The 63,925-nt window shown below is 37.8% G+C and overlaps 5 pseudogenes; all 5 read left to right on the forward strand.

Annotated features, from left to right (window-relative positions):
* Positions 1–13,160: 13,160 nt before the first annotated feature.
* LOC143571715 (SKP1-like protein 1B) lies at positions 13,161–32,384 on the forward strand (annotated as a pseudogene).
* Positions 32,385–39,926: 7,542 nt separating this feature from the next.
* Positions 39,927–40,391, forward strand: LOC143571731 (SKP1-like protein 1B pseudogene; annotated as a pseudogene).
* Positions 40,392–44,311: 3,920 nt separating this feature from the next.
* On the forward strand, positions 44,312–44,770 carry LOC143571716 (SKP1-like protein 1B pseudogene; annotated as a pseudogene).
* A 6,643-nt stretch (positions 44,771–51,413) lies between these two features.
* On the forward strand, positions 51,414–52,999 carry LOC143571733 (SKP1-like protein 1B pseudogene; annotated as a pseudogene).
* A 6,312-nt stretch (positions 53,000–59,311) lies between these two features.
* On the forward strand, positions 59,312–59,959 carry LOC143571719 (zinc finger A20 and AN1 domain-containing stress-associated protein 5 pseudogene; annotated as a pseudogene).
* Positions 59,960–63,925: the final 3,966 nt, after the last annotated feature.

The raw sequence follows: 63,925 nt of genomic DNA on the forward strand, positions 1-63,925 counted from the left end.
GTTTTTAGAGGCAATACCCGAACCCGAACCCAAACCGATTTTTACCAATACCCGATTTTCCAATACCCGGTAATACCCGAACCTGGTTCCATTCCCGAACCTGGGTATTTGTAAAACCGGATTTGTGCACCTCTAACTACTAGTACCTAGAGGTACACAAATTGGTTAACCGGCTAATATGCTTACCTTTTTTCGGGAAATAATCGATTAGGCTGGTTTTTCGGGTAGGGTAGTAACCGTTTTTGACCTGTTAGACCGGACCGATTAACCGGTTAATAACAAGAAAAAAACCCGATTTTTAATAAAACAATAATAAAAAATCGGTTAACTGGTTCGGCTAACCGTTTTATAACCGGCTTTGAAATCAATAATATAAACCGGTTACTAACCGACGGTTAGGATCGACTAATAACCCGTTAGAAACCGGTTAACCGGTTTCTGTGTGCACCTCTACTAGTACCTAGAGGTGCACAAATCGGGTTTTTCAAATACCCGGGTTCGGGTATGACCGGGTATTGGAAAATCGGGTTATACCCGGGTCGGGTTCGGTCCGGGTATTGTCTCTAAAAACCATACTTTATGTATCAGGTTCGGGTCGGGTATAGAACAGGGTATTCTAAAACCGGGTACTTGAATACGCTATTTCCGGGTATTGAAAAAAACCTTATTTTCGGGTTTTTTCTGACTTATTTCTGGGTATTTTTTGGATTTTCTAAGGGGTCGCACATTTTAGGATTAGTTTTTCGGGTAATATCGGGTAAAGATCAGGTTTTGAAAAACCCGGTTCTGGGTATTTGTGAAACCCGGTTCGGTGTGGAACGGGTTCGGGTATTACCAGGTACAAATCGGGTCCGGTTACGGGTACGAGTTTTGGTACTGAAATGCATACCCTATCCGTACCCTACGGGTAGGGTCGGGTACGGGTTCGAGTATTAAAAACCCAGGTATAAGAAAAACCTGTTCCGAGCATTTTTATCGGGTCCGGTTCGGATTTTTTTTTTTGCACTTCAATTGGTACCCATCAAATTTTAATTATGGATCAATTAATTTATCCACACCCCTAGCATGGGCCCATGTGATGTTCTTTCAATAATTGTCGTTTAGATTATCTCCAACAAGATATTTTTTTAGTGTGTTTTTGGGTGTATCACTCATTTTTTTTTTATTATGGGTGTAATTTTTAGCAAACATTTATTAGTGGAGTTTTTTTTCACAAAAAGTACCAAAAACAATACATTTTTTTGCATGTGATGGTCCTAGGTGGGGAGGTTGGATCTTGAATTAAAAATGATAATGTAAAAGGGGGCGATGATTTGATAATGTTCTTTTTGTGGTTTTAGGATTCTTTATTGGGTAGGTTTTTGGTATCTTTAAATGATGGTGTTTTTATGATGTGGCGGATGATTATGCATATTTTTTGGTGTTTTTCGAAGTCCTTATTGTGGATGCTCTTAGATAGATTTTTGGGTCCGAGTGTTTCTTTAGAAATAGTGATCGATTTTTGTGTTTTAAGGGCAACATGGAAGCCTGGTTAACTCTTTAGACCTCATAGTTAAGACATCTAGGTCGAATTTGAAGTAGATGAAGAAGAAGTCCATTGGCGAAACTTGAACAAACACATGGAGATCGGACTCAATACGTATAAAAATAATGATATACTAAATATCAGCTATTAAATAATCTATACTATATATAATGTATGAGAGGCGGGTATATTAAGACACTTGGTTTTAAGAGATTGCAGGTTATCATCTTGGATAGTTGAATATAAGCAAGTAGTTGGATACCTTTAAGCTATCAACCAAAAACAAACATTTATGATTTATTTGTATTGAATTTTGGATAATATTTGTTTTGAATTGGTGATGTACATGGATTATTTGTAATTTAAATAATTAGATAATGTGACTTTATCTATACTATATATAAAGCATGAGTGAAGGACCTCTTAAATTTTAAGAGGTACAATCACTCTTGCATAAAATACAATCACTAATGCATAAAATTTTGAAAATTTGAGGGCAATATGGTATTTTTGACATCATGTACGGTTAAGAATATTTACCTTAGAAAATAGTTACAAAAATGATCCTTCAACTTTGATACAACTTTGTTAATTTGTAAAGTAGTTACACATAAACCCTCTATCTTCACCCATTTAATTGACAGATTTATTTAAATTTTTTATTTCTTCAATATCTTTTAATAAATTGTGTTTTAAACAAAAACAAACTTACCATTGCAATATTCTTATTTTTGTTGACGTTTCAATGTAAATTTTGTTTTATTTTGAGGTGTTAACTATAATGTACAAGTCAATTAAGCATAAGAGTACAACTCAAATATGCAATTATGAACCTAAAATATAATTACAAATTTAACCGTTCAACTATAATTAACTTTTGTAAATTTAATTAATAATTACTCTTCCATCCCTTTAAGTTTACCCATATAATCATCTATATTCTTTTTCTTTGTTTTTCATATATATCTTTGAATATAATACATTTTAATAAATTTCAAACATACAATCACGACGTGTTTATTTTCGACGTTCCAATGTAATAATATTGGTGTGCTTGTTATAAACTTATAACCAAAATGATTTAGTGTCATTAAAAAAAATATCAATTTTAGTTCAATTCAAAATGCTATCAAACTGAGTTTTGATCATTTTCTTTAAAATTAGTTTATTGTTTCGGGTCAACGATTGGGGACTTTAATAGGTCAAAAAGCCTTCGAGTTATAATTGGATGTAAGCCAAATGAGTTTTGGTCATTATAAAGAAAATTTTGAAATCTTGTTTAGGCCAAAACATGCAATAAGTACAAATGCGTTTGAGTCATTTAAGAAAAAAAAAGTTGTCAATTTTGGTTCTGGTTAAAACATGTTATAAGCATAATGAGTTCGAGTCCTCTTTAAATAACTGGTTTGTGTTTGCGTCATATGTTTAAAAGGTTGTAACTACTAAAAATCTGTTTAAACATATTGTCGTTACTGCGGCATTGCGCGGGTATACTACTAGTTATTAATAGTGTCTTACGAGCTACTGTGCAATCAATCGTGCCCCGACATTTCCGCCCTAGGTTAGGCGTGATAGAACACATGGTACAATGATGTGTGTATAATGATGCTCTCACAACTAAGCTTTAAATTTATTAAACGAAAATAGTAACATCCTAAAATTTATAATGTTGAATAAAGAAAGTTACGTTTAGTGATTTCCGCGTTATTAATTAATTAATATCGAGTAAAGAACGGATCATGGATTTAGATTAATTGAGATGGGTTAAATGAGAATGGGCTTTAGGTCCATGGGCTTGAAGGGATATAAATATCCCCTAAACCAACCTAAAACCCTAAACCCTCATTTCATTTCCATCATAATCTCTACACACTCCAAAACACACACACACACCACACACCGCCATATACGGCCGGCGGCCGAGGGAGAGAAACGAGCAAGATCCGAGAGAGAGTAAACGATTAGTTGTGATTAAACAAGTTAAACGAGATCCAAACGAGCACAAAAGGTATGTTCTTGACCTTTAAAGTTTATGTTTTATTGAATGTCCTTAAGCCTAAAGATCCAAGCTTTATATTATATACGGGATATATATACGAACGAAATGGTTAGGGAACGTTAGTGGGTGATGTCGAACCATAACAAGGGTATTAAAATCGCCAAAATGCTTGATAAAAACCAAACCCGTAGCTGAACTGGGCAACTTCGCCTGCGAACTGGGCAACTTCGCCTGCAAACTGATAACTTCGCCTGCAAACTGGTAACTTCGCCTTCAAAGCTTAACTTCGCCTACGGCCAAGTTTGCCTAGCTGGTAACTTCGCCTAAAGCTAAGTTCACCTAAGGTTTAACTTCGCCTAAAGCTAAGTTCGCCTAAGGTTTAACTTCGCCTAAAGCTAAGTTCGCCTAAGGTTTAACTTCGCCTAAAGCTAAGTTCGCCTAAGGTTTAACTTTGCCTAAAGCTAAGTTCGCATAAGGTTTAACTTCGCCTAAAGTCAAGTTCGATTAGAAAATAAATTAAAAACCTAATGGAAAATGTGTTAAGACAGTTAATGTAAATGTGTTAAGACAGTTAATGTAAATAAATTAAAAACCTAAAGTCAGCTCGACCCCAGCCAGGGGCTCTGCCCCTTGGACCCTGCTAGGGGCTGCCGCCCCTAGACCCCGCTGCCAGGGGCGCTGCCCCCGGACCCCCGTTCGTTGTGGGTTGTATAAAGATAGAAATACAACATGAGTAGTAGTAGTTAATTGATACATGTAAATATTATACAGTTAGCCGTGCACAGCTTAAGAAGGGAATAACGATTAACGGAGAGCGTAACAGGATTCAGGTGAGTTTCTAGCCCCATTTATGTGTTATGTTTTCGGGGCTGTGTGCATACTCGATGTGTTGTTAATACATTTATCCTAAGTGATAAGTGTATGCCATATGTGATATATGTGATGGATATGAATGATTGCTTGTCGGTACGCGAACGATCTTCGGATATTGCGCGTACTGTCAGGTCAAAAATAAAGGTACGAATATTATATATCGAAGATGTATGAACATTACAAATGAATACTTGTCGGGGCGTGAACGATATTCGGATATTGCACGTATCGACAAGAGGTATGGTTGTTAAATGAATGATGTAAAGAACGCCTAGAGTGTTCTTATGCTATAATGTAATTATTGTATATGTGAAGTATGTGTATACAGGTACACGAATGGTATGTGAGTTCTACGTTCGACATAGTAAGTTAGGATGGCAAATCCCTCTAGCTTTTGTCGGACATAGACTCGGCTGGTGATGGCGTAGTTAAGGACTGCGGGCCTTATACGTAATGTAGATGATAGATGTAAACGTAGATAGGGACGGTGGGCCTTATACGTGTTACAGATAATAGACGACAACGTAGTTAAGGACTGCGGGCCTTATACGTAAAGTAGATGATAGATGTAAACGTAGATAGGGACGGTGGGCCTTATACGTGTTACATATAATAGACGACAACGTAGTTAAGGACTGCGGACCTTATACGTATTATAGATAGGCATCAGCATAGGAAAGGACTGTGGACCTTATACGTGCTGTATTTGTATTGTGGTAGCATAGGGGAGGACTGCGGACCTCGTACGTGCTATGGTTTAGGTTGCAACATAGGGAAGGACTGTGGACCTTGTACGTGTTGTGGATGTAGGATGGTATAGGGAAGGACTGCGGACCTTGCACATACCATAAATGGTGAACATAGGTAAGGACTGCAGACCTTTTACGTGTTCACGACCTTGAGTACAGGTATAGACGGCGGACTATGAACGTACTCTCGGTAGACTGAGGTTAGTGATTGTAGATATGTATGTATGTATGGTAGTAAGTATGTATGTAGAACAGAAGGGTAACTAGTTAGGTATGGATATGTATCTTCGGATATGTATGTATGTGTATGTATTGTATGGCGTCCGATTAACTAGAACTCACTCAGCGTAGCTGACTTTTAGTATGCACGCAGGTGAGTAGAATGAGACAACTAGCTTGAGCGGGCACATGGTGGGCGAATAGGAGACTGGCATTTGAAGACTCAAGATGTTTTAATGTAATTGACGTTTATTTTGAAAGACAAGAATGTTTAATTAAGGCAAGTTTTGGATTGTTGTAACGTTTCATGAAAGTTTTTATATTCCGCGAAAGTTTTAATGAACTCTGATTTGTAAGAACTGTGTTTATGAGTAAATCCGACGCTAAAGTAAGGCTACCGGGTTCGGGGCCTTACAAAAATCCTAAAGAAACCACACAAAACCGGCAAGTGTACCTATCACTAATAGTATAGCACTAAGGAAGTCCGAGTATCGAACACAAGGACACTTGAAAACGTTAATGATACTTAACCCTAACCAAGACTCACCTAAGAATATTTAAATGATTTTTAATATAATTAACTACTTAACCTAACTTACTTTAATTAAATTAATTAACTAGACTTAACTTAACTTAACTAAACTCTTAACAAAACTTGGAAACTTGACTGCAATCGGAGAAAACGTCTACCTAGGTAAGAATCATATTGAAGGTATAATAAGATAATGGATTGAGGATTCTCACGACACCGGTTCCTAAGGATGACACAACTAAGGTTCACTCAAGAAAGCTAGATCACCTCTCAGTCTCACTAACAAACTCTAACTTACACTTAGTTGATTTTAAGAACAAACCGGGAAACGAATTGTTAAAGTGTTCTAATGTCGACTCTCCTCTCGGTCTCACTGACACACTACCCTAATGGAAACGAATACTACGCAACCAAGGATAGAGGAACAATTTAGTTTAACTTAAACTAGATCAACTAATCGCTCAAAACCCAAACCCGACAAGAACCGAACCCACTCTCGCGCGATCCTAATTCTAACAAGTAAAGGCTATGAGACGACATTACTTCCTATCACCTCTCGGTCTCTAAGAAGGTGTTCACCCACTGATTATATTCAATTAATACACTCACTTAAACCCTACGGTTGATCAACCCGCAAACAAACCCTAAACACCAAGTAAAGAGTTCTAACAAGCAACAATCAATCAAAACTTATTCAATTAATCAAAGCAAGAGGTATATGAGTATAATTAATAAATTCACAGCCACTAAACACAACCTAATTCAATGTTAAACCAAACTTTTCATTAACAATTCAAGTCGTGATAATCAACAATCCATATTACTCATTAAAACCTAACAATAATCATCTAACCTGGGTAGAACTAAGAAGATTAGCTACTCATAACTTTTGGACAACAACAAACACTCAATGTAAACACCATATTAATCATCACAAACATCATTAAAATCATTCAACAATCTATGATAATCAATAACAACTCAAACCCTAACTCAATTGCAAAATAAATCAACTTTAAAGTTCAAAATCAAAGAGTTATGAATACTAACAAGAACACAAGGTTTATGAATGTTATACTCAAAATTAGGGCTAAGTTTTGTGTTGAGAATTAATCCCTAGCTGCTGTCCAAAGTCTCCTTTAGTCTCCTTTTTCTTCACTTGGCCACCCAAGATGCAAAAACGACTTTCTTATGCAAAAACGACTTTCTTTTAACCCTAGAAGCTGTCGAACGGAAGTTTTATGGCTGGTTGCTGCTGATTTCGGGATTTAGGGCTGATTAGGGTTCTTATTTTCTTTAATAAACTTAATATATTATGCATAAAAGGCTTGAATCTTGTGGGCTTGGGTCGGGCCTTGAGTTGTAGTCTTTAAAATTGATCAAAAAGTCCCCTAGAGTCTTCAAACTTGACACTTTTCTTCCTTAAAACTCATAACCTACAATTAATCATCAATCTTTGTAAGATCATGTAATAACAAGCCTTATTATTTATTATACAATTAAGCACGTAAAACATGATAAAAAGATACGGAAAGTAAGTGTGTTTTACAACACATCAAACATCCCCAAACTTAAGACTTTTTCGTTCCTGAAAAAGAAATCTACACAGGATCATAACCAAGTGAAAAAAAACAACAAACTCCCAGTTTATTATTCATTATCAAAGCACGAGAAACAGCTCGACATATTGACCGCGATTGCCGATATTGTTGTCCACTTAAACCCAACCATCAGCCAATCAAGCCCCCTTTTGCATTAAACGTTTAAAGTCCAAAAATCAAGGCTACACCTACCCCATCTCAGACAAAGGGAGCTAGAAAAACTAGAGTCGAAGCAAACTGGCTCGACAAATCACCAAAAGCCAAGGACTCGTTGATGGCACTAATTAGATGCACTTGGTGAAATTTGATGGAAGAATGGTCATGTGAAGGTCGTACGAGCTATTCCTAAATATTATTGGACTTTGTCCTATAAATTCCTAATTTCATATTTATTGACTAAGAACCTTCGAGCCCCAATAGTGTACCCTCAGAGTCACAATCTCCAAGGTAACACGTAAACTCTAAGTCCCGTCTAGTATGTGCACTTTGGCCTCTTTTACTAACTTTAAAGAATGCTCATTTGGCATTTTACAATACATAACTTTCTTCACAGGCATTTTATACGAAACGCCTTTGAAAGTTTATGAAAAAAATCAATGATGAAATCAAACCAATGACCGGTTTGAACGTTTTTCGGTTTCAAATCGAACAACGAACGCCCATTAAATTTTTTACATGATTACAAAGGTATGTGTTTCCCAATGCATCTCGCGGGCACCCGCTCAGTAACATAAAAATATAGTAAATAATATACATAATCCTAATAAGAAAATAAGAATAATGGGTTCGGAAAAAAGTGATAATAGTAAGGAAGCTGCACGAGATTTGAACCATTGTGTGGCTAGAAATAGGAATGCTCACCACATCTCAGCTCGAGCTAACGTGACGTCATGTCACACGTAAAACATCGTTACACCTGGGAATGCTCCATGTGAGCAACAATTTAACGCCATGTTACCACGGGGAAAACCAAAATTTTTTTTTTTACTAACCTATATACAAAACTAACCTTTCAATTATTAGAATCTCCTAAATCTCTATTATCTTTAGGCTATGCGTAGTGGAGGGGCTACAATTGTGGGCGAATTGCGCCGTGTGACGCCTAGTCAGCAAGGGGTGGGAATTTGTTTTTGGGGTGTAATGGTGTTGTAGGCTAATATATATATATATATATATATATATATATATATATATATATATATATATACCACACACAAACAAATATAATAATATAAATATATATACATACATACAACACACACACATCACATATACATCGCCCCTTTCTCCAGCCGATAAGAACAATCCGCCCCCGCCCAAATAGCCCACGGGGGCGGTGTTGTAGCCCCTGTCGCCCCTTTCTCGCCCCAATCCGTCGCCCACTACATATGGCCTTACAGCTTCTTCCTAATGAAGAAAAGAAAAAATAATCCAAATAACTGGAACAACTGCAACACGTTTCATGTCACATCTCGTACACCATTTTTGCACTAGCACAATTGTTTGGTATGTGAAACCAACAATGCTACCAAGATAATACCAAATTCAACCCTTGACCCAACCTCATACCATACTCCACACTCGGCTCAACCAGATTTCATACCCAAGACCCAATCTGATACTAACTTTACCGACCTTAATAGCTACAGGATTCAAGAAAGTCAGTCCGTCCAACCACAAAAGTGGTCTAGCATTGTAACACCCTAAATCTTAAGACTCGACATTAACATTTTTGTGCGGAAAATCAGGTTTCTAAATTCTTTTTTTGACATCTACAACATACCTAGTCTAAGTTAACATAGTATCAAATCATTATTATTATTATTATTATTTTGAATTAACTTTTAAGATTACTATTTTTTGTATGACACGAATCCTTTTCACATTTCTTATTTTTGACTCATTTTGCATTTTAACATTTTCCTTGATATCGAGTAAACATTTCAAAATATAATAATAATAATAATAATAATAATAATAATAATAATAATATTCATATTCGTAAGGAGTAATTTCAAGCTAAAATCAAGTTAACTAATGCCACTTTTAGGACGATATAAATTGTAATTTCATTGAGCATAGAATTACTCATATTTTCCTGTAGGATCATTGTATCTTGAGTCCTTTCACTGAGTTCCTCAAGCTTGGTTTATGTTATAACACTTGTTAAAATGTTTAAGTGTGAATTCAGATTAACATTAGGTAAATCTAAGCATAATACATTTGCCACCTCTTCTTATAACCGAAAAGACCCTAACGACAACATATGATGAGTCCAACAGAATGTAAATTGAGCTATATTGGTGTACTAGTCACAAGGCTATTAACCGATTGACCCCCCCTCCCCCCGGTGCGTGCGGCTCTACTAGTTTCAATAGGTATTAGGTTGACTGTTTGAGTTTTCAATGTTTATTTTTAAAGAAATTATGCTCTGACTTCTGAAAGTCAAAAAAATAAATAAAAACAAAGAATTTTAGATTTTTTTTTATTTATAAAGGATATAGTCCATAACTTTGGTAAAGATCCATTTGTCTCCTAAAAAATCTTATGCTAATATTATCTAAGGTATATCATATCGATGACTAACCGGAGGTTTGTAGGGTAATTAAAAGCTAGACCTCGGTATCAGACTTCTTTTACAAGTTTTTCATAGCTTTACAGATACGACACAAGCCAGAGAAGACGAAGTGTGATTTAATCATCTCTATATAGCCATGGCAGCGATCAAGAACTCCACCGGGCAGATTGATGTAGCAACTATCCACAAATCAAATATCCATTTGTTATGTTAGGGACCTATATTTGTGATTTAATATTCAAGAAGCTTTTCAATAGTTTCAAAGAATGTTTTTGTAAATCACGATGGCCAAGATCCTAATATTAATTAGTAGTACTTTTAGTAAAGATACTTTCTAAGAAGTTCTTTGTTTAAATATTCGATTGATTGAATAATATAAATAGAAGTACACCGATGTAATAAACTAAAACAATAAGTGGGTAAAGTGAAACAAAATAAATTTGATTTACATTGAAACAAGGTTACCAAATAGTAAGCCGATATTTCCGGCAAAACACCGCCATCCCATCTATCTATCTACTCTAATAAAAGGATATCATTATCTGCCACTTGTCACTCTCTCGGCTAACCTAACCATTTTAAAACCCGTTTAGTTTTTTATCAGATCCCGCATGGGTAATTACCCGACCCAGATATTACACTTCGGATCTTATGTATACTGCAATAACCCGGTTTTGTTTATTACATTGAATACAATCGTTCAGAACCCCACACCGATTATAAACCCTAGGTGTCGCCATTGCCATTGTTGCATAACCTAATTGTTATTTGCCTTCAAAAGCAGAACATTAGGGTTATATGATGACTGATTTTGGTCAACCTTTTTCTTCCCGGCGAGAATCCAAATCGTCACATTTTGCTTTGCTGCTTATTATCAGGTAAATTCCAATTTCCTCCTTCAGATCTATCAATTTTCATGGTTTATTAATTTGAAATCGTTTTGATGCTTGTGCACCATTGTTGGTATTCTTAATTATTGTTATTATTTTTAATTTATTTACTTAAATAAATTGCTTTATCTGATTTTTTTGTGATGCTCGCTTCTTCAAATCTTATTTCATATGATTATGCAGCTAACTAATGAACCCTATTAAATAGAATTTTATACAACTTCATTTTATTACAAGTTATATTATCAGGCTCAGGTTAATATTTTAACTTTTAAGTGTATATTACACTTAATATACTTTAAAAATGGTATGACTTTGTATAATTGTACATTTTTAATAAGATGAGATGACTGGGCTTTTAGGAATATGAGCATTTGCTTTGTTGCATTCCTAATGAAGTTTATTGTGATAATCTTTGACAAACTACAGGCTACTTGAAAGTTGGGTTGGCTCGGTGGGTTGGATTTACCGATATGACTGTTTAACGGGTTGGTGTTTAGTTTTTACGGGTTGAACCGATTTTCATACTTTTTTTAAGAAATTAGTTTGTACTAAAATTTTTAAAAATGATGGATGGTGGTTCATGATTATAACATAATACATATATATGTTATCATTTAAGCTTCACACTTAAGGTATCCTGATAAAATTAGTCATTCTATTTCCTGCAGATCAGTTGGGTTGTAAACCTTGAGATGGATACTAATTTATATATGTGACATTCGAAAAAGTAAATAATTTACGCGTAGAGTATAATCACATGAATTAGTAAATATGGTATACACATCACATATTATGTTTCTATTTATAATCCTAATTTACAAAAGGTTGCAAATTGATATGTTTTTTCTACAAGTGTGACTGCAAATTAACCAAATCTGTAACTTCAAAAATTAGTAGAAAAATAGAGGTTACTTTCAAAAGACTAATTTGCCTATGTTGATGTTGAATTGATTATGTTATATTTATCACTTTGTTTAAACATGAACTATGTGTTATGCAGGTGACCACTGCTAGCCTCATACGTGGCCCTTTTGGTCCGGGCATCTCGTTTGTGTTGTTCCTGACGAGTGTGACATCAGTTTTGAAATGTAATAAGCTCCAGAAATTATCGAGGCTTCAGTAAGCTTTCTCTCACTTTCGGGTAACCTCTTTTCTAAAATGTTATCGATGGTTGTACAGTTGTACTATCAAAGAGACACGTGTTAACACATTAATTTCTTCTTATTTGTAATGTAAAATTTATAGCTTTAAAAATTATTATAAAGTTATCTACTTTATTATTTTTGTTGATTTCATGGATGTCGTTGTATTTCTAGTTCAATTAATGTTAGTAAGATGTACATCAACGAAGATATTCATGATATCATCGAATTCAAGAAGAGGTTTTGTTTTCATTTATATTGATTTCCAACTGTTTTTTAAATTTATTTCACATCTACATAATATTATCTCGATTCAACGCCTACTGAATCATTGTCAAATAGCCTTCTTTTTGCACCCACTATTTGTGTTTCACTAGGCGAGGAGTTTCTCAAGTCTACTGAGTTCAATCATATCATTGAACTTGAAGAATTTCATAGGGTAACCTAAATTGATTATTACAGAATATTTTTAATACTTCACTAATAAACTTTATTTATGTATATTTATTTGTTTCTACAGCCTACGCAAGTTAATATCTATGGAGAAATTCTTCCTAGGTCCAAATATACGCAATGGTATTATGAGAGTTGCAAGGTTTGCACCAGGCAAGTCAAAGATCGTGTCAACAATGATGGTGAGGTAAATCATTATCTAGGGTTGGTTTGTACTTGAAAGAACCCGTGTTCTCACACGGACAGCTATATGTGGTCTTATCAAGAGTTACAAGCAGACATGAACTAAATATTTTGATTCTTAATAAGCAATGTATATTGACCAAAACAATCACAAATGCAATGTACAAGGAAATTTTAACTTAATAATTTGTAAAATATTTGTTTTGTAATTCCTGTAATTTTAATGTAAAATGTAATTCTATTAACAATATATGATAATACTGTTGTTGATTATAATTTGCTTAATGTTTTAAGTTTAAAATTTTCATCAATTTCCGTGTAATACACGGGATTCAAACTAGTCTTATATAAACCCCTTCATCCTCTCCCAAGTTTCTCATTCACAATTCACACAACCTTAAGTCTTAAGAACAATGCCCGACCAAACAAAAAAAACCATCGTGTTGAAGAGTTCGGACGGCGAAACCTTTGAGGTTGAAGAAGCGGTGGCGTTGGAGTCGTAAACAATCAAACACATGATCGAAGATGACCAGGGTTGGCTCCAGCCCCAACCAAATAAATCATTCGCTTTAGACCTCCAAATTTTTACGGCCACATTTATCGTGTAATTCACTTTAGTTTAGGCCCTGTTTTTTAGTAAATTAGTTTTGTACTTTAAATTAGGTCCACATTTTTAGGGTGATTCATATTCTATATATCATTGTAGATCTGTAGTTCCATAACGGAAAATCCCCACTTCCCAATGTTACAATTTCCCATTCTTTTATTCAATTCAAACCAGATCTCTCTATGCAAAAGTAAAATATCATCCAATTGATGGTGTTTCAGTAATGCTCTTTGATAATCGAGTTAACCATTCAATACTTGTTTGTGTTTTGGAGTTATTCAGATTTTATTTTTGATAACCCAGTGATTCAACGGTTAATCGGTTAATCATGGTATGTTAATTGCTTTTTCCATGTACATGGAGTGCACAAAGTTGCATGCTTTGTTTCCTTTCTTTTTTCTTTTTTCTTTTCTTGTAAATTTTGTATAGATATTCTAGATGATTTTTGTTTGTGGATTTTGGTTTGGTTTGGTTGATTTAAAAAGGCATCTCTCTTACTAATAAATGAGTGGATTTTCCACAAAATTCTCCTCTACTTTTCACCAAAACTCATTTTTTGTCTACGTGTAATTTTCTTCTTTTGTTGTTAATTTTAATTAATTAGTATAATCCCAAATCTGTTAATTCTCTCTCTTTCTTCAATCTCAATTGCTCTGATAAATATCCTCTAACCCTAATGATTTCATAACGAGGCGGCCGCTGATCTTTAATCATGTATTCATCATCAACAAATCAGGTATTAATCATCTACATATTCAGTTGTCTTCAACATTAGAAGAAAGGGGTTATTTTTAAAACCCAAATATTTTGATATATTTCATTTGTTATTGGGTTTTCAGATCTGTCGTTCCTCCTTCAATTCAAATGTTCTAGGAATCTCCTTCATTTCTAACTGTTCTACAATCATCAATCTACCTCATCTGTGTTTCGTCTGGTTAGGGTTTTGTTAGGTTATTTTTTATTTTTGATTGTTTCTTGCTCTATGTGCTGAATTGGGTTGAACTGAACAATTTATGATCGTTCTAAATTCATCTTCTGTAAGGTCCCGTTACCGGTAGCCCTACTTTCGTGTTGGATTTAGTCATAAACGCAGTTCTAAATATCAGAGTTAATTAAAACATTCGCGGAACATTAAAAACATTCAAACCATTACATTCCATAACCATAATTCTTGCCTTATCGAGCATTCATAGTCATTTAAAACAAAACATAGTCTTTTAAAATACAACATCATAGCAAAATCTTCAGATGTCAGCTTCGTCCAACTCTGCCATGTGTCCTCCTCAAGCTACCTGCCTCATTCTACTCACCTGCGTGCATACTAAAAGTCAGCTACGATGAGTGAGTTCTAGTTAATCGCATAATCATACAATACCTTCTTACATTTCATACTTAACCTCTTAGCTTTCTTTCATACACACATAAGTGCATATACTTTCATTCTTACCTTCATACTTTCTTTACATACATAATCATACGTTTTAAAGAGCCTTTCGCCCTATAACCTCACAGATATTATAAGGGTCTGGTCCCTAACATCACAGATATTATAAGGGTCTGCTCCCTAACATCACAGATATTATTAGGGTCTGGTTCCTAACATCATAGATATTATTAGGGTCTGGTCCCTAACATCACAGATATTATTAGGGTCTGGTCCCTCTTCGTTACCATACAACCATGCCTTTCCTTCGTTTATTAACTTTATCGCATTCATACATATAAGCAAATACATTATACTTACCTTATACGTAACACTACAACCTGACAGTATGTGCAATATCCGAAGATCGTTCACGTACTAACAAGCAATCACTCATACATTTCACATCATTCATATAAGGCATACACTTATCACTTAGGATAAGTGTATTAACAAACATATCGAGTATGCACACAGCCCCTAAAACATAACATAGAAGTGGGGCTAGAAACTCACCTCAATGCGGTTGCGTTCACCGTTTACGGTTATTCCATTCTTGAGCTGTGCACGACTAACGGTATAATAATTACAGTATTAAGTACCGCTCTAGTCATCTCATTGCTACTTAATTAGTCTTACACGTCTAAGCTGTTTTACTTCATTAAATCATTACCTGGTTAGTTAATCGTTACTCATTTACCTTTAAAGGTATCTTTCATAAATTGCCAAACTCCAAGGGCTGTTATGTAATTTTATAATTCTTTTCTAAGTCCAGGGACCATTCTGTCTTTATATTAAACTCCTAGTTCGTTACTTTGCCCTTAACGAATTGGGTAAAGAATCACCCTTTGATTCGCTAAGCTCCCATAACGAACTAGCTAACGAATCACCCTCTGATTCGCTAAGCTCTCATAACGAACTAGCTAACGAATCACCCTCTGATTCGCTAAGCTCCCATAACGAACTAGCTAACGAATCACCCTCTGATTCTCTAAGCTCTCATAACGAACTAGCTAACGAATCACCCTCTGATTCGCTAAGCTCCCATAACGAACTAGCTAACGAATCACCCTCTGATTCTCTAAGTTTCCTTAGCGAACTAGCTAAAGAATCACCATCTAGTTCTCTAAGTTTCCTTAGCGAACTAGCTAAAGAATCACCCTCTAGTTCTCTAAGTTTCCTTAGCGAACTAGGGTTAGGTCAGGGAACATTCCTTGACACCTTTATCTTTTCCGGCGCAGCCTTTCTGGGGCCGTCATCGCCGGAAAACCGCGTTTTCGCCGGAAAAACGAGATCTCACTCGTTCTTCCACCGTTTTCATCTTTTTTCATCCCGTTTGATCCAGATTTGAGCTAGGGTGATCCCTAAACTCATCTTAGGTCCGGTTTATACCCGATTCCACCCGGATCTTGTGATTGAAACGGTTTAACGGTGTCGGCTCGTCGTTACACGACTATAACTAACATTTTAGGCTCGTACAATATTAAACTATCATTACCTCGGTTCGGTGCTCGGTTTCCTTCTTGATTTCTGCTAGAGATAAGGAAGAACTAGAGAGAAATCTTAAGTATGTGTTTTGGATGGTGTAAGGGATATGTGTAAATGAACTAAATGGAGGATTAAGGGTATATATATTTTTGATCATGGGCTTAAGCCCATGGTCTTTCCTTCATTCCTCCATAACCCAAGTCCACAACCCATATCCATTTACCCAACACAAGTCCATCTCGTATTCTATTCAACTAAACCGATAACGACCCGCTATAAAATAAACGAACTTTGTTTTTATTATAATAACCGAAAGTAGGATGTTACATCTTCTATGTTTTTGTTGTTTGTTGCACTGTTCGATTGTGGAGCAATATCACTTATCAATACTTTGTGTCTCCGTCAATTTCAGTATTCAAAGGTATGTTATGTTCCAACTCTAAATTAGTTTTCTTGATTGAGTAATTTTATTAGGTTACCTGAAATTTATTGTTTGATGATATTCGATTTGGTAAACTGTTTGTTTGGTAAGGCTCGATTGGGTGTTTGATGAATGAACTATTTGGAGATGAACCATCTAAAAATTATAGTTGAGAATAAAATTTATCTTTCAGAATATGAGATGGACCATTTAAAAATTATCTTTGGAAATGAACCATTAGAAAATTGTTCTTATGATATGAAAGCTAACAAGTTGAGAATTTTGCTCTTTTGTTATCTTCGATTTTTTGCTGGGAAAGATACATATATGCCTCTATTGATATACTAGGGGTGTTCATCAGTTCAGGTTATTCCGTTTGGGTTGGTTTTCGTTGTACTGAGACGATATCGTTGTAGATTTTTTAGTAGAAGTTAGAAATAAAAATGAAGCTGTGATTGCAACATTGGAATGAATTACTCATGTAGTCATGTGTGTTCTTCAGAATGTGAGAATATTGAGGCGGTTTTGATGATTGTTGTGAATTTAATTTCAAAATAAAGGTTGTCCTCAAAAAATTTTAAAGATTAGTAAGCATGTATTCATGATACTTGATTGTCGTCGGTGTATTAACTAAGAAAGTTTCATACTTGACCTTCTGCTAACATTATTAACCACATTTCATGTTGCCAATTTGCAGTTCAAAAACATGTAAATGTTTCATATATGAAATCTTTTATGGCTAGGATTGTAGCATGGTTTACTGGATATTTACTTCTCAGGTTAGTTAGTTTTTTAATTTTATTTTTTTTTCCTTTTGATGATTTTGGCCACTTTTTTTTAAATTGGCCCGTTTTGATCCAAACCTATTTTGATCAAATCAATATTTTTTTTGACACATTTTGGATTTCCAAGGTCCTTTTTGTAGTAAAACTTAAATTGTTATGCCATTGTATTAATGCTATTATAGTGTTGTAGATTTTTTTTATTAAAATGTAGATTTTTGAACAAATTGATTTCATATGCATTATTTACAACGATATACATTGTGGGTTGTGGACGAATAATGATTTGTTTGTCTTCAGGTCAGAATTGAGGTCTTAAGTGGGTGTGGTTTGTATTGAAGAAAAGATCTTGAATCCATAGGTTCTGTTTGCCAAATAATATAACTTCCTTCCACTTATTTTTCGTGGATCTATCAAGTATTACTCAGTTTTCATCTTATTAACTTTAAATTATTATTGTAACACATGAAAGTTAACAGCTTAAATGGAATGCTATTTTTTAACACTTTAGAATATATTTGTTGATTACATAATTCAACCTGTGTGTGATATCGCTTTGCCAGTTTTATTTTATTTTATTTATTTCTTTATTTATTTTGGTTAAAGGAGAGCGCTCCACTTTGTCAGTTATCGAACACAGAAAAGTGTATGATCTTGGTGGGTCAGAAATCTATACAAAGCTTCAAAGGTGTTAATATGGTTATGGAAGCTGTAGAGTGATCATTGTTTATAAATAAGATTTTAGAACAGATTTTTGAAGAAACTGTATGCCGAAGGAGAAACTTATTATGGCTAGCATTCCCCACCAAATGATATGAAAACATAGACTTAAGGGAAGCTTTCAATTTATGAATGTTTCCATTTAAATCATATTTAGAAGATTGAAATCCTAATCATCACCATAAGACAAGGAAATAAAGGTTTCATGAAAACTTAGCCTTACAAAAAAAAAGTAGATATGAAATGATTATATCGATCATTCTTTTATGTCATTATAAAAATCTAACAATTTCAATAACCAAAGACTATCCATTCATGTTTTTATTGGTGGTTCTTTATTTCTTACTCACAATTTATAATTTTTGTTGAAATTTATGTTTTTAACATGTATTACTGAATGCTTTAACAACAAAACCTCTAATTTGTGCCTTTTATGTATTAATATGTATTTGAATTGTCACTTACACTTTCTTATAGATGTTAAACAAGCATGATAATAAGTACATGCATACTCACCAAGAATTTCTTAATTTAAAATGTGCCTAAAAGAAGAGATATCGATGAATTTGGGTATAGATAGAAAAAGAATCACTTATATTTTGACTTAATATAAATTTGGCTTTTCAATATTAATTCAATGAAGATACAAAGTATAACGTATGTGATAATCCCAAATACTTGTAAACTGTTTTCGGATGTTATAGATGACATTAATAGCATGCAGTCAATTTAACGACAACTTTTTTCCTTCACTTTATCAAATGCTTTTTATTCATATATTCTAGCCTTTAATTATGTATTATTCGATCATGTTATTTGATGGTGTTCTTTTGTCAATATACGATAAACATAATTGATGGTGTTAAGTTAAAAGTTTTTGTACCTAGCCCCGTGTAGTACACGGGTTATAACCTAGTTAAGTATTATTTATGTATGCGTCTTTATGATCTTTTGTATGTTCTTTCTTATTTCTTCTATTTTAAAAGTTAAATTGTTTTATTATTGGAGTTTTTATGGGTTTTATATAATTTTGTTTACAGATCTCATAGCAACTAAAGGATACATCTTGACAAATGATTAAAACGGTTGATTACTCCAATGTCTAATTTTCAATGGGTTCTTGTTCGGAAATACTACTTGAAGAAACGTGGATCTACTCACAGGTAGCAGATCTACTTTCCTCGGGTATGATTAAACTGTTTCACCGATGGTTCCTTTGAATCCGTGTTCTTCCACCTACAAAATGAACAGCGCCGTTACTTACCCCTCAGAAAGGGACAGAGGGGTCCTCTTTGGGGTAACCCTCCGGCGTGAGAATCAGTATCTTTGTGGAGAAGATAATAAAGTGAGAGTCAGTGAAATCCCAAGAGTATTGCTGAATCGCTGAATCCTCTTGATTGTGTGACTGTGTGTTTTCTGTAACTGACTGTGAGTGAATATAATTCAATATGATTGAATGTGATATCACTGCTTGTAACTGTCAATGATTGAGTGTGAATGAATGTGTCATCAAAGTGGAGTTGATGCTGTATTTATAGTGCTAGGGTTTCCACTGGCTGGGCTCAGCCTCGTTGGCCTCCTCCAATCGCACTGCGCCACGTGTCCTCTGGGACACCTGGCGCTTTCTCGTTGGTTGTAATCATGTGGTAGCACATGTGTCATGCTGAGTTGTCGACCTTTCATTTGGCAGCTGTCAACATCAGCATATTCTTACTCCTTAAAAAGATGCCTTCTAGAAGAGTGTCTGACGTGCACAATCAAGGTTGCCCTGATCCTGATTTGGATAAGGACGAGGTTGATTATGTGTACGTGTGATATGCGCCCATCCTGAGAATGCGCGAAGTCTTCTTTTTATTCTCACGCGCAGATATTTCATGCGCAGGTGTGATATGCACGAGCGTGTGATATGCGCCGCGCGCTGGTGCGCCACGCGCATATGTGACGCGCGAGCATATGTGATGTGCAAGAGCATGCGATATGCGCCGCGCGCATATGTGATGCGCGAGCATACGATGCCTGAGCATGTTTTGTATGCGCGATGCGCCTGGGTTTTGGCTTTGTGCCTTCATAATGTCTTTATCTTGTGGGTTGACCCGCCTTGCTTGGTGTTGAGGCGGGTACATACCTCTTCAAGCCCCCCCAGTCTAATGTGTGTCTTATCTTGCGCGAGCGTGGTAAGATAGATATTAGACTCACTGAATTATCCTTTTATAGGGGGTTTTGTCGTTTTCTTGGTTGTTTCCATCGTCGCGCGAAGTTCTATCCATTTGGTTGAAAACGAAAGGTCCAAACACGTGGTTGGTTGGTGATGACGTGCGCCGTAAACGTGTCAGACGTTTCGTGTGCTCGAGGTGCTACAGTTGCCTTTCACGTCCCCTCACACAGCTGTCTTGAACACGTGTCGCACTCGCATTGGTTAGTACCTGGGAGTGGGGGCGCGTCTCTGTTCCGTGGCAGGTCGGTTACATCTTTTTGTCCCCTCACACAGCTGTTAGGGACACGTGTCGCGCCTTCGTTGGCTTGCCCCTGCGAGTGGGGGCGCGTGAAATCCGATCAGCTGCCACATTTCTCTCTCCTGGGCCTATAAAAGCAGGCCCTTAGGAAATTTTTATCCTCATCTTCATTGTTGCTAAAATTCAAATTTCTGCTTTCACATTCTGATTTGAGTGTTTACATCGATTCGAATCCTCGATTATCGGCTATTACAGTTGTATGTCTGATAGTTCATACTCGTCTAGCCCTTCAATCACCTCCGTTGCCTCTCGAAGACGCCGTGTGAAATCTGTGGTGATGTCGACATTGAAGCAAAAGGGGAAGGGGAAGAAGGTTGTTGAGACCACATCGGAGGAAGTAGGGAGGACCAAGGCCACCAAAAGGTGGAATGAAATCCCCTGCAAATTGAAGCAGTCAGATCTCGACAACCTGATCACCTCTCAGGGCTTTCCCACCCTGTTTGGCTGCATGTTGCCTAGGTCCGGGCAAACGGCGGCTGACCCGCCTGCCGGCTATATATCCCTATATAGCCACTTTTTCACCCACTGCAACCTTCGTCTCCCGATGACAAGGTTTGTGGGTGCACTGTTGAAGTTCTATGGGATTCACATATCCCAAGTCCATCCGTTTGGACTCGTGCGCGTGACTCACTTTGAGTTCATGTGCAAATCCCAGCGCGAGGAACCCACTCCTCGGCGCTTTCAATATTTTTATAAGGCCAAGATCCAAGACAATTGGATCTCTTTTATTCCTCGCAGTCAGAAGGTGAAGTGTTCCACTGTTTCATTCAAGAGCCTTCATGACTGGTCTGAGAGGTTTTTTTACATTAAGGCCGGTGTGATCCCCATCCGTATGACCATGCGCTCTATCACTTCTGCGCCTGCGGATGAGGATGTCCTCAAGAACCCAACTGGCGCATGGGTTAAGAAACTGACCGCCGAACCATCCCCCGCGAAGAAAATTTGCGAGGAGGCGCTGGTTGGGGTCGGCATGAGCAGGCTCTGGGCCGACAGCGCGCTTGAGCCCGTTATCCAAGTCGACGGGTTGTGTAAGTTTTTTTTTTTTTTTTTTTTTTTTTTTTTTTTTTTTTTTTTTGCGCGAACATCGTTCTTTTGCTGATATCATTTAACTTGTCTTTGCGCAGTCACCAAGGATTACATCCTTGCCGCTTATGATGAACATGTGGAGGGCGGCTCCGTCGAACTTGGCGTTGGGGAGGCTGGTTTCTCGGATCGCTTTGATGACATGTTCATCCCAGTGGATCTGGATTTTGACTTTGACGGTGACGCGCCTGGTAAGCCTTCGCACTCCTGCTCATTCCTTTAGAATACCCAAGTTTATTAACAGTTCTGTCGCTTGTTTTTGTAGATGCGCTTGAAAACTACGAGCTAGAGCTCGCGGAAGAGGAGGAGGAGGAAGAGGAGGCGCCTCTACTAAAGCGCAAAGCTAAGGGGAAATCTGGCGCAGGGGCCAGTAAGAAACAGAAGAAAGAGGACACCCCTGTCGCTCATCCCCATGCTCAAACGAAGGGACCTAAGGAAACCCAGGTGTTTACCACAAAGGTTTCTTTAGCTTCTCTGCCTGTGAGAGTGGGCAGACCTCCTGTCCACTTGAGGTATGGTGGCGTCGCCTCCTCCTTTCGCGCGGCTGAAGAGAGAAGCAGTGCCGCGCCTGCAACAGGTATACTTTATTTATCTTCATCTGGCTGAATTGTTATTAAACCTTTGCTCCTTTAAATGTTTGCAGAGGCAGCGACGGTAACAGATCAGCCGCAGGCGCCACAAGGTGCCACGGCTGCGCCGGGGACTCCATCGAAGTCCCCTGTTCTACCCTCTGAAAAGGGTAGAATGGATTTTATGGCGATGTTCGATGCGCGAACAGAATTGCGCCAAGGTAAGTTTTGCACATATGTCTTCTGAATTTTTCCCTTTGGAGTCAGTCATAAACAATTTTTCCTTGTTTATTTGTTCATAGGAGTTGTAGCTGGCGCAACAGTTGCTGGTGATACTCCTGGCGGCACTTCCGGCGCCGCTGGTTCTGGTCCTGCTCCTGCTAGTGCTGAGTCTCCCCTTATTGGGATTACCAAGGAGCAGGAAACCGTATTGCGCGCCGAACTGGCGGCGTCGAGACCTCCCTCGCCTCCTCCTGCACGCAGCCCTCCCCGCGAGGCTGGTTTGGAGCCTTCCAGGTCGCAGGAGAAGAGGCCTGTTGAAGAAGACGAGGAGGACGAGGGGGTTCAAGTTGAAGACTCCTTGGGAGACCGCGCCAGCCCTGCGATGCCGCAAGTGTTCGCAGCGCAGACCTCTGGTGGGGCTGGCGCTGACTTTCCTGCTTCATCCCCGCAGGTATGTATTGATTTGTTGGTCCGCTGCGCGTATCTCCATATAAGTATGTTTTATGACTTAGAACCTTTCTTGTGTTTTGCAGGAAGGTGTCCACGTTTACCGCCCGAGATGGAAGATTAATGAAGAGAGTTCCTTTCAATCCATGGGCGTATGCGAGGACTTCTGGGCTCATGCCGTGCCTCCTACTGAAAGGAGGTATCAGGAGGAGCGCACCCGCGCGGACTTGCTGAACGACCATGTTTTCGCTGGGTCGGCTTTCTTCGCTGCTTCCCAAGAGCTTCGTCGTGATTATGTTAAAGTACGCGACGCTCTTGTGGAAGCCCAACGAGAGGCTAAGGTGGCCGCCTGGAACCTGTCTGATGCTCGCGCGCGAGCTGAGAAACTCCAGGCGGAGCTCAGTGAAAACAGAGCAAGTGCCAACACCGCATACATCAAGCGCGGGCATGAGCTCCAAGCTGCGCGGGAGAAGCAGCAGTTGGCGGAGGCCGAAGTTGCCAAGTACGCGCGCAGAGTGCGTGTCTTGGAACAGCAGGCCGAGGCGCGTGACCAAGCTATCATCCAGAGTATCACTGAGAAATCATCACTGGAGAGCGAGGTTGCGCGCCTGAAAAGGGATTTGGCGGCCGCGCAGGCCGATAGAGATGAGGCCTTGGCCACGGCGGCGTCTAGCCAGGAAGCACTTGGTGCTGCGCAGGCGGAGAAAGAAAAAATTTTGGCCGCAGCAGCGTCTGATAAGGAGGAACTAAAAAAGGCTAAGGAAACTGTTGAGTTATTAAACTCTCAGGTTCCTGCCCTCGAGACGTCTGTTGCTGGCCTCGCGCAGGATCGCCAATGGCTGGTGTCACAGGGCATGGCTCGCTGCGCTTTGGCGATGAAATATTCCGCCGAGTTTCAAGCCCTTGTGATGGACTGCAATGCCGCCGCGCGTTTGGTGGGCCGAGCTGAAGGGTTTACGGATGGGTATGAGTATGGCATGTTGAGGAAGAACCCATCCGAGTACCCTTACAAGAGCGATGCGGCCTGCGCGGACATGGCCGCGGTGGGGGAAAAGTATATGAATACTCCCATCCCCATCCTTATGCAGGTACCTTGATCTTAATGAGTTTTACTTTACTAACTTTTCTAAGTGTTTTGTACTCATTACTTTTCTAATGATTTACAGATAGCTGCGCTTGCTGACCAGCCCGACCTCGGCGCACTAAAGAAGTTGCTTGATGATTGCGAGAGGGCTGGTGGCGATGATGGTGGCGCGGGGGATGTTGCCCCTGCCAGCGGCTGTGGCGCGGCGAAAGAATCTGCTCGTGACACCGTTGTGATCGAAGACTCCAATGAGGAGGAAGAGCTTGACTATGGTCAGTTCGGGGATGAGGAGCAGACCGCGCCAGATGCTGCGGGAGATGATGAGGGTGATGAAGCGGCTGACGTCGACGTGGAGACTTGAGAAGCCCTTCATCAAATTTTGTATATTTATTTTTTATACTTGTAATTTGTAACTCATCATACTTGTAAATTTCGATCCAATGGAATGAAACTTGTTCTCTCCTTTTCATATCTTGCGCATTTCCATTCATCTCTTCATGTTTGGTTGTATAGATATAAGATATGCTTGCACGTTAAAATAAGAACAAGGTTGTATGGAAATTATTCACTTACCCTCTGTTCTATTTTGTTTGTGGTTCTCGCAGTATCTTGCTCATGTTGACATGCGCGCTAACTTTTCGTTATTTTCTTTTTCGCGCGTCGTTGTCGCGCGGTATGGAAGTATGAGTTTAGCCATTACATGTCAGCTTGTGTTTCTCAGATATCCACTATGATTCCGCGCGCGGCCTCGACCTGAGACCTTAACATGATATGGCATGTACTTTGCCTTAGTTGTGTTTAAGGATTTTTATGATCAGGCTGCGCGGGATGTAAGATGGATGTTTGTGAGTGTTTTGAGCTAAGGCTCTTTGTTTTGGGCTAAGGCCCTGACGTTTTTAGAGTTAAGACTCATTAACGTGTTTGAGCTAAGGCTCGTAAGTTTGGGCTAAGGCCCTGACGTTTTAGAGTTAAGACTCGTTAACGCGTTTGAGCTAAGGCTCGCGCATGTATGTTTTACTTCGCTTTATTTTGTTTTGAAGTCAATATAGTGTTGTCATATTGTTCCAATTTAATAAAGGAAGTGTGAAACATGTATGCAAAGGTAATAGAACAAATATTGAAAGATAGCGCGACAAATATTGAAAGATAGCGCGAATCATCATTCATGATGGCTTAAAAGCCTTGATTACAAATTTGAACTTTTACATGAAGCATTTTCTAAGTTGTGCCGCGTTCCACGAGCGCGGTATCTTTTTTCCATTCAAATCTTTTAAAGCGTACGCGCCTTTCCCCAAATCTTCTGAAATTTGATAAGGTCCCTCCCAATTGGGGGACATTTTTCCTGGGGGTATTGCGCGACTAGCTTCATTGTTTCGAAGGACAAAATCATTTTTCTTGAAGTGGCATTCTTTAACGCGCTGATTATAATATTTTTCCAGCTTTTTCTTGTATCTGGCTTCATTAATGATAGCCGCTTCTCTGCGCCCTTCAAGCAAGTTAAGGTCCAATCTTCTTTCGCGCTCGTTATCAGTTTTGCTCATCATGAGTACCCTATGGGATGGGCATCCAATTTCTGCTGGGATCATAGCCTCTGTCCCATAGGTTAGGCTGAACGGGGATTCGCCATTGCTAGTTTTGCTTAATGTCCTGTGCGCCCACAGGACATTAGGTAACTCTTCGACCCAAGAATGGGATTCTCCCTCCAACCTTTTCTTCAGCCCATTTAGCAAACTTTGATTCGCGCGCTCCACTTGACCATTCCCCTGAGGGTGGTAGACGGATGTGAAGATTTGGTTGATGTGCAATTCTCTGAGCCAGCTTGATATCTTCCTGTCAGTGAATTGTTTGCCATTGTCGCTCACAATTTCCATGGGAAGGCCAAAACGGCAAATGATGTGGCTCCAGATAAATTGCTTCATCGCCTCAGCTGTGATTTTTGCTAGTGGCTTGGCCTCAACCCATTTTGTGAAATAGTCTATCGCCACTACCAAAAATTTCACTCGCCCTTGCGCTTGCGGCAGGGGCCCTACAATATCAATGGCCCATTTGTGGAAAGGCCATGCGGAGGTGACTGGAATCAAGTTGTTCTTTGGACGCATGGTGTTTGGCGCGTAGCTCTGACATGCCTTGCATTTTTGGATTTCTTTTAGCGCATCCAAGTACATGCCTGGCCAATAGTAGCCTGAGCTCATCGCCTTGGCAACCACCATGCGCGGGCCAGCGTGAATTCCACAGATTCCTTCATGAATCTCCCTAATCACATAGGTTGCTTCTTCAGCATCCAGGCACTTCATGAGCGGTCCAAGATAAGAGCGCCGATATAATGTACCATCAAGTAATTCATAGTTCTGTGCCTTGTGTCTTATCTTTCTCGCCTGTGCGCGATCGTCCGGTAACTTCCCCTTCATCAGGAATTCTGTTATTGGAGTTATCCAGGATGAAGGGGTTGTATGAATTACAAGGACCGATTGCGTTTGCACTGACGGGCTGCTCATTACCTCCACCCTGACATCTTTGCCAAAGTGATCAAAATTAGTTGATGCCATTTTACTCAACGCGTCAGCGGACTTGTTTTCGCTGCGCGAGATGTGTATGATTCTGAAGAAGTCAAACTGCTCAACGAGCTTTTTTGCCTGCTCTAGATACAGAGGCATTGTGTTCTCCTTGGCGTCATATAGGCCGTTGACCTGAGCAGCTACCAAGTAAGAATCAACATGCCCCTCTAGTCTTTTAACCCCAAACTTGCGCGCGATGCGCAGACCAGCCAGCAGGGCTTCATACTCAGCCTCATTGTTGGTACTCTTGAAGTCCAACCTGATAGCATAAGTATATTCACGATTATCAGGGTCCATCAGTTTGAGGCCTGCGCCGGACCCTTCGCTGTTGGAGGCTCCATCAGTGAATAGCCTCCAAACATCTTCTTCATCATTTGCTCGCGGAGGATCTACCTCGCGCTGAGCTTCTTCAATCTTTCCGTCTGGGATTTCCGTGATGAAATCCGCCAAAACTTGACCCTTTATCGCTGGACGGGGCTTATAAGTGATCGTGTGTTCACCTAATTCCAGCGCCCACTTTGTCAGCCTTCCGGAGAGCGCGGGGCGTCGCAAGACTTGCTGGATGTTGTAACCAGTCAGAACTTCAATAGGATGACCATTGAAGTATCTATGGAGCTTGCGCGACGCGTGTGTTAGTGACAAAACTAACTTTTACATTATGGAATAGCGCGTCTCAGGGTCTGTGAGCACCCGACTCACATAGTATATCGGCGTTTGTATCCCCTTGCGATCCACCAATAATACTGCGCCGATCGCGCGGTCTCCAGCTGACAGGTACAATGTAAGGGTCTCGCCAGGAAGTGGAGCTGTGAGCGCTGGCAATTTAATGAGACATTCTTTTATCTCAGTGAAAGCTTGCTCAGCCTCAGGCGTCCACTTGAATTGGCTCTTCTTCAAACAGTTCCTCAAGGTGTTAACGAATGGAGTAGATTTGCTGGCGTGGTTCGCTAGGAACCTGTTGATTGACACCAATCTACCATTCAGCTTCTGAACCTCTTTCATGGTGGATGGTGAAGGCATGTCAAGGATGGCTTCCACCTTTTCAGGGTTCACCTTGAAACCATCCTTAGTGACCATTACACCAAGAAATTTCCCCTCTTCTGCGCCGAAAGTACATTTGCTCGGGTTGAGCTTCATGTTAACCTCCGTTAGGCGCTGAAGAGTTTCCTCGATGTCTTTGAGCATTTGTCTCTCCTCCTTGCTCTTGATCACCAAATCATCGACGTAGACTTCTAGATTTCTTCCGATTTGTTCACTGAAAACCGAATCCATAAGTCTCTGATAGGTTGCGCCCGCATTCTTTAAACCAAAGGGCATTTTTGTGTAACAAAAAACACCCTTGTCGGTTCTGAAGGCCGTCTTGTCTTCATCCTGTGGTGCCATTTGAATCTGGTGATAGCCTTTGTAGGCATCCAGGAAACATTTGAGCTTGAATGGCGCCACGGAGTCCACCTTTGCGTCGATGTTTGGGAGGGGGTAACAATCTTTCGGACATGCTTTGTTGAGGTCCTTGAAGTCAATACACATTCTCCATGACCCGTTGCTTTTCTTTACCATCACAGGATTGGCTACCCATGTCTGGTATCGAATTGGGCGGATGATGTTTGCGCGCAACAGGTCCTCCACTTGCTCATTCATGGCCTTCGCCTTTTCATCCCCCATGATTCTCTTTTTCTGTGCAATTGGCTCCACCGACTTAAACGTGTTAAGAGAATGTTGCGCCAAGTCTCGCGGGACCCCCGTCATATCGGAGTGTTGCCACGCGAAAACCGACGTGTATTTTGTAAGCAACTTTTTCATTCTCAATCTCGTTTCGTCTGAAATGGTAGCGCCAATTGTGACCGTTTGATCTGGGAATTTTGGGTTTAAAATCCACTTCTCTGGCGCATTGTCAGCCATTGTAAGTTTCATTCTCCCCTCCCGCGGCGTGCTTGTCACTGCGCACAAATGATCGCGGTAAACAAATGCTACGCCTGTTGGTGTAGGGATCCCCAATGCGCCGTGCGCTGGCGACGGTACAGCATTAAATTGGGCAATCGTTCCCCTACCCAGGATCATATTGTGGCATGACGTGGTGGGCAAGACCAAGAAGTTGACAACTTCGGCTCGCTTGTGCTCATCATCCCCCATAGTTAGTTCAAACTGAATCTGGCCTAGGGGATGTATGATTTCATTTGAGACACCACAGATTGGTGCGTTCACAATTTCGAGCCGCGCTTGGTCTGCCGGGTCTAACTTTCTGAAACACTGCTCATACATAATGTCAGATTCGCTTCCAGTGTCCACCAGGACCTTTGACACTTCGTAATGAGCAATGTGTGTGGTAATGACGAGAGGACTGCTTATTGAAGGGCCTCCCCTGATTCTTGGGAAGATGACTTGCTGCTCGCGCCAATCTCCGTGTATTTGCGCGCTTCTCTTTCTTGACGTCTGCCCTTGTCGTCCCCCCTCAGCCACACAGATTCTTTTGTACTTCTTGCTGGCAGAGGCTCCCTCCGGTTGCTCATCTTCTATTCTTTGGTTTTTTACCAAGTGAGCCAGCCTGCCCGACTTTACATCCTTCTCGATCGCATCCTTTAAATGATGGCATGCGTCGGTGTTGTGGCCCGGGGACCTGTGAAATTCACAATATTTGCCACTGTTTTGCGGTCCCTTGTAGTGTAGTTGTTTGGGGGGCTTGAATTGGACATTCTCAGTACTTAACACCTGTGAAGGTGTTTTAGTGAGGGGCGTCCATATTCTTGGCAAAGGTCTGCTAGGATCTCTGCCGCCCTCCCTCTTGTCACCCTCCCCGCGATTACGAACTTCTTTTTGGGGCTGTGGTGAGGTTGGTTGCGCTTGTTTTTCCGCGGAAGAAAAACTTGTTGGCTGCAACCTGGACCATACAGAGTTCTGTTTGGCCCTCTTATCTTTGCTGCGCGGTGATTCTGCCTGATGCGCTCTTTCTCTTGCCCTATCTTGGGCAATCTGTTTCTCATTTCTCGCGAAAACTCGCGATGCCTCCATTAACTTGGCCCACGTGGTGGGCATACCATCTTTGCTTACAAGAGCCCGGCGGAGTTGGTCACTGCGCGCGCCTTGTATAAAGGCCACGCGCAGGAGCTGCTCAGTTATGCCCCCGATTGCCAGGGATTCCTGATTGAAACGAGTGATGTAATCTTCAATCGTTTCATCATTCCTGCGTATGCAGTGCATGATGTCATCAGGATCGCGCGTGTGCCTGCGCTGCTGTACGAAGTGGGCTTGGAACTTTTCTAATAGTTCCTCGAACCCATCAATTTGCCCTGTCGGCAAGCTCTCGAACCATACCCGCGCTGCGCCTGTGAGGCAGCGAGCAAACATATGACACCATGTTGGCATCGTCCAGCTCTCTAGGTTTCCCGTGTTATAGAAACCTTGCAAAAAGTCATCTGGATCTGTTGTGCCATCATACTTGCCCAGACCACTTGGCATCTTTGTCTTGTGCTGGATGGGAGCCTGCGCGATGCGCGCAGTAAACTTTGAGTGTTTTACCAGGATGGCTGGTCTATAGGGCGTGGTTACGTCCACTTGCCCTCTGATCGGTGGGCTGTACGGCATGTGCAGATCCAGATCTGCTCTGGCTCCAGGCGCCATGTTCACAGGCGCGCGAAGCTGTGAGCCTCCTGCATGAGTATCCCGTGTCTTCCTCATGCTATGCACTTCTTCATCACTGAACTCAGTGTGTGCAGTGTGAACAGAATGTCCCTCTTCCGGCGCGCGCGGCCTCTTTGTAGTCTGCTTATCAAAAGCTTGCCTTTGTGCTTGGTCGGCTAGCTTCTTCTGCTTGACCATGTCGTTGTACTTTTCAATCAGACGCCGCTGCTCGTTTATGAGCCATTCATTCGGATCATTTGCTTCATCTTCTGGACCCATTGGTCCTTTCAGCTTCGCGCCGGCCATATTTTGTAACGTGTGATCGTCTGGAGGAGTTTCAGTCTGGCCGTGAGGGGTTGTGACGAAGGGACGGTTGCTGGTGGTACGCGTAGAATCACGCGGAACCCTCAGAACCTGCTGTCCGTCGTTAACACCCTCACGTTCAATATCCTCCAGAGCTTGATCAACGTTACGAACTCCGGAAACCATGGTGATTGATTTTTTTTTTTTGTAGATCTGGATGAGATCTGATTGCCGTTTGTCCCACGGATGGCGCCAATGAAGAAACGTGGATCTACTCACTGGTAGCAGATCTACTTTCCTCGGGTATGATTAAACTGTTTCACCGATGGTTCCTTTGAATCCGTGTTCTTCCACCTACAAAATGAACAGCGCCGTTACTTACCCCTCAGAAAGGGACAGAGGGGTCCTCTTTGGGGTAACCCTCCGGCGTGAGAATCAGTATCTTTGTGGAGAAGATAATAAAGTGAGAGTCAGTGAAATCCCAAGAGTATTGCTGAATCGCTGAATCCTCTTGATTGTGTGACTGTGTGTTTTCTGTAACTGACTGTGAGTGAATATAATTCAATATGATTGAATGTGATATCACTGCTTGTAACTGTCAATGATTGAGTGTGAATGAATGTGTCATCAAAGTGGAGTTGATGCTGTATTTATAGTGCTAGGGTTTCCACTGGCTGGGCTCAGCCTCGTTGGCCTCCTCCAATCGCACTGCGCCACGTGTCCTCTGGGACACCTGGCGCTTTCTCGTTGGTTGTAATCATGTGGTAGCACATGTGTCATGCTGAGTTGTCGACCTTTCATTTGGCAGCTGTCAACATCAGCATATTCTTACTCCTTAAAAAGATGCCTTCTAGAAGAGTGTCTGACGTGCACAATCAAGGTTGCCCTGATCCTGATTTGGATAAGGACGAGGTTGATTATGTGTACGTGTGATATGCGCCCATCCTGAGAATGCGCGAAGTCTTCTTTTTATTCTCACGCGCAGATATTTCATGCGCAGGTGTGATATGCACGAGCGTGTGATATGCGCCGCGCGCTGGTGCGCCACGCGCATATGTGACGCGCGAGCATATGTGATGTGCAAGAGCATGCGATATGCGCCGCGCGCATATGTGATGCGCGAGCATACGATGCCTGAGCATGTTTTGTATGCGCGATGCGCCTGGGTTTTGGCTTTGTGCCTTCATAATGTCTTTATCTTGTGGGTTGACCCGCCTTGCTTGGTGTTGAGGCGGGTACATACCTCTTCACTACTAATGCTAATTGCTAAGTTTATTATAATTTTACTAATAATGCTTAGAAAATAACTCTATTGAGGGTTTGAGGGGTGACTTGTTAATTTTTTTTATGTGAATTAGAACAGTTTGCATTTGCTTAATGGTTTACACCTTAACTATAAGAAGGCCTTGATTTAAAATCTCGCTTTAGGCCTCCGGAAACATTGAGCCGGCCCTGAAGATGACTGTACCGGCTCCGGCATCCCAATCGCTAACGTGACCAACAAGATCTTGGCCATGGTTATCGAGTACTGTAAAAAGCATTTGGAACCATCTACCAACGATGAGGCTCTTAAATCATTTGATTCAGAGTTTGTTAAAGTAGATACAGACACTCTTTTTGATCTACTTGTGGCTGCAAACTATCTCGAAGTCAAAAGCTTACTCGACCTGTTGTGTCAGACGGCGGCTGACATGATGAAGGGCAAAAGTACTGAAGAGATTCGCAAGATTTTCAACATCAAGAATGACTTTACCTCCAACGAAGAAGCCGAACTTCGAAACGAGACTGCATGGGCATTTGAGTAAAGATTTATATATTATCAGTTGATTTTCATTCCTTATTAGTTATTATCTTATGTTCATTTAGCGTTGTGGTAACATTAATGCAAATCTGGCAACTTATTATTTAAAGTTGTAAATTTTTTCTTGATTGAAGAAATCAATAGACGAAATAGGAAATCAATGATAATAACCCAACTGAAAAGTTAGATGCAAAGTGGGTATGGATGGAATAGTGATGGTATATTAATAAACACCTTGGTCTGGGATGAAGAGATCTTGGATTTAATTCACAACACGATAAGAATTAAAAATAAATTTGTTTTTCAAAAAAAAAAACCCCTCCAAAATTATTAAATAATATAATTATTTGATTATTAGATGCATAAAAGAAATTCGGATTCTGCCCCGCGTCTATTAAGTGCTAGACAATATATTTAGCAGGGCCAGCTCGGGCATAGGGCGATGTGGGTGATCGACCGGGACATTTAATTTTCAGGGGCATGAATGTATATTTAATATTATGTTTTACCCTAATTATACAAAAGTAACTTGGTCTAGTGCCAAAGGGGTATGACTTTCAATCAAAAGATTGCAGGTTCTAGTCACTTGAGAAATTTTTAAGCTTATTTTTATATACAAATACAAAGTTTTTTACACAATATAAATCATAACCAAGTAAGCCAAATTAAAAAATGTAATTGTTTAAACCAAACAAAAAACCCATTTACATAATGCCTAAAATTTTGTTTGCTTATAATATTTCGTTACTCTTTAAAGTCTATGGCCTTTTTATTTCGGCTCAGCCGAGACATAAATTCTCGAAGACGACCCTGATATTTAGCAATCATTTATTTGTATCTTTTATAGTTCATCTTTATTTCCTTTCCTAAATATCTTTCATTGAATTGTATGGTCGGAGCTCGGGTGCATGATATATTCTATATATATTTTGATGAAAGAAAAATAAATTATTTCGGGAAATCTAATCCTTTAATAGAGAGAGAAAATACACTTTGGCCTATAAATCTTCAAGATTCTCAAAATAAGCTTACTAGCTGGCCAAATATTTGAAAATGTTGAGCGAGCCGTTCATATTTTCTCACTAAATATTTTTTTCAAAAGCAGTCTTCTCAAACGGTTTTTTAATATTTACTACATGATCCGTACAAATTATCAAAAACCTTGAAAATTGTTTCTTTTAAATTTTGTCTTGGCAGACACATTTGAGGCAAATTTGTACCAAGGTGACGAGATTTATGGTTTAGTTCTTATACGTTGCAATCCCGTCCAAACCGACATGATTTATTTTTATTCCGTCCACATTGACAAGATCTAGTCATCCTTCCGACTCCGGTTTTTAGCATCTTTCAATTCTTCCAACGAGTCATAAACCCGACCCTTGCATGATCATTGTCATGCGTGCATTATTTCCAAGTCTACTTGTCTACCGTCTTCATGTAACATCCCGTTTCTAGTTCGGTTAATAAACGAAAGTATGAGTTATCATGAGTCGGGCTAGTGTTGGGTTAAATGGAATTGGGTTATGGACTTGGGTTAGAGGAAAAGAGGAAAGACCATGGGCTAATCCCATGATCCATAAATATATAAACCATAAACACCACTTAATTCCTCATTTACACATATTCCATACATCATTCAAAACACACACTTAAGCCTTCTCCCTAGTCTCCCCTTATCTTAGCCGAAATCAAGAAAGAAACCAACCACCGATCAAAGGTAATGATAGTATGATATTGTATGAGCTTAAACCCGTTAGATATGATCACGAAACGACGAGTCAACACCGTTAAACCGTTTAAGTCATGAGATCCAGGTGAAATCGGGTATAAGCCGAACCTATGATGAGCTTAGGGGTCACCCTAGCTCAGATCTGGATCGAACGAGACGAAAAAGGTGAAAAACGAGTTAAAACTCGTTTTTCCAGCAAATCCGCGGTTCTCTGGCGGCTTTCCGGTGGCGGCGCCGAAAAGTTAATATGAGGTAAAGAATGTCGACCTAACCCTAATTCGCTATGGGAACTTAACGAATTGGAAGGTGATTCGTTAGTTGATTCGCATAAGGGAGCACAACGAACTAGTAGTAGTTCGTCTCTGATTCGTTAGGGGAAAAGGGTAAAGAATTACCCTTGATTCGTTATGACCAGTTCGTTAAGGGAGGTAAAGAATTAGATGGACTAATTCGTTATATGGACTGTTTCGCTATGGAACTGATTCGTTAAGGAGTCCAGTTCGTTAAAAGGTCCAATTCGTTATAGGAATCAGTTCGCTAAGATAAACCAATTCATTATTAGAAGTTTAATGGAATGACAAGAACAGTCCCTAGACTTAGAAAATAATGATTTAATTACAAAGAAGCCCTTGGACTTTTAAGTAGCAAATTAATTAATGATTCAAAATGCTAATGGAAATGCGATAAAACAGCTAATAGAAATAAAATTTTTCCAAGTTGACCTGGCAGCTCGACCCCAGCCAGGGGCTCTGCCCCTTGGACCATGCTAGGGGCTGCCGCCCCTAGACCCCGCTGCAAGGGGCGCTGCCCCCGGACCCCCGTCCGTTGAGGGTTATAATTGGACTAGAAATACGATATGGATAGTAATAGTAATTAATACGCGTAATTGTTATACAGTTAGTCGTGCACAGCTAAAGAGGGGAATGACCGTAAGCGGTGAACGCAACCGCATTCAGGTGAGTTTCTAGCCCCATTCCTTGTTATGTTTTCGGGGCTATGTGCATACTCGATGTGATTTGTTAATACACTTATCCTAAGTGATAAGTGTATGCCTTATGTGAATTATGTGAAGGATATGATTGACTGCTTGTCGGTACGTGAACGATCTTCGGATATTGCACGTATTGTCAAGTTATGATTATGGTAAAATGTTATGTATAATGTATGAATGATATGTACGCATGTCATGAATGAATGTAAGAAGTAGCCAGGTATAGAAGAAAAGGGACTGAGCCCTAATAATACTCAAGGCAGAAAAGGGACTGAGCCCTAATAATACTCAAGGCAGAAAAGAGACCGAGCCCTTTATAATCTCGAGGCGGGAAAGGGACCGAGCCCTTTATAATCTTGAGGCAGAAAAGGGACTGGGCCCTAATAATACTCAAGGCAGAACAAGGGACCGGACCCTAATAATATTCGAGGCAGAATAGGATAATGTAAAGTAGAAATTAGAATAAAGTGTGAAGGTAAGAATATATACTATGTACGAAGTAAGAGGATATAATGTATGTGCGAAAGTATGAAGTAATGAATGTATGGTATGTTGTATGATTAACTAGAACTCACTTAGCGTAGCTGACTTTTAGTATGCACGCAGGTGAGTAGAATGAAACAGCTGGCTTGAGACATGGCAGAAGAATAAGAGTCTGGCATATGAAGACTTGTTATGTTATGAAAGATAATGTGTTTATTAAGACAAGTTATGGATTGATATGTAATGTTTTTATGAAAGTTTAATATTCCGCGAACGTTTTTAATAACTCTGATGATTAGAACTATGTTTATGAGTAAATCCAACGCCAAAGTAAGGCTACCGGTAACGGGGCCTTACACTTCACCGTCTTTGTCTTGTATTGTAGTACCTCTCATATATAAATAATTCATTTACTGTGAAATTTGGGACCATCTTTCATTGCTTCTATGATGATAAGCTTTTCGGCATTTGTGTAGCACTAGTCGAGGTTTAAATGTTATGAAAAACTACCACCAAAATTTGGGTATGATGCTTACGCCACACAACCTTCCTCATTAACTGATTGCATTCCCCACTCTTGATCATTTTGTAACTTTGAGTCTGTATATCAATCTCGACATGATTATACTCGTTTACACGCATTTCGATGTATTTGCTATATATTCCTTTGGGATATTCGATTAGATCGATAAACTTTCCCCTAAATCCATTCCATATATTTTTCCTGGGTATACCCCTAATCATTAAGGAAACTCATGTTATGATCTTCACAATCATCGCACATACACTTCTTAACACGTTTTCTTTCATGAGACTATCTTCTAAAATATCCTGCAAGTAATATCATACCATTCTTATCAATTCTTCCACCATCTATGTCACCCGCTTCCACTATTCCTCCACCAACCCATCACCTCACCCCTTCCGGTCCAAGCTTATGTTGAATGCCCCTTTCATTATCACATTCAACTTGTAGGGGCATGTTGGCTTACTAGTTATATTCACTAGTTAGTCATCGTTGTTTGTTATGTTTATGTAGTATTAAGACTATTGAAATCTTGGTATATACATTTGTTGACGCTCTCAAGGTTAATCATTATTTTTTATATATATAATACACTAGCTTTAGATCCCCGTGTGATGCACGGGAAGTTAAATAAATGCAATTAAACTATAGAAATAAAATAATTAAATTAAAAAAACCTATATTTTATCAAATTAAATAGTTTAATAACTTTAAATTATATTTTTAACGAAATATTTATACGAATACGTGGTGCATTCTCATGCAGTTTATTCATATCACGAAAAAGATGCGCCTAGTGATTTTATAATTTGTAATTATATTTTTTTTCAATAAATAACAAATTTTGACAAAATATGATAAGATGTTTCATTATAAATGACATAAAAAGAGTACATCATATATAAAATTGGCATGACTAAAACATGTTGTTGTATTACATATTTGAATACATGAATGAGAACTCCATGAATCCATGTAGATTGAATGAATATGTGAGAATAACACTGTTTTTCATTCATAAGTTTTTTTTCTTCTTTTTTTAAAACCGTTTTAGACCCATAAATATCGTTCATTAATTTTTATCACATTCATCTCATACATTGAAAAGTGTTTATAAATTGATTTAATAATAACAATGTAGATATGATTTCATTAAAGATACACATATTTTTATTATACTAACAAAAATACCCGTGTATTTCTAATCTCTATAATTTAGGTAACTAGTTATTTAACAAATGGTGAATGGATATGTTTTAATTATGTTGACATATATAAGTTTTCAATAGAAATAAGAAAATAGTTTGAGCGAGAAATTTGGCTAGGAATGAATCTCCAAGTAACACGTGTCCCAAATTATTTTACTTTATTAGAATATGTAGATTTGTTATTTGAACGACTATTCCTTCATCAAAATGAGTTTTTTTATACCTTTAACCCGATTAACCCATCATATATATAGTCGGTATTTGGATAGATTATCAACAACACATAACCTAAACAACGTAATCTGGCCGACTCAATACACGATGGGCTAATCGATTTCGGGTTAAATAAAAAAAAGTTCATTTTTGCTCACAGATTTTAGTTTTTTCATGTCGAATTCGGGTTTTGGATCACTTTAGGTAATTGATCACAGATAAATACAAACCCAAATGAAGTCAAATTGGTTTAGATGGGTCGGGTTTGGTAATCTAGCTCAGGTCGGGTGGTTTCGAGTAGGATCCCAATTGCGTGGGCTTCCTACTATTATCGAGCAAGACTCATCTAAATTGTTTTTGCAAATGTTTGTTATGTTTGTAATGCTGCTATGTATGAGTGTTGATAATCTGGCTATTAAATTGTGTCTGTTATGCAAGGATAGAGATGTATATTAGCTGCTTGGTGAGGTATGGCAAAAAGAAGTACAAAGAAAATTCGGAGGTTGTGAGGTTTGTGGTTGAAACATGGCAAACGATGGCAGTGGACAAAAGTTAGAAGAGGTTTGTGGTTGAAAATGTGAAAAGAAATTGATGTAGTGTGAATATAATTTATCATCAACTCACAAAAGGTGAGTTGCAATACTGCAGTTATAAAAGTTACGAGCGTGATTTTGTTTAGTTTTTTTATATATGTATAAGTTTCATTTTGGTATCCTTCGAATTAATTATTTTTTAAGTATTTGATGTGCATAGTTAATGTTTTGAGGATTTTGTGTATTGAACAGCTTGTGCCCATTTTTATATTCATATCGGCTTAAATTGATCTTTCTCAAAGGCTCCACACACAACAATGGTTAACAACCGCGAGAGTGGTAAGTAGTTGCTAATTTAGGGTTGTTTTTTTATGGGCATGCTACACTTATATGGTTTTTTATGAATCTTGATCATAAATTATATATATTGAGAAGATAAAGATTACTAGTAAAGGTCAACTGCAGAAGGCTTATTGGACATTAGCTCTAATTCGGTTTTGTTCGTTCATTTGTGTTCAGTTATATTTGTTTATTTGCGCCCTTGAACGCTCGTTTATATTGTTAACATCGGAACATACAAAACACAAATACGTTCATTTTCTTAGCGAATGAACACGGACAAGAAAACCCCGTTCGTTTAGTTGTTCATCTTCGATCTCTTATTCAGTTAAAGTTAAATGAAAATATAAAGCAATTACATTTTTGTTATAAAAATTTATGTGAAATCTCGGTTTATTTTAACTTAGTATAAAATATGCTAATGGTTTTATTCATGGCGTCTTCTATGAGTCAAAAAACCGTAACTAACGGTTGACTCATGATTTGACCTAAAGTTTTTTTGTTTAATTTTCAACTTAGGACGGGGGAGGCAAACACGAATACACAGAGGCGAATTACACCAATATTAAAAGCACGTCATAAATGCATGTAAAAAACGTGTGTCACAAATGGGTGGTGTTAAAGTGTGTCATGATATGACACGCGAGAAGCGTGTCATATTCAATTTATGCCATGGGCTTTAATGACACACATATACATGTCACAAGGTCCATTTAATGACACGCAATGCGTGTCATTGAACACATTTTTTTGGTGGTTCTTATCTTTTTGGTGAGGGATAATACTAAGGTTGTCCAAAATGCTCAATACTCGCTCGAAAATTGCTCGTTCGATTTCGGCTCGGTTTGGAAGTGAGGCGTTCGGCTCGGTCCGGTTTGTAACGAACCAAGCACGAGCAAAGCCTTGCTCGGTTCGGTTTGTTTTTACAAGAATTAGTTTTTATTGATTATTTTTATATATGTTTTTTTTTTATTTTTTTAACACTTTTTGAGAGATCATGTAAAAGACCTGGCTTGCCCCAATGGCCAGGAACATGATGGATGACCCAGATGTCCCGGGTTTGAGTCCTGATTCTGACCGGATTTTCTTTGAGCAAAAAAACATGTCGTACCTTCGGGCGGGGTGAGCCAACTGGGTTTTACCGGGAACGACCAAGCCAAACTCGGATGCCAGTGTGGATCCCGATTATGTCAACATAGTCTGGCCTGAGTGGGGTGGCGGGGCTCCTCCTCCTGTTGGACCGTGGAATGTAATATATCTTAACTGCGAAAGTCACCGTTCAAAAAAAATGTAAAAGAGAAAAAGAAAGGATGGCTTTAAAAAAATGAGTTATTGAATCAGATGGCTTGCAAATCGTAACAACCAAAACAAGTAAAGAAAAACTACAAGGACTACGGTGCAACAAATTAATACAATAAGAGGGTAAAGTAAAAAAAAAGAATATTTTGATTTACACCGCCATCCCAACCTCTTCTGCTCCTTAATCGTTTCTCATTCACAATTCACAAATCACAACCCTAAAAGATGTTATCGCAAAAGACCATCGTGTTGAAGAGTTCGGACGGAGAAACCTTCGATGTTGTAGAAGCGGTGGCGTTGCAATCACAAGCAATCAAACACATGATCGAAGATGACTGTACCGGCTCCGGCATACCCCTCCCTAACGTCACCGGCAAGATCCTGGCCTTGGTTATCGACTACTGTAAAAATCACATGGACCCATCGACCACCGACGACAACAAGGATTTAAAATCGTTTGATTCAGAATTTGTTAGAGTGGATCAAGACACTCTTTTTGATCTACTTCTGGCTGCAAATTATCTCGACGTCAAAGGATTACTCGACCTGGCGTGCAAAACGGTGGGCGAGATGATCACCAGTGCCAATACCGTCGAAAAGACTCGCAAGAAATTTAACATCAAGAATGATTACACACCCGAGGAAGAAGCTGCGGCTCGCCAGGAGTATGCATGGGCATTTGAGCCATAAAGATCCTGATTTTTGTTAGGAGTTATATATGTTTATTTGGCATTGGGATTATTCAGATATTAGTACTTATTATGTTGAATTGTTTCTTTTGTGCTACCTCTATAAATATTAAGGTGAATATATATTATGAGTTTATTCTTGATCCATATATAGTCGTAATTACAAGTTTTTTTTCTTGGTTAATTTGAAGAAATTAATTGACAAGAGAGAAATTCAATAATCAAAACTGAACTGATAATAATAATTAGATACATTGGCAATCTCCTTTCCTTTAATATCTCTAATTCAATTGTATTCTTAGATGTATATGTTCATAAATAGGGCTTTTGAAAAACTTGTTTAAAAAATGATGTGGTTTTAAGAGATACTATAAAAATGGTGTAACCGTGGTTTAAAACCACGGTTTAAGTACTTTTCTCTTAATGTGTCAGACAAGAATTTAATAAAATAATAATTTTGATTAAAATATAGCAACCCGTGGTTTCAAACCACGGATTGTACAAAAGTAGTAACCTAATAGGCTAATACCGCTTTTCGTGTTAATATGGTGGTTTTGTAAGTCAAGCCGTGGTTTGAAACCACGGTCTGATCTTTTTTATTATTTTTTTTAAATGCCGATTATACGAGTAACGTTCAAACTTTTTTATGTTTACCATATGTGGTGCATGACGTTCTCCTATATAGATTTACGTCTAATTCTTTTTCAGAATCTCTGATCATCACGCCGAACTATCAGGGGTTCTTAATTAAAATTGTTATCGTGAAACAAATGTTAGGCTCGATGATTTTCAACTAAAAATAACAAATCGAAATTACTTGACCAAAAGATACTCATGGATCATTTTCTAATATCACAACACTGGTGTATACGAAGCTCGTAATTTCTATGAAGAGTTTGATGAGTATATCATACTCAATATATGTATATAATTATATTGCATGTATTAATAACTACTAAATTTCAAAAGAATCTTTCAAATGAAAAATATAGTACATAAATGGATAGTATGGAAAATATGAGTATGTAGTGCAGGTGACTAAAAATGTTACAAAAAAGGTGACTAGTAGTGAAAAATAGTGAGATGTCATCTCAAAAGAGAAAAAACAAAATAAACTTGAAGATCCTAAATAAATTGAAGAAGAGAAAAAAGAAAAGAACCAAACCTCGGTTGAAATTATGAATTGACAGAAACAAAACAAAATGTGTGAACATATATACTTATCATTAAAAAAATACAAACCGTGATTTCAAACCACGGCTTGACAGCAAAACCACCACACAGTTGAAGTGGTATTGGGTTATATTTTTTTATGCAATCCGTGGTTTGAAACCACGGCTTGCCTTATTTTAATCAAAATTATAACTTTTTGAAATACCCATCTGACACATTCATAAAAAAATACTCAAACCGTGGTTTCAAACCACGGTTACACTATTTTTGTAACCATCTTTTAAAACCATACCATTTTGAAACAATTTTAATAAAAATACTATTTATGAAAATTTTTCGATAAATAAGTTATTTGATTCTTTAAATTTAAACTATGACCCATTGTTTTCAAATAATTAATGAATCTATTGACCCATGTGTTGTTCTTTCATTGAATTAGGTGTAGATCAACAACACAAAAATCACAAATTTTCGGCCGACGGCATTGCTAAAAAATGTGAATACAGTGTTTTGGGCCTTGTTTACTCTTTGAACTCTTATTTTGGCTTTTAGACTTTTAGTCCCTTATATGTTACCAATCGGACTCCTCAACAACCAGATTGCTTGTTTTCTGGATTGAGATAAGATATTACTATCGTTTACAATGCGACACCCTTTCTCGGCATGTAGATATTCGTGGCAAGCAATGCTATGATATTGACAAGTGCATTTTTATACCTTTTATTGCATATCAATTCTCAGTTATATGCACCTACACGCTTGTCAAATACATTGTTTTTACTTAATTTAACATCGCGGGAATGAGTAAAAGAAAAGGGAAAGGAAACAAAGGAGTTGGAGTTTAAAGTTTCAATAGTCTTGTTAATAATTTTGGAAGAATAAAACAAGTTAAGGTGTGGACTTTAGAATGGGTATAATTGAATTGGATTTAGAAGTATGATTTGGGCTGAAGTAAAATTAGGAAGCCCACATAACAAATAAAAAGGCTCACCCCTCACGAGAAAAAAGGCACTGTTTTTAGAGAGTGATTTGTGGTTAAGTGTCATAATTATAAACAAAAATAAAAATTACATAATTATTTAACCTAAATAAAAAATAAATGCAACAATTTGTTATTACTAAATAGCATGAATAGGTAGATCAGGCAGAATTTCTCAAATTTATATACCTATAAATTTGTTTCTTAAGACAACATTTGACTAATAAATAAACCTGGAATTAAAGTTAAGCGATATAATTTATCCATAAATACTCAGATATTTAGTCGATAAAACCTAATAAAGATAATATTGATAATCAATTTTCTATTTACTTACATTACTCTACCATCGTCGTTGCCGCCTTATGTTATTGCATCGTTGTTAATTCAGATTGTCGGTTTTAGGTTTGGTTTAGATTCATGTATGTGATCATATTGGTGTTCACAAAGTATTATATCTGAACACCCTATGGTGTAAATATTTGTTTTGAGTTGTAACTTATATGTGCTTAGAAATACTTGATAATAATCATAATAAATTAACACAATATATTTATGCAAAAATAAGTATTATGTAATTAGACATTATACCATTATATTTTTAAAAGTATGGTTAAATTACTGCAACCGGTTGAAGCATCTTGTAACATTGATAGTCATGAGTGAAAGTAAGAACTGATAGTGAACTAAATTAAACATACTACTTTTTAGTTCGGTTTAAAACGTAAATCCATTAATGTACTAATATCTACATCAACATTAAAACCAATAGGTACAATTATTGAATTAAGAAATATTGCAACTACGACAAGAGAAATAAACACAAAGACTAGGGAAAATAGAAAGAGGTGAAAAACTTAAAGTGGTGGAGAAAAACGAGGAAAATAGGAATGCAAATGCCAAAGTGCTAGAGAAAAATAATGAAATGAAAAGTTCAATTCCTTTTAAAGAAAATAACAAAAAATTTGTCTCTAATTAGTTAATTTCATATCTTGTTAGAGCAATTGTGTGTGACATTTTGTTATCGTACCTCTACTTGGATACATTTGTCCTATTTAGTTTTGATGTTCGGTTAGTTTTATGATTCGGTTCAATACCCTTAACTATGCAATTATTTGACTATGGTATTAAAATTTATAATTCGTCTTTTAATTCTAGATATTTCGTTTTGACCAAAACAAATGTCATCATACCTCTACGCTGCGTATGATCTAAGGAACATGTGGCATATCGGTCATCGTGTCCGACCTATACGTCATGTGTTCTCGAGATGACCCAATACAATGCGTGTAGCCTACACGCATCGTACAACCCTACTTCCCGACAAGCTCTTACACTCGCATTCACAGACTGACATTTTAAGGTTATTGTTATACGCCTCGAATAAATCTATACTAGAGAAATATGGAGCGTACAAATAAAATAAGCCAAATAATATGTTTTGACTAAAAGATAAAAAAAAATTGTAAATAGGAATATGTGTATTACCATGATTAGCATATATGTCACTAGCATAGTTGCATATATACAATTGTAAGTTGTGACAACCGGAAAAAAATAATTCAAAAAGAAGCTACAAGGAGTCAAGGACCATGACCCATCAACTAAAACAAAAGTGAGGTAAAGTTAAAAAAAAAAAGAATTTGATTTGCACATTAATATGGGCCTATTACCGAATGTATCACCTCCATCTCATCCTATATAAACCGTTTCAGTTCCTCTCTTTTTTCTTCTCATTCACAAACCACGACTCAACGAATACAAGCCGAATGTCGTCGCAAAAGACCATCTTGTTGAAGAGTTCAGACGGAGAAACATTCGAAGTTGAAGAAGCGGTGGCGTTGCAGTCACAAACAATCAAACACATGATCGAAGATGACTGTACCGGCTCTGGCATCCCACTCCCTAACGTCACCAGCATGATCTTGGCCATGGTTATCGAGTACTGTAAAAAGCATGTGGAACCATCTACCAAGGATGAGGCTCTTAAATCGTTTGATTCAGAGTTTGTTAAAGACGTCGATGATCAAATAACTCTTTTTGCTTTAATTCAGGCTGCAAATTATCTCAACATCAAAGGCTTACTCGGCCTGACCTGTCAAAAGGCGGCTGACATGATCAAGGGCAAAACTCCTGAAGAGATTCGAAAGACTTTCAACATCAAGAATGACTTCACCCCTGAGGAAGAAGCCGCAGTTCGCAACGAGTATCCATGGGCATTTGAGTAGAGATCCGGATTATTATCAGCTTCTTGTCATTCATTAGTATTCATTATCATTAATTCATTATTATTCATTATTAGTTGTTATGTTTACTTGGCATTTTTTTTTATGTTATGCAAATGTTGAACTTTTTTCTTACTTTTTTTCTTGTATAATTAACCTCTATTATATATGGTGATTATTTTTAGTCTATTTTTGGTTGAAGAAATTAATTGACAACATGACATAGGGAATTAATAATCAAATTCCAAGCGACAAAATTTCGATGCATCATTCCATGATGTGAAAGCCTAATTCCAAGATTTCTTAATTAACATCCACGTCCGGTAATTGGATTATGCCACACATCTATTTAGTGCTAGAAAATATATTTGGTAAATATTTGTTTGTATCTTTTATAGTTCATCTATATCTCCTTTCCTTTAATATCTTTTATTTAATTATATGTTTGGATGAATGTATTCTTTATATTTTGATAAAACATAAAGAAATTATTTGATACTTTACACTAGGACCCCTTGTTTTCCACATATAGATCTATTGAGTTTCTCCCAGTGGCGAAGCTTGGACTTAGTCACGGGGGTGACCGAAGTCACGGACTAAAAAATCTTTGGGTCGACGAACCGGTTCGTGTCGGTGATTCGGGTCGGGTCAGATCAAACAATATAACATCTAAATATCTAATTTTTCTTCATTTATTCAAACTATTGTTCTTACAATAAAAAAACAAAATAATTTTTAACCAACAAAGACTTAAAATATTCATGATAATGCGAGAGGAAGGGTGAGTAGGGATAAGCAAATTCAGTATTGGTACCGGTACCGAAATCGGTACAGATTTGGTACCGTTGGTACCGAATAGGTACACAAGTTTTGAGTTTCGGCATCGGTATATCACAAATTTTACCTTCAATACCGGTACCGAACCGAATATTTTGGTATCGGTACCGGTACCGGTATGATACCGATCTCAACCCTATGGGTGAATGCCTAGAAGAAGAATTGCAAAGACCTAAAATATGTATTAAAACAAATCTTTTACTATTCGACTACTATTTTGTAACTTTTGTTTATAAATATTGCCATATTTTAGAAAAAAAAATCAAACGATGGAGTATTATATCTATAAATAAAATCAGTGGTGACAGGTTGCATTTTGGAAAAATACATCAGGGTAACCGCGCATAATACTTATAAAATTTTTCAAGAAAAATCGCAAAATTTACCCTACTAACGAAGAAAACGGCAGTGGCCGGGCCACCCCGGTCCCCATTGAGCTTCGCCCCTGGTTTCTCCTATAATAAAAACCGAATTTTGGGTCCGTCGTTGTTGCTAGAAGTACGTGGGTCTAGTTTGGACTTTACACAGATTGGGTCCAATGAGTCCCAAAATATTTCACAAATTGAACTCCTCAATAACCCTATTGTTTTTTGGATTGGCTCCGGCGACCGACTACTTTTCCTCTTTTATCACTCAGCTAGCACCTAGACATAAGATATTACTATGGTCTGCGATGTGGGGCATTATATGGAGAGTCATCGTAGTTAATGGTGTGTTGCAAACGAGTTGACGAGTTGACATCAATCCTAACTAACCCAAACACATTTAAATTTATGTAATCCTAGGGCAGCCTGTATATATAACCCTTTTATCTTATCGTGTAAAACGGGTTGGTAAGTTGTAAACAAGTTGACAGGTTGTAAATGGGTTAATTGGTTTAGTCAATTGCCACGTAAGCCTAGGTTGATAACCTATTTAAACTAAAATCTAATTGATCTTTTTACAACAATCACATTATGACTAATAGTACGTTTTAAAGGGTTATATTAAGATGGTCTAGTTGTTCTAATATTTTTGCATTAGTCAATATTCTAGGAGGTTTTATTGTCTCTTTTTTACCATAAAACAACATACCTTGCCTTCATTTATGTTGCTTACTCAAGAATCGTTTGTGACCAACACTACACGAGGGTTTGTCTTCATTACATGCTTTATACCCTTGACCACTCCATCCAGACAAGCTGCTACAAGCGGGTTAATTGTTAATGGTCCATAATAGTGCAACACACATCCTGAATACAATTTCGGTTGATATGCATCTCATTTGAACTCGTTCGCCCCCAACATTTTCAATTCATCCACTAAAGGCCTTAAGAAAACATCAATGTCTTTTCCAAGTGATTTAGGATTGGGAATCAACAAAGTTAGCACGAAAGAAGACTCTTTCATGCATAACCATGGTGGAGTATTAAAGTTGTCAACACTATTGGCCACATCCTATAAGCCTGACTCATGTTACCAAAAGGATAAAAGTCATCGGCAGCCAAACCCAAATGAAAGTTCCTAGGTTCTTACACAAATTCTCGATATCTCTTATCAAATTCTTGTCATGCCTTCTCAATTTCTCATCAATCGAATGATGTGTCATACCATACATTGAACGACCAGTATTATGCCAAATCATATCTTTTTCCATGAACTATACATTCTTAGAAGCTTGGAAGTTAAAGGAAAGTAGCGCACATGTTGTTGACACTCTTAAGCCATATGCCATTTTCGTCAACAAATATTCCTGCACCAATACGGAAGTTGCTTTGATTGGTATCTTAATTATTTTTCCCAGTTTTCTTCGTCCATTGAATCTTCTTTTGAGTTGTCGTCCCAACCCTTAATGTTTCGTTATTTCTTATCGGGTCAGTCAAGTTTTTTATTCTCCCAGTACTTACCCCTATCTTTCTCGCCATTACAGGCTTTACAACTCTAATTGTTATTGAACGTTTCAGTCACCTTACCCTTGAGATACAAGGCCGATTTTAGTCTTAATCGGCACCTCGACTAACTGTTTTGCTTAGACTTTTTGTCTCACGGGGATATTTTTGAACTTTATAACACTCGGTTGGGTCTCCCACCCTTTGATAGTCATAACAAAGCTGCAATATTACAACCTTAAAATATGGATGAATGTCCGCTTCATACGGGTATTCTCCAATCTCTTGACATAGATTATTGACTTTGCGAAAACATTGTGAAATCATGAGATCTTTTTAGGAAAGCGTCATCAACTCACATTCTAGTAGTTCCAATTGAGTATTATCCTTCTTTGTGAATAATGGTATCGAGTGTATCCCACACTTACTTTGGACATTCGAGTTTTTGAGTGTGATCAATGGATTCAGATTACTCGTTTGATTTAATTGAATACACACATACATATACTTAGACGACATGCCGTATTTATAGTTTAACATTTAAATATATTTTTTTTATTAGTTTTGAAATTATTGGATTGATTGGTGGGAAATTTTGGCCCCTAATTTCTCACTAGTCAAACATTTAGAGACACACATGTGAAATAAATTATTTCTTGATAAAAATCATGATTAAATAAATTCTTATAAGATTAATTTTTTCTAAATACTTTTAGAGACGACAAGTTATCTCTACATGTTAGACTATTTTTTTTTCTAGTATGGTTCTAAATCCTAATGAAAGTAAATTATTTTCACCTAAACTTTGTGGGATCGACTTGTCACTTCTCCAAGTTATAATATTTTGAAAATTTTGTTTTTATCATTAATAGAAGAAAACCTAAAAGAATATATATGTACTAGTTTTTATCCCATGTATTACATGAGTTGTTTTATATTATTTGTTTTTAATATTTATTTATTTTTTGAATTTTTATTTTTTTTATTGTAAGAAAGTTAATAATATACTTATGGTTTAAAGATAAATTGTTTCACAAATAAATGAGATGTTATAACCCAGTTTAAAAGCTATATGGGTTTTCTGAGACCCAAGACCCGTTTATTTTTTTTACTATAAAATTGGTTTTTTAACTATAAATAATATATATCTTTTTTTAAATAAATAAAATATTAATTTATAATATATCCCTACTTTATAGGATTTTTATATCAAATATTTGATAAGATTAGCTTTTAATTGGGATATTGGTTTTCAAATACTCCCAACTTTGACTCATTGGTAGATAACACTCACAAATTACGAAATGTTTCACAACACTCCCAACTTTGACCATATTTTCTTCTTGCACTCCCAGAGTAACGAAACACTAACCTCGTTAGTGTTTGGGGGTAAAAATGTCATTTTCAAAGTTCAAGGAATAAAATCAAAATTGTGTTTATTATATATTTTACATCCTTACCCGCCCACCCACCACCCCATCTTCCCTGCCACCACCGTCGCTCTTCCCTGCCACCACCGCCACTGCAGCCACCAACCACCACCGACAACTACCACCACCACCGGCAGCCACCAATCACCGCCACTGCAGCCACAAACCACCACCGCAGCCGCAAAACCACCACTATCGGCAGCCACCAACCACCACCACTGCAGCCACAAACCACCACTATCGGCAGCCACCAACCACCACCACTGCAGCCACAAACCACCACCATCGGCAGCCACCAACCACCGCCACTACAGCCACAAACCACCACCGCAGCCACACACCACCACCACCGGCAGCCACTAACCACCGCCAATGTACCTAATTTCCAACAAAACCCCCAATTTCAAAATCCAAAAAACATAGATGATGATGGCGATGGTGTTTGTGTGTGTGGCGGAGATGATGATGGCGGTGAACTAACAGTAAAAGCAAAGATAAATACTGGGTTAGGCAGAGATGGTGATGATAGCAGGGCGGTGGTAGGGTAAGACGGTGACCTCAGATCTGGTAGCGAGGGTAAGTACAACGGTGGTGGTGACAGATTCTTTCGCCGTGGTCTTCGATGGCGGTAGTGGTTGTTGGCAGGGAGGTGGGGTGGCGGTGGTGATAGGGAAGAGGGGGTGGTTGTTGGGTGGAGAAGGATGTGAAGTATATAATAAATTAAAATTTTGATTTTATCATTTGAACTTTGAAAAATGACATTTCTTACCCCCCCCCCCACCAACACTAACGAAGTTAGTGTCTCGTTACTCTAGGAGTGTTAGAAGAAAATATGTTAAAAGTTGAGAGTGTTGGGGAACATTTCGTAAGTTGGAAGTGTTATCTAACAATGGGTCAAAGTTTTGAGTATTTAAAACCAATATCCCTTTTTTAATTTAATGAGATGTTATGACACGTTTAAGAAATATTTAGGTTTGATGAAACTCATACCCGTGAATTGCGGGTCAAATACATAAGAACTCATAATTTAAAAATCAAGCGAATCTGAAGACTCTAAAAGAGAGGAAACGACCACATCGCGACACACATGATTTTTTGGTTTCATTTATATATATTATAGATATTAAATTTTGTAGAAAAGACATGTTAAAACAATACTTTTGGGTTTGTTTACCATCAAACTATTTTGCTATAAGGTTTTTGGTTTATAGTGACCACAAGTTGTTTAGGGTTTAGTTTATAGTGACTGCTATTTTAATGCTAAAAACTTATTAAAAATAAATAAAAGACATTTAATATATTTTATTAATATATATATATATTGATTTTGCATAGCAACGACTTTTTGTAGCTACAGGTAGGAGCTTGTGGAGACATGTCGTCCCTATAGGTAGGAGCTTGGGGAGACGGCATGTCATCTCCATATATAGCTACAAGCTTGTGGAGAAAAACGTATGCAAAATTGTTTGGCATCAAATAAATAAGCTATTAGCGAATCATACTTCTCTTAAGTAAGAAGACATGGCACTCATATGAGTACCGTTCATGGCTTTCAAACCACGTGGCAACACTGTCGCCACCCCCATGTGGGTATGATGCATTAACTTCATTCCGTGACAGAGGTTTGCAACATAAAATTGATTCATGTTTGACATGTATTGTAATTAGAGAACTAAGAAACAAACAAAAAAGTCTTTGGGTACTTGTGAGTAAGTGATGCCAGTGATTTATGGTTTATAGGTACTTAGGGTTGGATGATACATGAATAGTAGCCTTGAGTGCCCCTTCCCCATAATAAGTATTAGTTAGTTATATTGAAAGGAGAATGCCTAAAGTTGATATATTTTGCTTGTAGCGAGTCATAACAGCTTAATTAATAAAGCATATTTATTTGTTTGTAATAGGTCCTAACAAGTATTAAGAGGTTTTGTTTGGCTGTAATTATAGGTGTTCATGGTTCAGTTTACAACCCTGAAACCGGTAATGTATTATTTTATAAATAAAAACAACACGTTAGCATTTTTGTGTCTTTCTGCATAATTCAAATGGCGCAACTATGATAAGAGAAAGAAATATAAAAACTAAATAAATAAAAAGGAAAGAGTCGAGAAGCTTAAAATAATGGAGCAGATTGAGGAAAATAGGAATGCAAATGTCAAAATGCAAGAGTCAAAACAATTTGTTATTCGTATCTCTACGGTGCGTATAATCATAGGAACGGGTGGCGTATTGGTTAGCTTGTGACCGATACGCCACGTGTTCTCAGGATGACCCAGTACAGACTCTTACACTTATAGATTGACGTTTTAAGGTTACTGTTATACGCGTGATATATACCTTTACAAGACATATATGGATGTCTAAATAAAAACCCTCGGCGTTCAAATGAGCCGAATAATATGAGACGTATACATACAATTGCATATATGTCACCGGTATATATACAACTACAAATTATAACAACTGAGAAAAAAAAACTACAAGGATCCCGATGCAACAACTTAGAAATATTAAGGAGGCCAAGTGAAAAAGAGAATTTGATTTACACATGAATAGGGTTACCAAATAGTAAGCCGATATTTCCGGCAGAGCACCGCCATTCCATCTTATATAAACCCCTTTCACCCCTCTTTCGTATCTCATTCTCGTTCACAATTCATTCACAAATCACAACCTTTAGTCTAACAGCAATGGCCGACCAAACCAAAAAAACCATCGTGTTGAGGAGTTCGGACGGAGAAACCTTCGAGGTTGAAGAAGCGGTGGCGTTGGAATCACAAACAATCAAACACATGATCGAAGATGACTGTACCGGCTCCGGTATCCCACTCCCAAACATCACCAGCAAGATCTTGGCCATGGTTATCGAGTACTGTAAAAAGCATGTTGATTCATCAGCAAACGAAAAGGATCTGAAATCGTTCGATTCAGAGTTTGTTAAAGTAGATGATAACGCGACTCTTTTTGCTCTAATTCTGGCTGCAAATGATGCAGCGGTATAAACAAAACGAAGATCGAATCACGTTGATTCAGTGAATACCTGTGATGAACTTCAAAACTCCCAAATCCCACCCAAAGGTCTAAGAAAAATGAAGAGAAAAACGAAATTTATTAATATTCAAGTCTGATCGTTCATCTTACATCACCAACATATAAATAAGAGTTCTAATACGAAATGGGCCTAAAACGGGCCATGGGCCAAACACAAACTCAAAAATAAAAACATAAAAAGTGCTGAAAAAACAATAAAATGCTCATAACTTTATTTAGGAGTCGTTTTTGGGCTTCAGACAGGGGCCAAACCACCATAGGCGTTTGCCACTAGGCATGTTCAAAACGGTTTGGGACTAGGAACCGGAACCGGTTCCTAACCGGTTCCTATATTCAAAACCCCCTTTTAAACCGGTTCCAGGCTCGAACCGGTTAGGGAACCGAACCGGTTCTCCCACCCTCGGACCCCTAACCTATCTAACCGGTTCTTACCGGTTCCTAACCCGGTTCCTGTACCGTAACCGGTCAAAAAAACGGCTATTTTTGACCCCAACGGTCAAAAAAACGGCCAAAAAAAACGGTTAGGAACCGGTTCCGGTTCGGTTCCGGTTCCTACCCGCCCCCACTCAGAAATGCAAGAACCGGTCACGGATCATCGGGTTGAATCAGATAGTGTCCGGTTCCTACAAAAAACGGGTAGGAACCAGTTCGGGTCCGGTTCGGGTCCACCGGTTCGGTTCCAGGAACCGGTTTCGTTGAACATCTCTATTTGCCACAATGTGCTCCTCCTCTCAAGCTTCGATTCGACTGGTAATAGGCCTGAAACGGAGCTTCGTGGGCCAAGTTATGGCCGTTTTCGTGGGCCACCCTTTGTTGCGCGATCTTGGGCCTCCAGAAACATAATAGCCCGGTCTTCAATACTTGGGCTCACATCAGCAAATTATCTCGACATCAAAGGCTTACTCGGCCTGACCTGTCAAACGGCGGCTGACATGATCAAGGACATGAGTCCTGATGAGGTTCGCAAGACTTTCAGCATCAAGAATGACTAGACCCCTGAGGAAGAAGCTGTGGTTCGCCAGGAGAATGCATGGGCGTTTGAGTAAAGATCCAGATTATTATTATTATTAGTTATCAACATGCATTTATTTTTTTTCATCGTTATTATGTTATGTTATTTTTATCTAGCATTGGTGTGCGTTATTCAAATCTGGGTACTTATAATTAAGAGATTGGTTTGATATTCTCTTTGTTTTCTTGGTTGAAGAAATCCATAGATAAAATAGGAATCAATAATCAAAACTAAATATTTGATTATCTATTTGTTTTCTTGGTTGATGGAACGATGCAAAACCCTAATTCCAAAATTCCCCATATATCTATTTGATTTGGTTAATAATTTGTATCTTTTATTGATTTTCTTTATCTCCTTTCCTAAATATCTTTTGTTCAATTGTATCTTTGGATATCGATCTTTTCTCTTATTGTTTATTCTTGGATGTATAGGTTCTCTATCTTTAAATGCAAGATAAAGAGATTATTTAATTCTTTCAATGAATTGGAATACACTAAAAAAACACAATTTTTCTGCCGACATTGTTAACATAGTTATTATGAACTTCATAGTTACTTTGGGTTTAGTCCCAAATATTTTACCAATCAGACTCCTCAAGTCCTCAACAACCAGATTGCTTGTTTTATGTATTGGCAGACGAGCCCTTTCCTTATTCATCAGATATGTATCATCCAACGGGCTCATTAATTTCTCAACTCACGGGCTCGTATGACATCAAATTACGATGTGATACCCTTTCTCCACACGAATAGATTCGTGGTAGGCAATGCTATCTCATTGACAAGCTAGGGCATCTTTATACAAGCAAAACAATCAAAATTGCAAAGTGAAATTGATATATTGATTTTGTAGGCTTGAAAGTTGAAACGCAGAAAGAATAAAACCAGGTTTTGTGTGGAGTCTGTGGACTTTAGAAAAAGTATAGTTGGATTGGATTTAAAAGTATGAGTTGTGCTAGAGTTAAATTAGAAAGCCCACAATGGATGGCTAGGAATATGTTAAGAGAGTGCGTTAATTAAATTAATTAACTAATAGATATAACTGTCACACCCAACTTTAGGGCCTAGGCGTGTGATCATAAGTTGGTACCGGTTTTGTAAGTAAATCAGAGTTGCGGTTTAAATTTAGCGGAAGTCTTTAATAAAATATTATTACCTTGAAAAACATAACTCTTCGTAATATTTTGAAATAAAATATCTGAGCCATCAGATAGCATCTAATGACTATAACTTCAATCTTCTATTCCTTCTTGCTTGTCTATTCTAACCTTTCTTGTTTCCCTGTAACATGGGGGAAAAATACGTCAGCAAAAAGCTGGTGAATAACACTGACTCTAAAATCTCTTTTCAATACCTTTGTGAAACCAACAATAATACATTTGTGACTACTCATTAGGCACTCAACTAAATTGGGATCAAATTACCCTAAGTACCATGTACAATTAAATATATATATACAATATCATTTCTCTGAACAGCCCCGTAGACCTTCAGAGCCATGTTGATGATATGCATGGCCTCGGGGAAATGCTGAGTCACCATGTATGTTTTGGATCCAGACACATGTATACTCTTAATCAGAGTGTCCGTTTCTTATTATTGTAACACAAAGTTTTAAGGATTCGTAAATCCTATGCAAACATTCTGACTCAGTATAAAAGGTTTGGGGCGTATTTACCTTTTCTGTTTATAATCAGTTTCTGTTACTGATTCCTGTTTTCTGTTTCATTCTTCTTGTTTTCTCAAACTCTAAACATCTGGCACACCAGCCCAGTTGGCTTGTGTCGGTGTGCGTTAAACCTCGGAGCCAGCCATTGGCGCGGGTTCGAGTCCCGGCCATGGTAGTTTTTATTTTTTATTTTGAATTAATGCTTTTAATGGATTTTTAAGGTTTTACAAATTGAATATTAATTATTAGATAAACATTATTTTAATTAAACTGATATCTTGGAGTTATGTTTCGTGTCGAATTTCGTTAAAAGTTTTCGTTTACGTATGTATATATATATTTATATATACCATCCTTTAAAAATTGTAATAATTGTATCCTCAACGTATTAATTATATTTATAAAATTTGATTTTCGTTAAATAGTCCAAGATATATACTGTATGATAAATACGTATATATTAACGTTTGTTTTAAATTATTTAATATATTACGAGTTATATTTATATATGTACACATATATAATTTCATTATATTTAATTAAATATTATTTAAATAATTATATAATTATTTCAACTCATATTTATTCATTTAAGCTAATAATAATGATTTCATCATATCAATAACCTTGGAGTTCGATCGATCAATCAATAACACCTCAGTCCCAAACATAACTCAAATCACATCGAAATTTTAATTCATTATACGTGTTGACTCATTATTAATTAATTCATATTAATATTATTTAACTAGGAATCCTTGACGGTATATCCCGAAGGGTTCGTCTTTCTACCTCACTTATATTTCGTTCATACCGATCAGGTGAGTAATCACTCCCCTATTTTACTTATTTTTAAACATTTTTGGGAACATGTGCGTATCTTATATATTTATCTATTATCTAGTATTCAAAACCGCAACTGTTAATCCTTGTGTGTATATCGGTTTATGCCTAACTTGCTATTTGCTTACTTGCTTTATTTGAACGTTGTATGCTTATTTCGGCAACCGATGTCCATTTTTATGGCAATGGTTTAGTCCTTGCTTTGGTAACCAATGTCCGTTTATATGGATTGGTTGAGCCCTTTCTTTATGGTTGATTGCCTGTTTACATGCTATGGCTTAACTGTTTATTCTCACAGGAACAATTTGCATCTTTATTTATTTATTATATCTTATTATTGTTGTGTCTTAAACTGATGTTTTACTCACTCAACATGTGTTTTTGACAAAATTATATTTTATGCGCATATGCAGGTTATCATAGAAATTTAGTGCATGTTGGTGAAGACTTAGTGAAGAATTTAGTTAGAATAATAGTTTAATCAAGAGATATAAAATTTGTATTGTTGTATGAATTATGTACTTGTTTGTATTGATCTATTGATAATTGAATTTAATAAATAGATATTGTCATTTAAATATTACATGATAGTAACCTTGTGAGCTGTGACAATCAGTTCGCGCCCCAGCATTTCAGCCGTAGGTTGGGGTGTGACAGCAGAACCCCTACCTCGCATGGGTATTTTGAGTTAGATCTTTCTAAGTTTATACGGGCATCACTTCTACTCTATATGCACGTCTATCGAGGCGTTCTTGATCAACCTTCCTTGGCACGCAAATCGAGGCAACGTTTGGTCGCCAGGAGTCGCACGTATTTCGAGACAGAATATCGGGTTATTTGGGTGACACGCACTTCGAGGAAACGGCCGGTACTTGGCACGGATTACGAGGTTCGGCACGCCAAAACGATACTCAGCACGCAAAACGATGTAGAGAGTGATTTCTAGAGAGAGGTGGATGTGGGTGTGTTGAGAATGAACCCGTAGCCCCCTATTTATAGCAAATTTTGGATCCCATCGGAGTACGCGATGGGTCCTACTTCTCCCGCCGTCGCGTACCGCAACGACTCCTTTCCTGAGGTCATGCCACATGTCGCCACGTGGCCTGACACGTCTGCCACGTGTCGCCACGTGGTCTGACACGTGTCATGGTACGCTGCCACGTGTCGCCGGAGTGCGACACGTGTTGATGACTCATCAGGCCCATCGCGGTACGCGATGGCCATCTCCTTGGACTCATCGCTAGCGCGATGGGTCCCTAAATATTATTTTTCGTTTTCAGTCCCTCATCTTTTGTAGCTTGTTACTTCTGGTCTAACTCTTGTTGTCCAAAAATACTAAGGCGACTCTTGGCGATGCGAGCGTTCGAAGTGCAAAGTGCGCCATCAAAGCGCCACATTGCGCCCAATGCCCTTCGCCGTCGCCTTCGCCCGAGCCGAGCGCGTCCGCGTGCGCTGTGCGCGTCGGGTGCTACGCACCCTCCGCTAGGACCACTTGGTGCATGATAATCATAAAAGAATATTATTATGAAAAATCTCTTCTTTATAAAGAGCTTCCATTTCTTTACAACTTTCCATGTGAGATGGATTTCATCTTCCTTATTTATACCTTAGTGAAATGCTTCCACTTTCTTACATCTTCCAATGTGGGATGAAATTTCTTTTAGTAAGTAAACTTTAACTTAGGAAATTTTTTTATTTCCTTATTTTTCTCATAATTACTTAGTTAATATTTTCTCATTACTTATCTTGAGATTATTTTTGATCCCTCAACTTTCCTTAAGTTGTCAAATTTGGATCGAAATTTTGGGGATGTTACAATAACCATCTGTTATTACTTCTTTTCGAACAACGAACGAATAAATCTTGGTTGATCAGAGCAGCCAAATGGCAAAAAGCGATCTCATTACACCTTCGTTCACAAACCAGCACTGATAGTAGGGATGAGAAATAGTACGGTGGTATTAGTACCGCACCGGTACCAATAACAATATGAGCATTTCAGTAACAGAACCAAGTTTTTAAGAAAATTGGAATCGTGAAACTTGGGATCGGTACCAATACGGTACCGAGCTCGTCCCTAGTTAGTAACCCAAGCACATCATCTCCTATTCCGGAGAAAACCCGCTGCCCGAATGCCACTACAGTAAAAACTAAGTTCATATCAAATTCAAACTTAAGACCTTGAGACCTCTAGGGCAAATATATACTTTCCATCAATATCAACTGAACAATAACTAAATAGCACGAATTAACAGATAACGCACCATTTCTCAAATTTATTTACCTATAATTCTTTTAAGACAAAATATTTGTAACTAAGTTAAGCGAAATAATTTACATGTAAATACTCACATAACTAGTCCATATAACTAAATAACGAAAATATCTATAACCAAATTTCTATAAATTTACTTGCATACTCTACCATCTTGATTACATGAAGATATTATGAATGTCATGATGACAGTGTCGATGAATGAGTATCAGTTGACCTTCTATTCCTTTTGGGGTGGTGGGGAGGGGGGGGGGGGGGGGGTTATCGTTAACATTTTAACTAAAGACTTTGTTAAACCGATTTCACCGTTTTAATCACTCCAATGATATAATGTTAAACATGTTATTAACAACCAAATATTTCATCATTTGACTGGTTAATAAATGTTGGTTACAAAAACCTTGAAATCAACAACTTATTCGGGAGAGTCATCTAACGAGTCACAATAACTCTTTAACAAGCCTAAATTATGCATGCTTTTATTGTTTACGTGTGCATAATAAAACATGCTATTTCACAAAATCAAATTTGCATCACTCCCAAAAGTAATTAATCAAGACATAAAATTTTTGCACCCTATAAAATCGTGTTAGGGTGAGGGGGGGCGCAACCCGCCTAAAGGCCAATCACCAGCCACCAACTCAACTAATGTTCTTGAATCCGACGAAACCTGAACCCATCGACGCTGCATTACCCTCTCAACCCTCTTGCTCGCTCTCTCCTCTCCTTTCTATGGATTGTATCACCTGCAATTGATATCCGATAGGAAAAATGAGAGAGTTGACGTCAATTTATAGAATTACTTGAGGTGGCGAAACCCATTACCCGGCCAACCCTCCTGCTCGCCCTCTCCTCTTCTTTCTCAGAATTGTATCACTTGCAATTGACATCCGACGGGGAAAATAGGATAGGTGACGTCGGTTTACCCCGAAGTAGCGAGGTACCCGTACCCACTACCCGCAACCCAACCCCACATTTCAAATAGCATATTCACACATTTCAATACCCGATATTTATTTTTCTTTCTATAAAACAACAAATTGACATAATGATGCACATTTGATGATTACTTTATGCTTTTTTAGAGGTTGGAGCGAGAATAATTTCCTGGAAAGGCATTTTTCTTTTCAGTCCGTTACTTTCTGCTTGTCAGCACAGTTAGAACCACCGATTCAACTTTTACACCAAGGGCATTTACGTCATAATAGTAATATAATAATAATTCTTTTTGAAACAAACAACTAACTACGTCGGGTCCCTCCGTACGCGGCCTCAATTACCTAAAGGTAGCCCGAGCTGGCAACGAGTCCGGACGGACGGAGCCCTAGCGGTCTATCTATTGAGGGATTTTCCGAATAAAACCCGACCCTCACACAATACCAAACGACACGACAACAAAAAACTGGTAAAACCGGGTAAGATCAGGACTCGAACCCTGGCTGCCAGGTCCTTTATATCTCCCCATATAATAACAATAATAATAATATTAAACACCTCCTTTAAACTTATTATTATTATTATTATTATTATTATTATATTACTTCTTCACCCCATTCATTTCACTCTCTCTCTCTCTCTCATCACCATGGCTCAAAAGAGAGAGAAAGAAGAAACCGAGCTCAAGGTTCCCGAAACCCTAACCTTATGCTCACCACCAATCAATATCGACGACCGTAGATCCGATCTCAAAGACTTCGTTGACTTTAGACCTAACACCCGCCGCTTCACCGGAAAAAAGCCTCAGATCTGAGCCGTAAACGACGAGCCGAGCCGTACGAGCCGTTGGAGAATGACAAAACCAACCGTCCTAAGAAGCGTGAGGTGAATCGGTGCTCCGGTTGCAAGAAGAAGGTCGGATTAATCGGATTCACGTGCCGTTGCGGCGAGATTTCTGCTCCGAGCACCGTTACTCGATCGACACGACTGTAGCTACGACTACAAAGCCGCTGGACGTGAAGCCATAGCTCGTGAAAATCCGGTTGTTCGAGCTGCGAAGATACTCAAGGTTTAATTAATCAATTGACTCAATTCAATGATTCAGCATATGGCGCGAAGGTGAAGAAACTGAAAGACGGTGGTGGAGTTCCGGTAGGGGGTGGTGTGAAATGTGATGGAAAGTTAAGGGGGTGGTATTGTCAATTTGATTAATTATTATTATGTTAGTTGAACTTTATTTATGATTTATTATTATTATTATTATTATTATTAGTTATTACTGTGCGGAATTATTATTATTATTATTTTATTGGATTGTTTATTCAACATTTCGCTCTCAATTTCAGGCTGGCAAAGTTGGAAATTAATAAATGAAAGAAAAGAAAAGAAAAATGTGGGAATAAGGATAACAAACATATCGCATGGTGGATGGACCAACTTTTTTCTTTTCTGAGTTGCATTGTATTTTGGAAATGTGGTTGTCAAAGGCCGCTAATTATTGACGAAGCAACGTATTTCAAGTTTTTTAAGCCAACTTGCTTTAACTTTATATTAATGCTTTATTTATTATTATATATACACCATAAATGATTTTGTTTTATTTTTATTAAAGTTAAGTCTTAGTTGAAGTCGACCAATTATGAGAATCTTCTAATGGCGTCGATGTTAACAAAGAGAAAAGAGCCTATTAACATTTTATCAAATGGCATCTATGTTAACTTAATATATCACCATCTATGCCGTGCAGAAACTCTATTGGACCTCTTCACGGCAAGAAACAAGGCAAACCACCTTGATATCGATGGTTTTAAAGAATAAATGATCACATTAAACTTGTTGGCAATCACTAAAACACGCATGTAGTGATTTTGATAATAGCGCAACTTGTCTAGTCTATCCTGTAGAGGTACTCAAATTGGATCAGTGATCGATTTCTAGGTTTTGTCGTAAACTTACACGTAAATATACAACACAAAAAATTGGGTGGTTATTCTATTTAAAAAGACCCTATGAAGTTTCACTGTTCTCTGGATTGGTTTTGGGCCCCCTCACAGCCCAGGCATAACGACGCAAAGGGTCGTGCTATACCCACTGAGTAACATTCTAGATGAATAGTCACTAGTCTTCACTAATTTTCATAAGGTTGTACATCTTGTATACATGTAAGGTATGATGGAAGACGAATGTAATTTGAGTCATTAAATCAATAATGACTATGAATAGCTTGTTTTAGAGTTCACACTACACAAAACCAAGTCTCACGGGTTCTTGGTTTCATAAATCAAAGCCCCTTCTATTTGTTCATTTGTTGAGCTTGAATAACTACACAAAGGAACTATGTCTAGTGGGTTTCTTGGTTTTAGCCCGTAAATCAAAGCACCGTCTATTAGCTGACTAGAATAACTACGTTTAAGATAATCTTTATTTACAGGGTTACCATGTTTCTTCTACTGTTGTGACAAGTATTTTTTTGAATCACCAACCATTCAAAGTTAGTTATGATTAGAACAAAAATATCTTTTAGCTTCCTTAACCAGCTATTTTCTCAGCTTTGGACATTACGTGATTCAGAGTTTGTAATGATTAGACAGAAAATATCTTTTAGCTTCCTTAACCAGCTATTTCCCGGCTTTGGACATTATGTGATTTAAATTTTGTTATGATTAGATGGAAAATATCTTTTAGCTTCCTTAACCAGTTATTTTCCCCAGATTTGGGCGTTATGTGATTCAATTTTGTTATGATTAGACGGAAAATATCTTTTAGCTTCCTTAACCATCTATTTTCCCAGCTTTGGACATTACATTGAAGCGTTATTTGAAAATTTCTTCAACACGACCTTTATCATAGTTTTGGTTAAACAATAACGGTGATAAATCAAGCTTTCGCCTAAATAACATCTACTTTATCCTATGAAATTGGCTGACGTGCATTCAAATATTGTAAAAACAGAAAAGCACATGGTAAACGACACTTTTGTGAAAAATGACAACCAAACATTTAAGTCTCGTTCATGCCATTTAATCAATTAAGTGTCACACCCCACCAAAGGCGGAACATGCAGGGGCGTAACGTATTGATTGGATAGTAGCTCAGAAGACACTAATTAAAGCGTTAATAATTATTTAACTTCATTAACATTAAACAAGTACACAAATATAATAATCAAAACAATTACATCATATTTATTGTTTGAATATATATCCTAAGGTAAAAAACTAATATCTTCAATCTTGATCAATGTAAATTACTTGTACATGTAGCATGTATAAAAATAGATTTTGTCAACACGAATGTTGGTGAGAATACATAAGTTTTAGTTGAGATACGTATATATATGAAAACCACAATTCATATGTAAATGATGAGTATTACAATTCTTATGAAAATATAAACAACTAAATAGATGTGGACACGTTCTTATTAATACGAAATCAAAGTACTTGGGTAAATGTATGATCATACTAGATGAGAATGAGATACCAACCACCAAACATAAAATAAACAATTAAGCACATAAAACATTATCATAGAGCATGCAATAATCACACATAAACATATATTGAATTGTATTTTGAATAGATGTGAAAATAAACATAAGTAAACTTGAATATGATTTACATGCTACCCCCAAAATATAAAAGATGGAAAAAGGGGTATGTAAACTCACCTTAACGAGTGGATTAACGAATATGAGACGGCGATAAAAATTTAGGTAGAAACGGTCGAGCTCCTTGGGATACGTCAACGAGAGCTCGTAGTTGTTTAAAGATAGTATTAATTTATTATAGCAAACTATTAACAAAACTTATAGAGAATAGGATTTGTTTGGTCTTAAGTACAATTGTTATTTAAAATATAATTAGGTTAATTATCCAAATTTGTAAATAATATGAACTAGGGGGTATAAACAATAAAATAATACGACATGACCTTACGGTTACAAATCGGTTTAAAAGAATTTAGGAGTGTTTTAGGGTTTAAACTATTATTATTATTATTATTATTATTATTATTATTTATGTTTTAGATCTTCTATAACGTGATATAAAAGTTGGAAAAGTTAATACGTGCAAATGAAAACAATTTGCATTACTAAACGAATTATCGTTACATATATATAAAAGAAAAGCGACAAGTCTAGAGGTTTGGTATATTATGTTTACGTTTATTAAATGTTAATAATAACAATAAATTGATTAAAAGTCTTTAAAAAATTAATAACAAAAATCGGGTCCAGGGGGCTTGAACCCGCGCCTGGACCGGTTCCAGTGTGTTAACAACCCACGCACCAGCCATTGGGCTGGTGTGTTAATTGGTTACTTGAGCCAGTATGTTTAAATATAACCAGAAGTTCATAAAACCCAATTCTTATTCATAAACCCTAGAAATCAAAACGTCCAATTCGTTCGAGGTTTGTTAAAATCGATTCAGAGTTAATGTTAATCGCTGGAAAACAAACTGAATGCACCTATCAATTACCTTGTATGATAACGGATTGAGGGAGAACGGCTAATTAGGTTTAGCGGCTCAAACTGGGTCGATTCTTGGTCTTAACGAAAATGCATGATGCGATTAGGTTAGGGCTTAGGTTCGCGTTGGTGAGAGGATGATGTGTTAGGATTTAATTGCGTTTTGATGGTGTTTTTATAGTACTTTAGGAGTTTGTTAGCCGCGGTTCGTTATTAACGAGTCATAGCTGTCCTAGCTAATCAATTACCATGTATAGACTGCCAGCAGACGCGTTTTAGGTTGTTAGGTGATTTGGTAAGATCAATTTGCTTGATTTAGCTGGAAAATTATGGTTCAAGAAATTGGGGGGGGGGGGGGGGGGGATTTTCAGCTGGTGACGACGGGAAAGAGAAAAGGGAGGGAAAATGGGTTTGGATATTTTGCAATATGGTCCCTAATCTTTAGTCGTGGATTCAAAGTGGTATTAAGTTAGTTAGGGGGGGGGGTATTATTGCATAGAAATCATAGTTATTATCAATAAATAAAGAAACAATATATATATATATATATATATATATATATATATATATATATATATATATAAACTTAAACGAAGACGGGAATTAGTAACGAGCGTCGAATAATAAATGAGGCAAAAGAAAGAAAAAATAAAATAAACGGGTCAGGTTTCGGATTTGAAAAGTAACGAATGTTACATTAAGTTCCCCGATTAGCTTTTCCTCTCCCCCAAAACAAACAACTTAGTAATTAATCGAAAGATTT

The sequence above is a fragment of the Bidens hawaiensis genome, unplaced genomic scaffold, assembly GCF_021521415.1.
Source record: "Bidens hawaiensis isolate Kalapana, Puna unplaced genomic scaffold, B.hawaiensis_p1.1 tig00025555_1, whole genome shotgun sequence".
In the NCBI taxonomy this organism is placed as follows: domain Eukaryota; kingdom Viridiplantae; phylum Streptophyta; class Magnoliopsida; order Asterales; family Asteraceae; genus Bidens; species Bidens hawaiensis.